We start from the raw sequence: 51454 nt of genomic DNA, 5'->3' as shown, positions 1-51454 counted from the left end.
ATTGTATTGCCATCCCACATAAAAATGTATTAACAAAACCATAGTTTAGTACGAGGGCTGTTCAGAAAGTAACCTCCGGTTGGTCACAGTGCGGGTAGTGGAGGGGAGTAGCGCGCCATCTGTGCATTCACGCACTAAGCAGGTCAGTCGGCATCAAGCTGTAGTCGAGTGAACATCGTACCTGCGCTAGTTTAGTTTTTGTGGCAGTTTGAAATGTGTGCTGCAATAGAAAATACCGCCAAATGTGAAGTGCGTGCTGTTTATACACGGTTTTTTTACAGCCAAAGGATACTCTGCAGCAGCTATTCATCGTGAGCTTTGTGCCGTGTACGGACCAACAAGTTATGAGTGAAGGAGTTGTCCGTGAATGGGTACGTTTATTTAAAAGTGGACGAGAAAACGTTCATGATGAAGAGAGGAGTGGTAGACCATCCTTGGTGACTGACGAACTCGTTCAGACAGTTGATGCAAAAGTTCGTGAAAATCGACGTTTCACAATGGCGGAGTTGTCTACTGATTTTCCACAGATTTCTAAGACTCTTTTGTACGAGATAGTGACAGCAAGATTGGGTTACCGTAAGTTATGTGCACGATGGGTGCCCAAAATTCTTACCGACCACCACAAAACTCAAAGAATGGCCTCTGCATTAGACTTTCTGTCACGTTATGCGGACGAAGGAGAACCATTGTTAAACAGAATCGTGACCGGTGACGAAACCTGGATTAAGTACGTAAACCCTGAGACAAAAGAACAATCAAAGATGTGGGCACATTCAGATTCGCCTACCAAACCAAAAAAAGCCCGGCAAGATTTTTCTGCCAGAAAACTGATGGCAACGGTGTTTTGGGGATGCCAAAGGGGTGTTGTTGGTTGAATTCATGGAACGTGGGACGACCATTAATCAAGACGTGTACTGTGAAACACTAAAAACATTACGACGGGCTATACAGAACAAACGCCGTGGTATGCTGACTTCCGGTATCGTTTTTTTGCACGATAACGCCCGTCCTCACTCTGCTTGCAGCAGAAACAACAGCCCTTCTTAAGTCCTTCAAGTGGGACGTTTTCAACCATCCACCTTACAGCCCAGATCTGGCGCCAAGCGACTATCACCTCTTCATGCATATGAAGAAATGGCTCGGGTCCCAGCGGTTTGATGACGACGAAGAGCTCAAAGATGCGGTCACAGGCTGGCTCAAGGCACAGGCGGGTGATTTTTATGCAGAAGGAATTTCAAAGCTTGTGAAGAGATACGATAAGTGCCTCAATCGTGATGGAGACTATGTCGAAAAATAGTGCAAAGATGTAGTTGTAAGATGTATACAGGGTGTATATTATGTCTGGAAACACCCAAATATATCCTTTAATAATTTAAATATAAATTTGAAACCTCTTACAATCGTGATAGAGATTGGGCATCTACTTTTTGGAACAATGTTTTGTTATGTCACACCAACGGGGGACGTCCTGCCGAGGGTATCGTGAATATTCTTAATGGAAGCCTATACCTTGTGATACATAATTTTAAAGGTAATAGCTTACTGAATTGAATGCCACAAACCGCATCTCAAGGGAATTATTCTATCAGAAAATAGAGCATTTTTAGTATTGAAAATTTACTGATGTTCAACAATGTAATTTTAACATGGTTCTTGCCACAAAATGTGTTTACACTAATTTTTTAGCATTTTTTTAAATGTTCAATTAAATAAAACAAAAATTTCATTTTAAGCTGGTTCTATTAGCACAAATTTGCCAGTTTTTATTACAGTACAATTATGGAAATACTTATGTTATTGATTTCTTATTACAAATAAAAAATAATGTATGCTGTTAGAAAAGTCTTACCACAAACGTTTTACCTGCATTTGGTGTCAAAGCAATTGTTCGAACTGTGTTCCTTCTACGGTTTGACAATGAGCCAATCTTGTATAGAATGATTCGACAGAGTTGCCTAACATTTCTTCAGTTATCAAAGCAATCTCCTCTATAATCCTGTTTCTTAGGTCTTCCAAATTATGAGGCTTTCTTCTATAAACATTGGATTTTAAATGACCCCATAGGAAATAATCGATTGGTGACAAATCCGGAGATCTTGGAGGCCATTCGATTTCTCCTCTTCGGCCAATCCATTTATGAGGAAACCTTAAATCCAAATACTCTCTTACCTGTCTCCCATAATGGGGTGGAGCACCATCCTGTTGAAACCATACATTATCAAAGTATTCTCCTGATGCAATTTGAATAGCTGGGATTATTTCATTTTGGAGCATATTGTAGTAAAGTTCGGCATTTAAATTTCCATTGATGAAAAAGGGTCCAACAATTTTGTTACCTAAAATTCCACACCATACGTTCAGTTTTTGTGGTTGCTGTGAATGGGACTCAGTAATCCAATGTGGGTTTTCACTAGCCCAGTAACGGCAATTGTGCCTATTAACATTGCCATTTAGGAAAAAAGTTGCCTCATCAGAAAATAGTATGTTGGTCAGAAATTCTCTATTGTCATCACATTTGCGCATCACAAGTTCACAAAACTCAACTCTTCTGTCGTAATCATCCTCACTTAACTGCTGGACTAAATGAACTTTAAATGGTTTGTATTTATTAATTTTCAAAATCTTACTCACAGACATAGGGTGCATATCATGTTGCTGTGCAGCTTTTCTGAGCGATGTATGTGGGTCTTCAATAAATGTTTGCAAAACATCTAGTGCATGTTCTTCATCTGTTGCAGATTGTATCCTACCCGACTTTGGCCGATTACGTACACTCCCTGTCATTTCAAAACGCTCAATAGTTTTTGATATTGTTGGAACACTTATGGGATTCCTTTCTGGGAAAGTGTCATTAAACAAATTACAAACTTCCCGATAAGATCTTTGACGAACGCCATATCCTCGCATCATCAACAGAGTAATTCGTTCTCTTTCAGACAATTCCATTAAAATGCCAAATAAAAACTGAACTACTGTAATTAGATAACTTGTTGACAGCAATGCTTCAGAGACACTGATTAACTCGACAGGAATGATATGACCTTTGTCCATTTGTAATTCCCAAGCTTAGACCTGTCTAGTGAAAGCTCCATGCTCAACAAACTGAAACCTGTAGACCAGATGATTAATAACACAATAATGTTTCTCATAGGCTAGTGACCTTTGTCTCTTTAAACCTTCCTGCTGACTGGAAAACACCAAGTACAGATTCATAAGTAATCAGAGAAAGTGACTCATAAGTTCTATTCATTGTAATAAAAACTGGTAAATTTGTACTAATGAAACCAGCTTAAAAATAAATTGTTTATTTTATTTTAATTGAACATTTAAAAAATGCTAAAAAATTAGTGTAACACATTTTGTGGCAAGAACCATGTTAAAATTACATTGTTGAACATCAGTAAATTTTTCAATACTAAAAATGCTCTATTTTCTGATAGAATAATTCCTTTGAGATGCGGTTTGTGGCATTCAATTCAGTAAGCTATTACCTTTAAAATTATGTATCACAAGGTATAGGCTTCCATTAAGAATATTCACGATACCCTCGGCAGGACGTCCCCCGTTGGTGTGACATAACAAAACATTGTTCCAAAAAGTAGATGCCCAATCTCTATCACGATTGTAAGAGGTTTCAAATTTATATTTAAATTATTAAAGGATATATTTGGGTGTTTCCAGACATAATATACACCCTGTATATTAAAATATTTTTACTTAACTTGGTGTATTTTTTTCAATCGACCGGAGGTTACTTTCTGAACAGCCCTCGTAAAAATATGCCTATGAAATATAAATTAGAATATAAATTAAAATATAAATATCAACACATGCATTTAAACAATTGTCTAGAGGAATTTTGATTATAAAATTATCTACAACATAAGGAGCCACAGTTAAACCCTTTACTTTTAACCTAGAATTATTTTTTGGCTAAATGACCATGCTTCATCAGCTTATTTTTAGAATAAATTAATTTTCATACATATATGACTTTTCGTAGTTTTCTCTAGCCTGACATTACCACTTCTAGGTTGCCTTTGTTTCTTGTGTCATAGTTATGAATATTCTGTCTGGTCTGATAATTATCTAAATTTTATTTACATTTAATCAAACATGTGATATACTTGGCAGTGTCATAATTTAGTTTTTTTTAAATACGGAGGAACATGAAACCCGTCAGAAAGACCTTTTATTACTCTTAATGCCTTCTTCTTCCATACAAAACCTTTTTGAGCAGCAATAAAATTTTCCCACAAGATTCCACACATTAAATGTGGGTGGAAGAAAGCATTAAAAGTATACCATTACTCATACAACATTTAAATTTTTAAGTAAATAAATTACCCAGGCTAATTTTTTACAAACCATTTGCACATGCACTTCCCAACTAAGCTTGCTATCTAAATGAATCCCTAAAAGTTTAACAGAATCAAAATTAAAATCATCATAAATATTTACATCTAAGGACAAACATGTGCTCTGTTTTATTGCTATTCACAATCAAAGCATTAGATTTAAACCGTTCATTAGCTTCATTCAAAAGCCTCCTTTGATTTGTCCAAAGCTGATTTAACTTTTTATTGCTAACCAATAGAGTGGTGTCATCAGCACTATAATGTAATTCTCAAGAGCATGGAACATTATAGGCAAAATCATTGATAGCTACTACACAAAAAAAGGCCCCAGCACTAAATTCAAAAGCTTTTGATAAATATATTAATGAAGCAGAGTGCACGGTTTTGTTCTCAAAACAATTTACAACATTTGTTACAACAAACTGCACTGCTTTGATTGTATTAGGGGCCAAGTATGGGTCTAAACTGTTCTTTAAATATGTATTCTTTGTTTCACATATATTGATACACTGATTTTTTACACAGTATTCTAATACCTTACTAAATATTGGTACCAACGATATAGGGTGGTAAATGATAGGATTCAGCTTGTCTCCCTTCTTATAAACAGACTTTGCTTTAACCACCTTCAATACACAAGAAAAGACACCTTGTTGAAATATGACATTATACAAATATAATAAAGGTTCTAATACTTTATATACATAATATTTTCCTTCACAATCTTGTCTGAAAACCCACAAATATCCTCACAATCAGTAGAACTCAACTCTGATACACACTGTAAGATGTCATATTCAGTAATGCAGTGCCACCTGAAGTTAGAGCTTAAATTACTAGGACTAGATAAGAGGAAATTTTAAACTGTAAAGCACTATTTTCACAATTCTTACCATTATTAACAGATAACTGCTTTAGCACAATATTCATGAAGCTAATTTGATTCAACATTAGCATTTTCAGTTTCCATTACCATTTCAATATGTTTCAGTAGTAATAACAGTCCATGCTGCTTTACATTTATTATTTTGATTTTTTTATTTAGTTATTTGCTGCTATTTTTTGCCTGCTTTATTTTAAGTCCATCTGCTCTTTTTGCTAACATGCAGTTGTTTCTAAACCTACTCTTCTCTACATCATTGTTGCAATTCTGTATCATGGAGGGTTAACAACAACTCTCTTGACTTTTTACGTTCAGGAGTAAACCATTTTTGTTTTTTCTTTTGTTCTTTCAATGATACCATTTTGAATTCCGTAACATTACAACAGTAATTATAAGTATCAGATAATATTTTAACAAAATAATTAAAAGTATCTTCAACATTAAAGAACCATCTTAGATCTAAACAATCCAACAGTTCAATATGTGCTTTAAATGCAGCTAATGCACAGGATTTTATATTCCTATTACTATGAGCTTGAAGAATACATTTTACTTTGTTTCTGCACTATTTTCATTGGTTATAATGATATCTAGACAAGCACTTTTCCTTGTATCTTCCTTACTTAAACAATACACAGTACAAGATCATAGTAGATTCAGAAAAGATTCACTCTTAATTGTATTCTTGTTTATGTTTATATTATAATTACCCGTTATGATTATGGTACCAATATGAATACAATCACCTTAAGTTCTTGAGTTTAGTGACAAACTTAAGAAAATATATTTTAAAATAATAAAAGAACATGAAAACTGAGTCTGAGTCTTCAGTGTGGTAAATAGTATTAACTACAGTTTTAGCAAACGTTTATCACCTTATAATCTAATCCAACTTTAACAAATATACAGCAGCCACCTTCAATAAGTGGTGGTTTTCTACAAAGCAGCTAAAGTGTAAATCTACCAGAATGTAAAGCAGACTTTTGATATAGCCAATGCTCATTAATCCTTACAACATTACAACTTAGGCTATCTAATACTAACTCTAATGGAAACCACTAATTCCTGATTGATTGTATGTTAAGGTAAAAAATTTCGCACAAGATGTTGGGATCCTTTCTGGCTGTTTTGTCGTTTCCAAAAATGAGAGTTGTGGTCTCAGTTTCTGGTGTGGATGAGGATATGTGCACAGGTCGTGAGAGACCGATCCCTGGTACTTCACTTATCTTCTCTGTCAACCATTTTGTCCCCATCAGGATTAAAATGCATGCCTTGAGCTGTGTGCATTTGTCATTCTGCGTTACTTGCCTCCACCAAAGTTATATTAACATATGAGTCAGTGAGTTCTCTGACTCCCTCACTTGCGTTTTTGATGGCTAAAAATTGGTTATTCATTTATTTTTTTTGTTTTGTAGTGTATATACTTTTCTAAATGATGGTATATTTTGTAAATTTCTAGTGTAAGAATTACATTATTTGTAGATTTACCTGTGCTATTGCTAACTCAAATCCTGACGTCTTAGACCACTCAGCCATCGGCACTCCCAATTGCTTCCTTATTGAAATTTTCATGTTATATGTTTGAAGGATTGCAACAATCCATTGTTGCAAACATATTATGTAGGCTAGGTAATGACAGTTGAATTGTCAAATAGAAATTAAACCAAAGTCCAGTTGTTCTACTTAGTTTAGATTCAATTGGCCTGTGTTTTTTTAATATTTCATTCTTTAATTAAAAAGAAATAAAATAGAGGAAATGAAATCATGAAACTTTTGTTGTTATGTAAACTATCTAACTGGAAGCTGTCAATGATAAAATCTGTAACTTAAAACTAGAACTTCTATGTAAAACTAATTAATTGTCCACTGTCTCTACAGATTTTAATCTGTGCAAATCAGAATACAATCAATGATAATATTCTTAGTGCTATCTACCTACGTCATTCAATTTCATTGATATTGCGGATTAAGCAAGAAGAATCTCACAGTTTACGAAATATTTAACTTTATTTCAAACACAGGACTACTCTCACTAGTTATGATCAAAATGTATGTAAATAAATTTGTGTAAACAACAAAACACAGAAATATACCTTGTTGTTGCCGATTGATCCAGGCCCGAGATAACTGCAGAGCCAGTGATGTGTTTATTGTTTGTACATCGCCTTTGAGACCAATACTCAACTGGAGACCATCACAGTCATACTCACTAAGAGGAGGCACCTCCCAGAGTGGACACTACAATAAAAATTCAAATCATGAACAAATTTGTAGCTTACAAATACAATATCATAAGCAATTCTATAGTGTATTTTTATCTTTCATTATTTTTATTTATTTGGGAATCCTCAACTTAAGCCCTTGAGGGGACATCACCTATGTAAGTATCTTTAAATTGTATGTCTCAAAAATGGTTTTCTCAAATAAAAACAAATTTAGTTTTTAAGTGACGCTACAGTAAATGCTCGATTTTTACATTTTCTACAGTGTCAAAAACTCGAGAACAGATTTAGCTCCATATTTGATCCTAACTGCATTGAACTTTGGACAGGGCCACCCCTCAGTGTGCTTCTGGCGACTGGGGTGCTGTGCAGCAATCAGTCTCATTACTTTAGAAACAAACACTGTAACAATAATTACAGTTATTTATTCTATAAAACAGCAGCAACATAACAATAACGACAATAAATATTAATAAATTCAAATCAAAACAAATCTCAAAAAGTGCATAGTTTTCTAATAACTATGAAAAACATTACAAGGATAACAACAAATGAGAATTAAGGAAAACAAAAACACTAGCAATTACTAGTGTAAAATAATTATCACAGCATGCGGTGCGTGTATATGGATGTACGTGTGTATTTAATGTAGGGGGATCAGCAGACGATTCCTGAATGGGCCTCTTTTCATATGAAAGAGGTCCAAATCCTCGGAGATAGAGTTCGCCCACTCCTACATCCTTAGCAGAGGACTGTTCCTGGCATAGTTCGTTAAGACGACTGGTTTAGCAAAGAATGCGAGACTCTGAATGAATTCTCTAGAGAAGGTCGGAGCAGTCCACCTTGGAGTTAACTAAGTGGTGTAAGAACATGATGTCCTGAACTGTACATCTTTTCTCAAAGGATAACAGATTGAGAAGAATGGACAGTATCAAGCAAGAGTGTGTTGGTGTGCCCAAGATGGGTACCCACCAGGTGGAAGAAACAATTTTGAACCTTTTCAAGATCAGATTTTAGGTAGGCCTGATGAGAAGCCTAGACGATACTACAGTACACCACCTGAGGTCTGAAACGAAGAGTAGAGCAGCTTCAGAAAACATATGCTTTTGAATTTTCTATGGAGGCGATGCTTGAGACCACTGCGAAGGCAGTGCACTGATGCAGGCAGCATGAACTTGGTGTTCCCAGTTCGTAGATTTTACAAAATGACATACAGGTCCCTTACTTCTGATGTATGCTTGAGGATAGCATCGTTATAATCACACTGATAAGGGCTAATATTGAGATGGAAGGTAATGCATAGGCATTTGTCTTTGTTTAAGGACATCGAGTTAGTACCACACCATTCCACAATACAATCCAGTCCAGCTGGAAGAAGGTCACAGTTACTAGCTGAACAAATTTTCTCATAAAGTTGGATCTCATCAACGAAAAATAAGTACTTATAACGCAGCTGGTTTGTGACATCATTAATAAATATGTTGAACAGGTAAGGATCCTTACATCCAATATAGATCCTTGTGGTTTTGAATGAGCAAGAGAGAGTTTCATTAAAGAGAGCTTGTAGTGTCCTATCATGTAAGTACCTAGAGATCCAGTCAAGCAATTTGCTGGCAAATCTACATGTTTCTTTCTTAACAACAGTATATGACTTATATGATTGAAAACCTCGGCAAAATCAAGTTCGATAGCATCGACCTGGGAGCACTCAACGAAGGCATCAAATATGTCAGACTGGAAGGTCAACAAGTTTGTGGCTTAAGAACACCCACGCATAAATCCATGTTGATGAAAAGTAATTTGATGAGAAAAGGAAAAGTGTGTCCTATTGAGGAAGACCTTTTCGAATATAGTTTGGTGATAACTGAAATTATAACAATGGGGCGGTAATTCTTCACATTATTAACTGGACCCTTTATGAGAATAGGAGCAACGAAATTTCTTTTAATGACATTAGGAAATATGCCATCTGATAAAGATTTATTGAGTATCCTAGTGAGAGGATATTCTATCAGTTGACAGCAGTATTTCAGACGCTGGGGAATAGACTCAGACCCACAACCCTTGGACTCATCTAAAACTTTGATAGCCTTGTGTACTTCAGATAAGTCTAACGTAACAGATGATACTAAGCAGGGAACTTATATTGACAACAGTTTAAGATGAAGATATGAATATTGTACCTTTTTCTCTACAGCACGCTGGTTTAACACTTCTAAAGCTGGCGTTAACTGAGGGCTCGTGAACGCTGGTGTTCCCAACTTCATGATCCCACCTTTCTGCCAAGCAATTTCTTCAATAGTATTCCCCAACAGACTCGTGTGGTCTAATCCAAGGGAGGTGATACCCACTACAGCAGGTTTTCTGTAATCATTTCCTTTATAAATGGTTTCTATAAATAATAATGATTTTGTTAAGACATGTATAATAACAACTTTTACTATGCTATTTATATATCTGTAAATTTTACAACTAAACTTTATAATTTCAATAAATTTTTAATAAAGTGTCTTATATATGAAATGAAATCCAATCTATTACAGATAGATTACTCAGACGTGAAACGGTTCGCGCATGGAGGGGTGTGGAGTTTGAGGAGATGGGTGGGGCGGGGTGGGTAAGAGGAGCGGAACGACAGGTGCGGCCGGCAGCTACTAGCACTACTGCAGACATTGGGCTGATACACGTGTCTAGGCATTGTACTCCCTTAAAATTACACGACTCCAAGATATTGCTGGTTAACAAAATAAAATATTACTATGAATAAATATTTAATGAATAATAAAAACTTATGAATCTTCACTACCAGCATGGAGAACAATCACCACCGTTTCCCTTTACTTATTGGGTTCTTTAAACCTTTGGTTTCACTTTCTGTCCAAGTCTTGGAGACCGCAGAAGAGCTGTGAAAATAAGTTTCATCCATATATACAATGTTATGCCCTGCTTCACGAAACTCTTGAATTTTCCTCAAATAATTTAACCTCAATTCCGAATATCTGACTTTTCTACGAGGAGTTTCAGATTATTTTCTGCCCTCTTCCACTTGAAACCTACGTCCAGAATAATTTTTCTTAAACTAGATACACTCCCTTGATATTGTATTCTTTCTTTCACTGCCCTTAAAATACCCTTTAATGTTGGACTTTCCTCTTCTGTTACGTGAAAACTCGTTTATCACTCTTCTTAGTAAGCATTTATTAAAATCATCGAAATCACTCTTTTCCTTTTTTCTTGGCCTTCTTTTATGGGGAGTGGTGAATTTCTTTGTTTCTCCAGGGGAATTTTCACTTTCTTTTAAAACTCTATACACGGTACTTGATGATTTCCCACAAGCATCTGCCACTTTTAGTCTGAGCTGTTTTCCTGACATTCCGGGGTAGTGTTTCTGCATATAATTGTAAACGTTGTATATTATTTCGCATGCTTGACTGTGAATAACAGGTTTTTTTACAGGTTAAGAAACCGAAGCACCTGCGTTGTCCATTGTAACAACTGATACGTATGTTTTCAGTCACGCTAATAGACACTTCACTCGTAGAGCAGATAGAACTGACTGACAGCGCTGCACGGTGAGCGGGCCGGGCCGCGCATATGCGCGCGCAGCGACATCTGTCCACTGCACATCCAAGGACCGTTTTCACGTCTAAGTAATCTAAGAGTACTGATAATTTAGCTTTATCTTATACATAAAATTCTCGTGTCACAATGTTGGTTACCTTACTCCTCCAAAACGGCTTTACCGATTTTTACCAAATTCTATATGCAAACTCAGTAGGTCTGAGAATCGGCTATTATCTATTTTTCATACCCCGAAGTGTTCAGAGTGGCCACTAACTAAATTTAGAAGATCACAGTTTTCAAAGCACCTACATATTGGTATTTAACTGCAAATACGAAACATTTACGATTGTTATTTAGCCAAACACTATTTGAAGGCAATAAGTTAAGATGTATATTTGTGTTTAAAATGAATTATCTATGGTTGAACTTAAAGCTCTAATTTTAGACCACTTTATAATAAAGTACATGTACGTGTACCTTGCGTCTTTTTTAATTTTGTTGTTTATCGCAGGATACCTCAGCCTACAAAACAATTTAAATCTTCTATCATTCAACTTTTAAATATCAGCAGTAATTACCATCATTAATAAGTAATTTGTATTATTTATTAAATGTTACTTGAATTATTGTGTCTGTAAAATTAACTTGATTTTTTATTCACCCATAAACTATTCAAACAACTGAAATTTTGACATGTAGATTCTAAAGGTCTCTGGGATGAATATATGCATATTCTTATTTCTAAAATCCCTCCAGGCTATGCCCCACTGGTCTTTAAAGTAGCAACATAATCCCTCTAAAGTTCTGAAATATTAAGTAAAAGAGCATTTCTAATGTTATCAACTGTTCTGTGTAAACATTGTTTATTATTTTAAATTTGTTTACACTTATAGTGAGTGAAAATATTTTTAACTTCGTTTTAAAACTTCGTTGTTTTAGACTTCAGCGATTAGGTGAGAACTGTGCTGGACTGTGCTTTTGTACTAATGTACTAATTCCAGCTCTAAATGTTCTAGAATATAACCAATGTTTTTCAGTTAAAAAGGAAACAAACGAGTAGTATCTTTGTTAACGTACTTTTAGCTGTGCATTTTAATCAAATATTAAGTATTAGTTCTAAAAGATAATGTTACTATCTAACAAAGTAAATTAGAATAGCCATAAATATAAAATGTTAACGTATTTTCTTGATCGTGGCAACAAGGAAATCTCAACATTGGCGTCAGAAATAAAATTCACTCAAACCAGTAATGGTCATACACGTCCAGAACCTACTAAATTATGTGCAAAGGAGTGGGTAACTGCTAGAAGTGCAGATATAAGAGACAATGTAGTCTGACATGTACTTTACATTTAAACACTGTTATTAAACCTAAATTATTTGTCTTTTTATCAAAGTGGTGTTATCAGAGCTGTGTGTATATATATATATATATATATATATATATATGTTATCTTAGAGCAGTTTCAATAGAAAACTAAAATTTTCTGATGTACAATATTTCGTTGTAATTAACAACTTCATCAAGTACACTTTTAACCCTCCAAGTGGTGAGATGCTGAGCATCTATTAAATCTCGTTCGCGAGTGGCAGAGACGCTCTAGTGTCTATTAATGTAAGCCTCTTTTGATCCGCTATTTCTGATGTTATGCCGCGACTTAAACGCTATATATTAGGTATGGTTAGAAAGACCAGATTCCAAATTTTATTTTGATATACTATATAGATATGCTGGCACTAATGGAACCCTTACAAACGGTCCATCCACCAACAGAAACTACCTCCTGGACCAAAAGAAGATCTTACTCACGGGATTGCTCATGTACCAGACTTTGTGCAGTGTCAGTGTTACAACCAATCCAAGCTAAGTGTTTCATATAATTACCATTCTATTCTGTGTGTTATGTAGTTTAAATTGATACATGATATGTCTTACCTATATAATTCACAGTATTTTATATAAATTTTCGGTACTTTGGGATTATACCGACCACACCAGTATGAAGAACACAAAAATAGAAATTTATAGAAACAAACATGATAGAACGAAAAAACAACTCTTCAATTACAAAATTACAAACTTACAAGCATTTCCAGGTATTGTGATCGGTATTGTTGTCGCTGTTATCTTATCTTTCTCGAGAATCCTGATTACGGCAGGCCGCGCGGCATCACGTGATTTGCACGGTACATAATTGCCTTTCCATTTCAATTCAATTTATATTTCTGATTAGCCCCTCTAGAATTTGATATTTTACTGATAGGTACTATCTCGAGGGATGTTTTTCTTTCGTCGACATCAGCGCGGGGCAGCACCGAAGGTGCTGTCGAAGCCCGCGCTGATGGCCGGAGGCACTCGCATTTTGGGTGGCGGAATGTGATCAAGAATAAAAACAAGTTTTGAGTGTTTTTTTAATAAAGAGTTTAGTTTGGTAAATGTTTGTTTTTGTTAAATTTTTGTGTTTGGAGAAATGTAGAGGTAAAACACGAAAGTACAACAAAGCGATGCACCAGCTGAACGGGCGGCGAGGCTCTGCAATCACGTTATCTACTAGACGCTCGACTTTGACCTCTGTCTGAGGATGGGGAGGGGTTTGCGATAAGACAATTCCTGTTTTATACTGACGAAATAGTCTTCTAACGCTAATCTAGTAATCAGTAGAAGCAAAATGTTAAATAACGATTCATGTCTGGGTGTGGTCGGTATAATCCCAAAGTACCAAATTTTCTTTTGTGAACATACAAAACCAGTAAAAATGTCCTGCCACTTGGAGAAAAAAGTATTGCTACTCAGAGGGTTAAAACATACACAGAATAAAATAAACAAACAAAAGAAGAAACACCTGATAATAAACATTCTAAATGTAATTACAATTTTGACATGTAAACAAGTTTTGATTAGTTGTTAATTTAACAATAATAACATAATATAATATAATTTTGAATTTAGGTAAATTTGTATATCAGAATCTAATTATTCAAGTGGAAAACAATAATTTAGCGAATGTTAAGTCCATATGGTTGTTTCGATTTTAATATAAGTTGGTGTGCCAATTCATTATTCCTTAAATTTAAATCATTTTGAGAGCTGTTTTCACAAGGTGTAATTTTTCTTATGGCTTTGAGTTTATAACAACCCTCAATGCTTTTCTTATGGTGAATAGCGTGTAAGGCTACTGGTTTTTTGTCGTCTTTGTGAGTGATAGAAAAACGGTGACAGGTCATTCTTACCCGCAAAGAATTTGAGGTTTGCCCAATGTAGCCCTTGGGACAAAACCTACAAGTTAGCTGGTAAATTGAATTGTTGAGGTACAGTCCAATTTACCAGCTATTGGATAGGTTTTGTTAGTGACGCTACTTTGGAATTGATCGGTCTTATCCATAATTTTGCAAATACCACAACGTGGTTTATTACATGGTTCACAGCCAAAAGATAAATTTTCATAATTTTTTCCAACTTTAATTTCGGGCCTTACAAGCATATTCTTCAAATTTTTAGGTCTCTTAAATACTATTCTAGGTGGCCTGGACACCTGGAATTAACTGGAATTTCTCACTTAAGGGCGAGTTTTTAAAATTTCATAGCCAATTTTCATAACTTTATTGAATTTGTGCAAACCAGGATAAACTTTTGTTATAAATTTAGGATCATTTTGGAAGTGATTTGGAATATTTGTAACCTTTTTTTGGTGTCTGAGCTGCCGGTTCAACAGTTTTTTAGGGTATTCCCTGTTAGAAAAAGCTTTAGTAAGTTTGCTTTTGTAAATTTTGAAATCGTAAGCGTTTGTACATAAGGATTCGGCTCTAATTGAAAGACTTTTTGGAATGGACTTTTTTACATGATTTGGATGGCAGCTACATGTCATGTAAATCACCATTATGTATGGTAATGTAAGTAATTAATTTTATTAGTACCCTTAACATGTATTTTGGTTTTTAAAATACGATTTTTTAGAAAAACCTCAACATCCAAAAAAGTGACGATTTAGTGATTAATATTCCAATTAAAGTTAATACATGAAAATTTATTTAAACTATCAAGGAAATGATGAAGTTTCTCTAACCCATGATTCCAGACTACAAAAATGTCATCTATAAATCTTAGCTACAATAAAGAAAGGAAATTTTGAGTTTTAAGACAATTTTGTTCTACAAATCCCATAAAAAGGTTACTTTAACGTAAAATCAATTAAACTATTTCATTCAAAATTTCAGAAATTTTTAAATCTTGATTTTCAAATGCTAACTTTATTTGTAATTTCAAAGTACATGGAAGCTTAGAAAATAGCACCTTCTCTATTAATCTCTTTGCTCTAGGTTTTTGATATCGGAAGTATCTATGTAATGTTGAATGATCTGTAAAAAAGAAGTACCCATTTACCTAATTAATAGTATTTGATTTTCATGGCATAATTTTCTTATGACGTATAAATGTACCAGTCTAGGAAAGAAGTTTTAAATATTTTATTTTATTTAAAAACTTTATCTGTGGTTATTTAAGTTTTTTATATGGTTTTTTTACTACATCACTATACAAATGGATGTAGTATTTGGATTAACCATTTAAGTATAGTTATGAAATTAATTTCTGTTCAATAACATCAAAGTATAAAATATCTGAAAACTAATAAGTTGTGGTAAAAGCTGATTGTTTTAACCTTTTTAAAGCTAACTGAGGATAAATATTTACTCTTCATAACAATAAAAACACTTTGAACAGCTTCAAAACACAATGTTTTTAAAGCCGCTTTAATTTTTTAAAGTTGCACTCAGTTTCTAATAAAAATTAACACAGTTAAATTTTTTTTTACTAATTTAATTACACACATATTCAATACCTTCAATGTGATTTATAAATTCCTACTGTTACAACTCTCACTTGAATATATTTGTGCAGTCCAGTTCTCCACCGATTCCGACTTCAATGATTGCTACATCAACTTTTTCTGCTGCAAAAACGTTGAGTGCCATAACAGTCAAAAACTTGAAATATGAGGGCATGTCATTTGCGTGTTCCTGAAACAAAATTAAATTTCCAAATTTGAGGTTTTTAAAATCAGCCAATTAATTAAAAAACCAAGTTTTTTGTATTAACCAATAATATTTATGAATGAATAAGGACATTATCACTAACTTAAAAGACTACTACAATGAGAACTCAATAAACCATTCTTACAAAAAAAATCCAAATTCCAATTTGTACAATACTTATAGAATGATGATTTTAATTGTTGGCATTTTATTATGTATGGTTATTTAAATTAATTTGTTTATAATTTCTGCATGTGTTTAGTGTTGTATGTAGAGTGCATGGTCCAATCCTGAACTAATGCACACAGTTTTTAATTCTCAGTCAAATCTTTATTTTCTTAGATGTAGTCCTTTACAAAATGCTGGTTAGTGTTTTTTTTAATACCTGCAGGAATGTTAAGTTTTATTTATATTTTTAGTGTATGACATGATGTACATTTATTGGTGCAAGGACTCTAATAATTATTAAATGCAGCTAAGTTTCTTTAGTTGAATGTTGTTTCCCCTACACATAGCCTATTACAATCAACGAACTATACTACTGGAACGCGCACACTGCCCATAAGCCACATGTTGTGTTTTCCGGTCGCACACAGCTGTGCGTTTCAGGTGTATCCATGGACTTGCAGGCGCACTTAAAGTGGGCAAGAACTCACCGAGTTGTGCGACGATCAAAGGACGATACGGCATCACGCTTTTTCATGCCGAAACAAAAAATATTGTTGTTATTTGCATTGTTTGGCAACTCTTCCTGTTTATTACGTCAAGACGTCTAATATGAGCAACTCAACTAGTTTGTTTTCTGTTTATTTGTCAATGTTAGTAATGTTTGTTATTTCGTGATATGGTGAAGAGTTGCTCTGCGTACAACTGCACGTCCAGATGGACTAAAGACAACCACATTTCTTTTCACAAGTAAGTTCTTACTGTGTCAATCATGTCAATATTTATTTGCAACTTCCAAAAGAGTAATTCTCACCAATATTATCTTCTGTATTGCCAAATTATTAACTGGGTTACCCAAATAATTAAAAGTACGGTAAGACTGTTAATGAGTAAATTAACCTAATAAGCTATCGTTTTTTAATCATGAACAATAATTATATAGTTGAGTAAAACATGCTTCTCACTCAATTATTTCATCCGCATTGATCCATGATATCAATGTTGGTCGTTATAGCACTTATAAATGCATAAACTTATAAATCATTGCTAAAAACAATATCTACTGACCTACTCTACTTTATAATTATTGGATCTTTGTGATTTTCAGCTACATGTATTTTATTATTTGTTAATTTTCTTGTTTTAGCTTTCCATTGAATGACGACAATTTATTAAAAAAGTGGATTAATGTGACAAAGAGAAAAAAATGTTAAGCCAACAAAACATACTTTTTTATGCAGTAAACATTTTACCAAACATGATTACCATTTAATTTTCCCTGACACACTAAGAACATGTCTAAAAAATGAAGCAGTTCCAACATTTGTTTATTTTCCATGTCATATGCAACAGCCATTAGAGTTTGTACATTTTATGCAGTTTTACTTTGAAATAAAATACTATCAATAAAAAAGTTGTTTTTCACCTGGAAAATATTTAAACGTCTGTAATCTTCGTTTCCGACTTCATAAGTAAAATACCAAATCAAAATCTCAGTTATTTTGATATTGTACAAAAATCTGTTTTTTTTTTTTTAACTTAAAATAAAAATCTACGGCAAAAAGCAGTTATTTTGTTATTTTATTTAATAATAAATAAATTGTGGTATCTAACAATATTATTAAGTCTAGAAGGCGTTTTAAAGTGATGTTAAACCATTACTATAATGCCAGCCATATGGGCGGAGTGAGTGAGTTCTTGCCCATTTCCAGCGCCTGCAGACTCGGAACGCAGCACAGGATTTCAGCTCGGTTTCTCTGGCCCAGAGCGCGTTCCATTAGTATAATTCGTTGATTACAATTTGTAGGTCAGCTGAATAAATCATTTGAATCATTATGTTTATAATACTTTAAAGAATTTAGAAGATCCATTATCTTGAAACCTCACAAGCATTTAATGCTCATAACCATGTAAGAGGTTTATAAAGGTATGGATTCAGTTGATTGTACTTAATTTGAAATTATGGTATTTATCATATTTACTATTAATGTGACTTGAGTTTTATGGTGGAAACGGTTAATTGAATGTGATGAGTCTGGAATCTGACTCCAGATACTGCACTAAGAAGGTGAACTAGAGCTAAACTCAATATTCACCTCATTCATGTTATTGTGCCTTCTCAAAACTTTGTGTGGCCACTATTTTCAAACCTTACAAGGTATAAAAAATCACAAAAAACACTGTTCTAATGACATCTGTGAAAAATGCTTTTCAATTCTGCTCTAAAATACATAACATTTGTACCTTTTAGGCTATCTCAAACTTTTTCACAACATAGACCAAAAATGAATTTATATTTAATATAGTAAACACATTTTCTAGCAATTTCAGTTGTAAGAATTGTTTATATCTCTTATGACTTTAAGATGGAAGCCCTTCTACATTTAAAAAAGGAATGATTATATGTCAATTTTTAAGTATGTCACTAGCATCTTCCGATTTAAAAATTATTTTTTACATATTAATTTTAATTTTGATTGTAAATTAGACATTTTGAACCTGTGTGTTATTACCAGCCTTAAATTTGTTTATTAAAATCAAAAACATTTGTTTGTCCATTCATAGAAATATTAAACGAATTAATAGAATCTCAAAACAGTTCTAGTTGGGTCTCCTTTTATCTCTTCTGTTTATCAATGACCTTTCTGTCTTCTCCTATTAAACAACGTGTTACCGATATGTTAGGACTTATCTTATTGCTTTATGATGATACTACTTTCTGATTATAAAGTTTAGATGCCTGAATTTGAAAGTTAACCAAAATCTAACTCGTGCAGCTACAATAAAGGGAGGAACATTGAAATTTGGCTTGTTAATTTCTGCTTTGAGATATATAAAGGGAACTATACACAAACAATAACTTCCAGTTTTAATGTGGGTGATAACAAAAAACGAGTACTGGTATTTAGCATTTTTCACACAACTGTAACTTTGAAAATTCATAACTCAGAGACTTATGATCCAATTAAGACCAAATTTATTATTCAAGATATGTAGGTACAGGTGTACTGTGTTTGAGTATATAATTTTAATTACATGTAAAAGTTATTAAATGAAGATGGTAACAAAAATGAAACTGACAGCCTACCAAGTGATAGGCTTCAACAACGCTCTTCCAAATTCCATGGTTGGCCATGCACCATCATAGAACTCATTCATGTGTATCTAGAAATAAAGTTTCATGTAACATTTTAAATCTATATATGAAATATTTTTCAAGATATCTTGCTACATGAATCATTCACATTTTTGTTCATTAAATTGGGTACCATATTAGTGTATAAGTAATAGAAATCTACACACCAAGTCAACATAAAATTATAATTATGTGTTGGAATAGCTAGGCTATAAATCTTTAATACCATATATGTTAAAATCTCCTATGATTCTACTGAATTTGTTTAAAAATGTATTTATTCTTATAATTTCTTGTTGCCATTATGGTTACCCATAAGACCAATGAAAAAATATTTAATAATGATCAGTCAAATCCCACGAACTGAGATGCAACATCATCAAACTCAGAGTTTCTATTATAGAATTGAAGTTTAATGCACAATTTAGAGTCCATAGGTCAGTTGAGATATTGAGCTCTACTAATACTCAACACAGTAAAACAAAAGTGTTTATAAAAACAATGTTTCAAAAAATGTTTAAATAACACATTTTTATAAAAATATTTATATTTGTCCAATTTAAACTTTCTTTGTATTTTTAAGATTTATATTTATCTAATAGAACGAAATTTCAGGATTAACATAACATAAAAATGTTGGGATTGTATGTCAGCTTTAATTTATATTGGGCTTTCAAAAAGTATTTGGTTTTTGTCAAGTGATTATAGTTGTTGGTATTTGTAATTTTTTTAATTTTTACAAATTTTTTTATATTTTCTTATTGAGTGCTAAGTTGTGACTACTGAAGATCTACTTTGCCAAAAGGATACTTTCAAATTAATGAAATTACCTGTGTCTGATGAGATTTGTAAACTTTGTATGAAAAGTAAATAAAGGAGGAAACTTCTTGTAAATCTCATGAAACTCAAAGACGTTGTAGGTTATTTCTTTATTGAATAATTTTTAAGAAATGTGTTAAACTACTTAATAGTTTTCTTTTTGTACCTTAAACTTGGTTGTCTTATTGAATTTGTTTTTGCTGTTTTTTTTCTTTACAGAGAGAGGTTTGTAGAGCTTATACTTTTTTATGCAAAAAAAATTATTTTTAGTGTTCTTTTAAAATTTTTGTTATTTTTTAATATTATCTACTAAGTTACTTTCACTATCCGTGTCATCATCACGTCAATGAAGTAAATCGTCTACTTGTGCATTGTATATTTCTATGATAAAGTGAACACTACAATAAATACTCCGGGTTACATACAACAACGACACAAGGTAGCTGTCTGCACTGTGTGACTACAGCGAACTCATTTAGAAGCAAACACTCATGACAGAGGACCCAGCAAGTGCTGACATCTAGTAAAAAATTCCAGACCTACATGCACAATGCACGGTTGACATACAAATGCTTCTTGTGCAATATTACAACATACAACAGAATAAAACAGGAACAATATTACAATGCGTAATATTACGTAAGTACAGTAGAGTCCCGTTAATCCGACCTAATTGGGACCGAGCCCTATTCGGATTATGTGATTGTTCGGATTATCCAGAATTACAGAAAATTACGGTTTTAAACTTGAGAATGGGTCTATTCTGTTATAGAATTATTAACATTTTTTATTAAAATATGTTTTCTGACTGTTGCATTGTATTTCTTGACAAATAAACGTGTTTGCGAATACTAAGCACATTTACCGTATTTAGTGTGAGAGTTCTATTAATGTGAGCGTACTGGATATTGTACGGGTCCACGCGCTACGGGACGACGAGAACCTGGGTGATAAAGGAGAGTTGGTGCCACACGCAGACGGTGCAGCAGCGCTTAACCTTGCACTACGATACTTAGAGCAACAGGCTACTGCTACACCTGCCGATATCATGTTTATGACACGATGGTGAAACTACGCGTCATCCAATAGACTCTCTTCAATGCGACAGAAGACAATAACTGAATTTATGTCTTTTAAAAATTAATATTGTACTCAATAATAATATCAGTACTGTACGTCCAATTTTTGTTTGATTTTACTTATTAATACAGTAATTTAACTCATACTTAACCTATAAGTTTCAATTTGGTACTGTATTTAACTTCATTATTTATGTACTGTACCGTTCACAATTTGTCTTAATAAAATACTGTATGTCTATTAAATTAAAGTTTTCTTTGTTTATGTACGAAATGATGCACCCATTTTCATTTTTTAAGTAATTAGTTCCTATAACTGTTCATTATCGTTATAAATAATTCCTCCTGGACCTGTTCGGATTAACCGACGTTCGGATTAACCGACGTTCGGATTAGCGGGACTCCACTGTAGAACACTTTTATGCAATCGCTATTAACATAGTTTTATATCAAAAACCATGAAAGGGGTAAATTTTACAAATAAATAAAAAAATAAGTTTTAATGCAAATTGAAAAGGTATGACATAACATTAAGAACTATAAAAATTTTAGGCCATTAACCTGAATATGAGTACAACTTTCCCATAATATATTATTAATGTCTATAATAATAATGTAGAATAAGATTAACTAATAAACCATTAAATTACCTTCTCTACTTGTAACTTGTTATACACTTTCCAAAAATATTGTGCAAAAACTGCTTCTGTTAGGGGAGTTTTGTTGATTCGTATTCTCTCTCTAACAGCAACCAAATGAGGAGAAGAGAAGAAACCAGTTTTATAACCATGGAAATGAAGAATTGATTCGCATATGGCACAAGTTGAACCTTTCCCTTTGGTACCTGACACATGGATTACAGATAACTCTCTCTCTAATTGATCTAAGGTAATTCCAGATCTGTAACAATCACATGTAAACAAATAGTGACATAATAATATCACAAAATCTTTCTCACATTCTATATGTAATATACAAAAGATTCCTCTTGACAATTATTGGCCATTTTCATTACACCCAAATGTAAGTAGAATTTTCTAGTAGCCTTTCCTTCTAATGACTAAAATTAAACTCAGTCTCGCCTGTCAAGTAAAGACACAAAATTCAGTTTCACACTCAACAGCGCCAGCATAAAAGATGGTTTCTCAGAAAACCCTAACTTGCTAGAGAGAGAGAGAGAGAGAGAACATCTTTTATTCACAATCATCAAGATTTGATAAGCGTCAATACAGTCTTCAAATTTCAAATACATGTTGAGTTAGACTAGACTTGCAAAAGTTAGGTCATTGTTCTTCCTAGAGAGAAACTCATTCACTGCATAGAATGGCCGCTGCACAAACCACCTCCTCAAGGTGTCGTCTGAAGGTGAAATCCCTTAAGTTCTTCAGCTCATCCGGAAGGAGATTTGAAGAATCTGGAACCTGCGTAGGAAGGTTTCTTCGCAAACAGCGCTGTGCGATGAGAAAGAAGGTTGAAATTGTTCGCATTCCTGGTTCGGTGGATCAGTGGATAGATGAATTTATCGGTGAGTTGCTATTGCAAGCTTCCATTATAGTTGCCAAGATGTAAGCTGATGCCACGGTTTTAGGATTTCCCACTTACGGAAGGTTTCCCTACAGCTTTCACGGAATCCCAGTCCAGCCATTGCTCTAATCGCCCTCTTCTGAATAAGTAGGATTCTCTCCAAATTGAAGCAGGACGAATCCACCCCACAACAAAGCGATCCCATAGGTCATATGATGGCTATCAAACAAGGCAAAGTAAGTCGCTCTGACTGCCTCCTCAGTTCCCACAGCTACAATTCTTTTAATGGCAAATAAGGCAGTGCTAAGTCTCCTGCAAAGACAATCTATATGATTCTTCCAAGAGAGGTCAACATCCACAACAACACCCAGGGTGTTTGGTGTTGTTTGTGATCAGAAGATTTGGGATACCACATATTAGCTTTTTCTTTGGTCCAAACAGCAACTGCTATGTTTTTTCCTCGTTTAGAACCAAGTCATTCCTGGAGCAGTAGTCAGAGGCCCACACTCAAAGCAATGAAGGAATTGACCTCAACTGAATCCACATTCTTCCCTGATGATAAGATGACGGTATCATCGGCATACATATAGCAATTGCCATAGGGGTTGACATAAGATGGTAAGTCATTAGTAAACAATATAAACATAACAGGACCCAACACTGATCCTTGAGGCACACCTCTGCGTACAGGCAGAGGACAGGATCTTGACCTGCACAACTTCCCCCCAGTGACGTGAGAAATTTCCACAATTTGTGACCTGTCTTCCAGATAGTCAGAGAACCAGCAGAGAGCCCTTCCATCTATTCCAGGAAGCTCAGTTTTGATAGAATCAGTTCGTGGCCTAGGCAATCAAAAGCCTTACTCATGTCGACGAAGATCCCGGAGACGGAGTAGCCATTCTCTATGTGTTGATGATGTCCTTTAGAAGTTCCACCCAACCTGTCAGTGTCGACCCTACCCTTCATGAAACCATGCTGACATTTGGTAAGAAGGCCATTTAGATTGAGGTGTTGAAATAGTCTTGTTATGACAATCTTCTCGATGATCTTTGAGAAAGTTGGAACCAACGATATTGGCCTAATAATTGCCCATGTCCTCTTGTTTCCCTCGTTTATGGAGAGGAAAAAACCTTAGCCACTTTTAGTTTTAGAAGGGAAGCGTCCCTGCTGAAAGGAGAGATTGCATATGTGTACAAGTGGCACCAGAAGCTCCTCCTTGCAGAACTTAACCATTCTGGAAGAGATCTCGTCCAAACCAGCAGAGGGTTTTTGCTTTATAGAGTCGATCGTCCTAATCAATTCCGCCTCGTTTGTAGCTGTAAACTCATTCAGTCTTACTAGGGCCGTTGTAGACTTCCTCGACAGTTGGATTTAGGAGGTGAGTGACCTGAGGCAACAGCCGAGGACTGAAGAGTGTTTTTTCCGCAATATCGACAAAAAACTGGTTAAAACAGGAAGCAATTTCATTAGGATCCGTGATGTTCACTTCGTCAACAGACAAGGATTTTACTTCAGTTTGTGGGACTTTGTTAGGGTTTCGCTCGCAGTTAATCACATCCCAGATGGCCTTGCTTTTTATTATCGGATGTGCTGATGTGGTTGGAGTTAAAGGTGCGACGAAGCTCTTTAGTTTTAGGTCATATGACTTTTTTAAGGTGTTCGCTCTTATTTTATCTCCATGACCTCCACTGAGAAGATATTGATTGTTGGCTTCCAAGAACCTTCTCTTCAATTCTCTGACCTCTTCACTGCAGAAAATTTTCTCTTCTTTTGTTTCTCCCACTCCTAGATTTTCTCGGAGGACAAGTAAGGTCAAGGATCAATGTGACTGTTGCAATGAAATTGTTGTATGCATCGTTCGTGTCACTGCAGCCTAATACATGATCCCAAGATTCCAGAGCCAAACGATTTTTTAACTGGGTCAAGTTAGCTAGTCTCAAGAAGCAGTATTGGAAATATGCTGTCTTTGCTGGCAACCTTATCTCACCAGCATCAAGATGGCTTCCCAGAAAACCCTAACTTGCTAGTCTCAAGAGGCAGTATTGGGAATATGCTGGCTTTGCTGGCAACCTTATCTCACCAGCATCAAGATGGCTTCCCAGAAAACCCTAACTTGCTAGTCTCAAGAGGCAGTATTGGGAATATGCTGTATTTGCTGGCAACCTTATCTCACCAGCATCAAGATGGCTTCCCAAAAAACCCTAACTTGCTAGTCTCAAGAGGCAGTATTGGGAATATGCTGTATTTGCTGGCAACCTTATCTCACCAGCATCAAGATGGCTTCCCAGAAAACCCTAACTTGCTAGTCTCAAGAGGCAGTATTGGGAATATGCTGTATTTGCTGGCAACCTTATCTCACCAGCATCAAGATGGCTTCCCAGAAAACCCTAACTTGCTAGTCTCAAGAGGCAGTATTGGGAATATGCTGGCTTTGCTGGCAACCTTATCTCACCAGCATCAAGATGGCTTCCCAGAAAACCCTAACTTGCTAGTCTCAAGAGGCAGTATTGGGAATATGCTGGCTTTGCTGGCAACCTTACCTCACCAGCATCTAGGTGGCTTTTCTGATATCACTATTTAGGTAGTCTCAATGTGTTATTGGGAATTCACTGGCATTGGCAACAATTCAATATGGTCTAGATTTATAAACAAATGAATTGAACATTTTAAATTTTGACTCTGAACACTATGTCACTATAGATGGAACAACTATTAACTTTCGAGGTATATGTCCATTGAAGATCTGCATGCCAAAAAAAAAAAAATTATGGTTGCCTGTAAAGTCGGTTTTACGGGCGAAGATTTTACGTGACAACGTCTTTTTCTCGGTAGAATATTTATTGATATGAATATTATTAAATTGCACAATAGGAACAAGGAATTGAATGAAAATAAGAATTGCACAAATTTTAACTATAGAAATATATTTTGTTTACTAAAACATTGTACATAATTTGAAATTAATTAAAATTTGTTATTGTAAATGGTAAAGTTGAATAAAACATTTACTAAAATTGGAATTTGAAATTCTTGCTAAACACAGTTAAATTCTAACTCCACGCGTGGTGATTGGTCGGTTTAGTTCGTTTGTTTGGTCGCACTGTTATGACAGGTTAGAGGTTATAATTTGTTATTTTAAATGTTTGACTAGCAATACGCGCTGTTTCTTCTCAATCGACTGAATTACGATTGATTGCAGAGTGATTTAAACTAATAATTTACTTAACACTATCAACATTTGTCAATAGTATGACATAACCTATAAACTCAGTTTCTCAACTTTTGTGTCAATCTAACAATTAATCAATCAATCATAGTTTACGATAATGAAATATCAGTGTACAATTATTTACCTTTATTGTTGTAGTTGTTGTAAATGACGAATCTAAGCACTCCACATTTTCACGAATAAACATAATTATCTGCTTTATCCCGTGCGGCGGACCCACTGGACGGGCATCGTAACGTTACCGGGCGTTACACTTTTTCATGAGTGACTCCGAGCCGCAACCTAATTTAAGACGTTGTCACGTCAAAAGCCAAGTATTGCATAAAATTTGTTACGATCTGTGGTATCGGAACTAGGACCATGTTAAACACAGAACCATTGATAAGGAAAAGTACAAAAATGCAACTGGCCACTCATTACACTATCAAGACCTCTCAACACCATTCTGTAGTACTAATCGTAATTTAACCATGAGCAATTGGTTTTGAAGCATTCTCCTCACTATTGTTCTTAGTAGGGATCCAGTAAATCTAACAGTCATCGGCATCATCAGAAGAGAAAGACTAGAACTGGTTAATTTTATAACCTGTATAAAAAAACAATGAGATTAGTGATGTTCACTCTCTATATAATAGCACTATTTCTCTTTAATTTCAAAAGGTAAATTCAAGCAAACCTGCCTTTAGTTTGCCTTGTCAACTATGCACAGTATTTGTGGTGTAAAATAACGGAATTTAATTTTTTTGTATTGACCTAAATTTAACAACATTGATGTTTGATCACTTAGATATGAAAAACTAAATACCTCAAAATAAATATTATGTACTACTTACTAGTTATCCACAGCCTTGCATACAATTTCGTAGGCTTTGCAAGTATATATGAACATTTCTGGTTGGAATGTACTATATTTCTGATGCCAATTTTGAATTTGACTTGTTGCCACGATCAACAAAATATGTCAATGTGTATTTATGGACACTGTAATTTACTCTGGTCTTAGTATTTATTGTGACATAATTGATTTTGCCTTATTTCCCCAAAAACTTTGTCAAAAGGCAACCAAGATGGGTTTTATAACAGTCTTTAAATTTATAGTAAAAATATTATAGTAACTCTGTCTTTGATATTTGCATTACAGAACTGACCAATTACTTCATACTTAATATTTGGTCAAATGTACAGTTAAAAGTATATTGTTACTAAAAATTTTAATTTTCTTATCTGGATATTTTCTTGCATGCTCAACAGCGTTGCAGAAAATGTTTAAATAACAAGTGTTGTTACTATCAAGCTTACTCTGTGCTTTTAAGGCTATAAATATAGGCTAATTGAAAAAATTGGTTAAACAGAGTGGCCACTCAAAACCTTTTTTCAAATTCCCGGTCCCCTGGTCAAATATTACTGATTCTCTATCTCTAGTCCATCTTCAAACCAAATAAACAACTGTAATATTGTAGTTTACTCTTACGCTGAGTGGAAATGTGAAGGTTTATCGCCACCAGTTGTATTTGCAGGAAATGCCACAAAGATAAATTTGGTGGTGTAAATTTCTTCGCTCGTAAATGATATACGAGAAATTCAGTGACGATTCATTGCCACCACATATTTTAAGTTCCTTAGTTTTTATCTCTGATCTTTCAATGTGCCGACATAACATCGTGTATACCTAATAATTCTGTGATGTTTTGGAAAAGAAATGTATCCAATTTTGAAAAATAAAGAGAACAAACAGGGGGTGGTATTCCCTTATGTCTAGCCTAGCAACAGCCCTTAATACTTAGAAAACTCCACCAATTCCAACAGTAATCTGCCACAGTAGACTTGATCTATTGATCAACCCTTGCACCCAATTATCTTGACATTTGCGGTTAGTGATGTGCTGCTCCTGGACATCCATAGGTTTGCTCAGACATGAGTTACACACCGGTTTTTGCTGTACCCAGTGTAGATTCAACTGGAAGCTATAAACCACCCAGAAGTACCCTCCTTGGATATTATTAAACGCTTACTATAAGAATAAAATTAATAAAAATCTATTATAATTGTACCAATTCTTATTGATAGTGATTTTTATGAAGTTTGTCATTCCAGTATTTAATATAAAAAACTACAAGTCGCTCTTTGAAAACTGTTATGTATCGTAATATGTACTAATTATTTTACATAAAAATTCTGAAACATTGAAAATAAACTATTTCCAAACAGACAGAAGTAAAAATTTAATTGTTACATTTCTATGACAATTAAAATTTTTTCTATTGATACATTAATATGTAATAATAGTGAAATATAATACTATATAATTATAGTATACTACAATCTACACACTTCTGTAGGCATATTTTTTCAATACTTTGGTACACACACAGTGATGATCTCTACATAGTAAATGTCTTCAATGATATATTTTAGATGTTTTTAAATTTATATATACATTTTAGATGTATTTTTTGTACTTTAGAGGGATTGAAAACAATAAATTTTTATATATGGAAGTAAATCTCAAAGCTTTTTATATCACACTAATAATATTAAACAGTTATTTGTTTACGTACTTGTTTTTAACAATTGTTTCCAAAAGCCAAACTCTCATTTGTTTACAGATTTTTCAATGCAATCAATCATATGATTCACTGATCTCTTATTGTTAACATGAAAATACAGTTCACATTTTATGCAAAACAATAACATGTGACATTAATGGAAATGATGTTACAAAATAAAAAAGGGCAAAGGCATAATTTATAACGACTGGTCTACTGTGTTTTTATTTTTACCCAAACTCCACAATACAATAGTACTCAGTGACTAATTGAATAAGATAAATTCAGTTCAAAATCTACCTTAAAACACTGGAATATAAAAATTAGTATTACAAGTTTCAGACAGTTAAACTTGTATTGAATTAAATATCATAATGTACTTAATTCGTGCTTATCATACAATACCTAAGCAAGTACTGACATACTGACAGTATGATAGAACTCCAGAATTTATATAACCATTAATTACTATCTAAGTACATCCAAATACAATTCTGATTCTGATTCTAGATTACATTGGAGAGGTCTCAAAGGTCAACAATTTCCTGAGGAAGAATCCTTGAATCACTGTTTTTATGAAGTAGATTATACCCCATAAGCCTTTTTATTTTAATATTTATACTAAAATGTAATGTTTTAATGATATCAACTTATTATATTACATACCTAGAGAGGTACTTTATAGTAGACTGAACATTGTTTTCTTGACTATAATTTTTTGTAAGTTTTAACTTCTGAAGAACTTGAGCATTTGTTTGTAATGAATTCAATGCTTCAATAGCGTCCTGAAAAAGCATAAACTGATTATTTTCAACAAAACATAGAGTACAAAAGATTGTAAATTATGTTCAGAATTTGAAATAGTATAAGATTCACCAAATCTCAGCATTATGAGGTTAATTTCCTCAGCTGTGATCACACCTACTGGGGTAGCACCAACATTAACCCAAGAAGTTAGGATCTCCTGTAATTTATTTTTAGTAATGATCCTATTCTAGAAAATAGAGGGTCTAATCTCACTTTTATAACTAGAGTAGGTCAAGAGGTTTTGGATATTATCTTATCTAAAGGACTTAAATTCATTTCATTTATATAGTAAGGTGGCATGTTTCACTGCCACCTTACTAATGTGTAAGGTGGTGTTTGGTGTTTTCAAGGCTTCACTTTTGGATCACTGCCCCATTAGGTAGGAGAGGCGGGAGATGAGGTGAACGTGATCCACAGGGTTCCAAAATCCAGCAACTGGAGGGGATACAGAGTGTCCCTCACCAAAGAGTTGAAGGAAATAGAATCCTATCAGAAAGATGAATTTGAACTAGATAGGTCGGCTCAACTGGTAGAGCAAGCCGCCATAAAGACCTATAAGAAAAACTGTCCCCTAAGACCAAACAGACTAAAGAAAATGTGCCTTGGTGGACTGGGAGGTAAGAAACAATCAAAAACAAAACCAATAAACTTCTCAAATGGGCAAAAATGACAGATGACTGGATCCCTTACCAATATGCCCTAAATGAATACAAGAAAGAAATTAGGAAAATAAAACAAGAACCTGGAAAAACTTTCGCAAAAACATTAACAGCCTACCAGAGGCTGCCAGGCTTCATAAAACTCTCCAAATTGATCACTCTAACCCTTTAGAGTCTTTGTAAAGGCCAATGGAGGCCTTACGGTGAACAAGAAGGAGACTACAACTGTTGGAGACGCATTTTCCGGGCGATCTCTTTGACTCAAAATGAGAATTTTATTCTCTAGAGCAGGAAGAGATTTGGTCAGGAGGTTGCTAAATCCAAACAACGGTCAAAAAGAATCTTTACATCTGAAAGAATTAAATGGGCAATAAGATACTTTAAGCCATTTAGATCTCCAGGGTGGATAGATCTTGGAGAAAGGCCGGATATTCTACTAGACACACTCACTATTTTGTTTAGAAACAGTTATGCCCTAGGATTTATTCCAAAGAACTGGAGGACGGCACTTGTGGTGTTTGTGTGGTAAAAGAACAGGGATCTGCCTCAACCCAACTTGTAACAGACCTATAAGCCTAACCTCGTTCATGTAAAATCTATGGTACATAAGGGACAAAACCTTACATGTACACCCACTCAGTCTATATCAACATGCATAAGTAAAAGATAAAAGTCAACAACCACCACTCTCCACAGCTTGGTGGAAGCGGTGGAGGGCACCTTCAAAGAAAAGGAAGCCCTTGTCAGCGTCTTTAAGGATATTGAAGGAGCTTTAGACGGAGTAGCATATCAATCCATGGAGGCAGCTCTAGAATGATTTGGAGTTGTCCCAGATGCTGTCAAGTGGATAATAATCATTCTAAAAAGTAGACAAGTTACAACAAAGATCACGGATGAATCGGCTACTATTACAAAAATGACCCTTGAGGCCTGCGTGAGACTCTTTGGATTTAAATGGGGTTTGAAACTCAAAATAATTTATTGGATCTATGAAGCCATTATAAAACCAATTGTCACATATGCTGCATTAGTGTGGTGGCCAAAAGTGGAACAAAAAAAGCTGCCAAGAGGTTACAGAGACTTAGCTTTCATAAGCTTCACAGGAGCAATGAGCTCCTGTCCAACCCTGGCACTTGAAACTGTACTGGGATACTTCCCTCTGGGGCAGGAGATGAGAAGATAAGTGCAATGAAGCTTCTGGGAATAAAGGTGATTAAGTCTACCTCCTCAGAAGGAACATGAAAACAGCCCAGGATTTTCCTGAGGCTGAAATGATAACCAAGCCAATACAGAAAGAATGGTTAAGAAATACTCCTTTGATAAACCATACATAGTCTCTATTGGAGAATATAAAAAATGAAGTAAGTAAAAAGGAGGCCTACGCTACTAAAGGAGTCCAGAAGTTATATACAAATAGTTCACGCCTTGACTCTAGGGCAGAATTTTGTATTTATGGAACAGGAGTTAACTTAGCTGTGCCCCTAGGAAAACACGTCACAGTCTTCCAAGTGGAAGTTATGGCAAAAGAATCATGCGCCAGAAGATTCATAAAAATAGGGCCAAAAGGAGCAGAATATTTAATCCTCTCTGATAGCCAGGCTACACTTAAAGCACTTGATGCACTAGGACCTGAGCCAGGCTGTGGATTAGCCTTCTCCTACAGCAAAGCTTTTGTAAAAGATCGGAAAAAGAGGATTAGATCCAATAACTGGAGTAGGGCTTCAGGATTAAGTAATCAAAATATTTATCCCTCCTTATGCTAAAGAGTGGACATCTCTCCTAGGACAAAGTAAGGAAGACATAAGATTGGCAGTAGGAATGCTGACAGGACATGGCCCCCTTAGAAAACATCTTATGAGATGGGTCTTAGTCAGACTGATGAATGCAGACTCTGCGGAGAAGCAGAAGAATCAGGGGAACACATATGGCTAAACTGTCCTGTCATATCTAAAAGTAGGAAAAAATTCCTAGGGACATATTCTCAGTCCCAAGGACATCAGAGAACAGGAACCATTAAATTTAATTGGCTCCTGTAAAAGTCTTAGATTTTAAGGGTATATATAAAAATGAAACTGTTCGTGTGTAACAGCATCACTCACAAACGGCTGGACGGATTCGCCTAATTTTTTTTTAAATTTGTTCGTCTTGATCTGTAGAAGGTTATAGGATACTTTTTATCCCTTTCCCGATTCAGGATTCCGCCCCACTGGTTACAGAAATACCCGTAAGAAATGCATTGCAGCAAACATATGTTATTAAGTGAAAGAGTCTTTTCAAATTTTTAATCAGCTGTTCTTTGTAAACATATATAATGCGACAAAAAATATATTTATATATAATTTAATTACTACACTTATAGTTTTAAAGCATAGAGTAAGCTTAAGAGAAACGACAAATTTTGTTTAAACTGTTTCTGCAATCACTGTTAAACATAGACTTTACTATCCAGATAATACAATTCAAATTTGACGTAAAAATTCACCTTTAACTGCAATATTTATTTAATATAAACCATGCTCATGCTTGATCAGAAGAGCAATGCAGATATCATAATTACTATCTTACGTTGGCTACAAATATAAAGAATGTTATAAAATCAACCTTAGTTGTTTTTTTTTTGACAGAAGTATCAGGAATGTGGTACATACCTTCATAATGCGCCCAAGAAGCTCACGAAGGAACGACTATCAATTATCTCAGCAATGTTTAGAATGTGATAGAAAATGAATAAGTGAATATAGTGTACTGTTTTCAACGGGAAATCGCGTGCGAAGCCGCGGGAAACTTATTGAAATGCGCAGCGAAGCGCGCCGGGTCCGCTAGTAAGGGTACAAACATAAGTAAGGGAGGCGCAAAGGTCTTTTTAGAACTACACGCTGGGACAACCATCTCTTTCCCTCAGAAAAATTAAAAAAATAAACAATATACATTTTAGATCCCCTCCCCCTCACTCCATTTTAAAAGTTGTCCGATTTTGATCAAATTTATTTTAATATATACTTTTATTACTATTTCTAAAAAAAAAAATCATCCTCCCAATGTACTTGACGGGAGGAACCAGACATTACATTGCTGCAAAAAGACATGATAATAGGTGTAGATGTACAGGTACAGTAAGTTAGTTCCATTAAAATGAAAATTTACTAATAAGTAAAGCATAAAAGTGGTATCTGTGACTAAGCCCAAAAGGCCTCCCCCATTTTAAAAATTGTCCGATTTTGATCAAATTTATTCTAATATGTATTTTTATGACTATTTCTAGAAAAAAATAAATCATCCTCCCAATGTACTTGGAGGGAGGAACCAGACATTACATTGCTGCAAAAAGACATGATAATAGGTGTAGATGTACAGGTAAGTTAGTTCCATTAAAATGAAAATTTACTAATAAGTAAAGCATAAAAGTGGTATCTGTGACTAAGCCCAAAAGGCCTCCCCCATTTTAAAAATTGTCTGATTTTGATCAAATTTATTCTAATATGTATTTTTATGACTATTTCTAGAAAAAAATAAATCATCCTCCCAATGTACTTGGAGGGAGGAACCAGACATTACATTGCTGCAAAAAGACATGATAATAGGTGTAGATGTACAGGTAAGTTAGTTCCATTAAAATGAAAATTTACTAATAAGCATGAAAGTGGTATCTATGACTACGCCCAAAAGGCCTCCCATTGGGATTGCACCAAGACCTCTCATTTTTAAAAGTTGATTGATTTTGACCAATTTTTTCTAGAACATATTTCCATGTTTACTTTCTAGAAAACCTACTAAAATCTTTTCATCCCAAACTTACTTTGGAGGGTCAGAAAACCTCAACAACATGACATAGGCTTTGGGACCACAAATACTATTGTACTAGTTCCATTAAAATTAAAATTTATAAATATGTAACCACGGAAGAGGTAACTAAAGATTGATATGAATGTTAAGTTAAGCTCCATCTCACCCTCCACTCAGTGCAGCATCTGAAACCTGACACTGTCACAGACTTGACTCCTGGAATCTAGAGTGCACGTCTGTCTGAAGAGATCCAAAAAAGTCGGTGACAAAAACTATAAAATTGAACTTTTTGCACTGTTTCCACATCAGAAACACCTAGACGACAAAAGATCTGTCTGGTGTAACAATCATATTTTTCTATACTGTAGTTTCATCATGAAGGTTAAGCTGATCAGCTTGTATGATTTAGGGTCTAGCTTTTTTCAGTATAAATATCACCAATATTGTCCTCCAGTTTTTGGAATAAATTCAAAAGCGTAGCTGCTCCTGGACAGTGTTATAAGGTATTTAAGAGAATATCCAACTTTTCTTGTAGAAGGGCTGGAGAGACTCCGTCCACTCCTGGTGATTTGAAGGGCTTAAAAAATGTGGTAGCCCATTTAATCCTTTCTGCTGTGACGATTTTTCATGATTGCTAGACCTAGCAACCTCCTGACCGGTCCTCTTCCCCACCAGACAATAGAAATTCACATCTTGTGGCAAGAGTCCACCGGGAAAGTGTGTCTTCAGCAGAACTTCTGATGTCTCCTTCCTATTCTCAGTTAGGCTGCCATTAGCCTTTAACAATAACCCCAGAGGGTTTAGAGAGATTTATGGAGCTTGGAAACGTCTAATAAACAGTTAATATTTTCACAGAGGTTTCTTCAGGTTCTTCTTTTGTCTTTTATAATTTATTTCTTACATTCATTTAGGGTAGTGTTTCCCAAACTTTTTGGACTCATGGCTTCCTTAGGTTTGTATTATTTTCCATGGCACCACACAACCTCAGCTCATATGAATAGACTCGATGAAGAATAACAATAAAGTATTATGACTTTTTAATTCACATCGGTAAAATATTTCACTGTATGCCTATTGTAACTTAACCATCATAAAAATATTAAGTAAAAACCATGTTTTCAATAAATTATGTAAAACTATGTACTACTATTCACTATAACTAATTTTTAAAGAAGAAGACTAATATATTATTGTACAAAGTGTTTAACATTTTAAATGTTATTTTTTTCAATCCAATGATTGCTTGATAAAAATTACAGTGTAGCCAGTCAGATTCATCACAGTTTGTCATATTCATTTAAAGTCTCACACAAGCCAGGCCTCAGCTTAGATAAATCTGAAAAAAGAGATGCCGCCAAGATTCTAAAGGAATTGGAAATTTCACTATGAAGAGTATCAAAACTTTAAAAAAGCTATGAAGGAGGAGGAGCTCTTCTTATTGGAATATAAATTTTCTATTATTTCACAAAAGAAAACTCACAATTATCCAATAATTTGGATAATTGTGAGTTTTCTTTTGTGAAATAATAGAAAATTTAAAAAAGCTTTTTATTTTGAGCCAATAATATCTTATAAACCTAAAGAAGCTCTAGCTTTAATCATAGATGGAGATTTCATAAAACATACATATATATTAATGCATGGCTCATATTACAAACTTATAGCCATCACACGAGATTCTAAAATCAGCTAAGAAAGATTGCTAAGCTGACCAGAACTGTATCACGATAACTAATCTGTCAGCTGATGAATGGCTTAAACCACGTCAAGAATCTCCAATGAATGAGTTCCTTTTTGACTATGAGTTATTCAAATGTTACACGTTACATGCTTGGATTAAAAGTTTTGAGTATCTGTTGCATATTTCTTATTGTCTTGTCGTTAAAAAGTGGAAAATCAGAAGATAAGAGGAAACAGCAGTTGTGACAGAAACCAAAAAGAATACTAAAGCATTAAAGCAGAACTGAAATCAACAATGGGTTTGTTAGTTGATATATCCAAACTAGGATTTGGTACAACCAATGACGGCAATACTGCTAGGTGGTTTTGAACAACCTTCTCTTGTTGCTTCTGCTACAGGAATCAGGAAGGGTTTAATAAAGATATTTTCTATAATTCTACAAACTATGTCTTGTGGTTATGCCGTAAATATAGAAGCTTTTATAGAGTATGCAGCGGACACGGCACAAATATACATAGAATTGTATCTATAGTATTACATGCCATCGAGTGTCCATAAAATTCTAATCCTTGATGCCGACTTCTCGCTGCATTTGACTTGGTAAGGATGCAGCTCCCACCCACAAGAATCACCCATGAAACTTCAAAATCAATAGACTGGGTGTGCACTAACATAAACCCAGAATTAGTAAAAAACATCAGTAATCCAAAGCGGCCTCTCTGACCACACAGCACAATTAACCACACTAACCATAGTAAAAAAAAACTGTCCCACCAAAATTAAAAACAAAGAAGAGAAATTTCAACAAAAAATCAATAGAAAACTTCAAATCAACTCTAGCCAAACAAAAATGGGATGCTGTGTACCACTCCAACAACACTGACGCAGCTTACAACATATTCCACAATATCATCCAAGCAACCCTTGACAACACCTGCCCACTGAAGACCTTCAAAAATAAACATAACAAAACCCAGACCTGGGACATGGAATGCACACGACTTAAGGAACAGTACATCCGAGCCCTAGAAAAAGAGCAGTGCACAGGCCGAATAGAAGACAAAACAGAGACAATAGCCAGGAAAAAGGACTACGACTTAAAGCTCAAAAAAGAGTCGGTAGCAGCACATATAAGTAACTCCGAAAATAAGCCCAGAGCCCTATGGCAAATAATAAACAAAGAGAAGACAGCCAGACACAAAACGAACAACCAAATACACCTTCAAATCAATGGAAAAATACTTCACAACCCTGCAGAAGTAGCAGACTGCTTTAACAAATTTTTCTCCTCAATAGCACAAAGAACTCTCCAAAACAGCCACTTAAATGCCACAAATAACTACAAGCCAAAATCCCCCGCCACTCACTAACAACACTTTTCAGTTCGAACCAACAACAAAAGAAGAAGTGAAGAAAACAATAGACTCCATGAAAACAAAAACCTCATCTGGCCTAGATAACATCTCATCAAAACTAGCAAAAATCTGTAAAGAAGAAATTTCTGATCCCCTAACACACATCATAAACATATCCTTACAACAAGGGATTTACCCTGAAAAAACTAAAAACAGCAAAAGTATACCCGAAATACAAAAAAGGACCAACCACCGACATGACTAGCTACCGACCAATTATCACACATATCCACCTTCTCCAAAATTATTGAAAAAAATAGTACTGGAAAGACTTTTACAATATCTTGAGCACAATAGCCTACTAACTAAACATCAGCATGGTTTCATGAAAGGACGATCCACAACCACGGCCTTGATTCAACTTATAGAGCATGTCATAGACAAAACTGGAAGAGGGCCACACTGCTACTAGTTTATTCTTAGACTTTACAAAAGCATTTGACTGCTTAAATCATAAACGCCTTCTTCAAAAACTAAAAAGCATGGGTGTAAAAGATAAAACTGCAGACTGGTTCTGGAACTACCTAAACAACAGGAAACAACTGGTGGAAATCCAATACACTAAAAACAATTTATTAGAAAAAGTTCAGTCAAAAAAACTGCCGACATGCAGATGGGAGTGCCACAAGGATCAGTGCTGGGGCCCGGTCCTGTTTCCTACTGCTTACGAAGACCTAACCTGACTACCTAGAAGCGCATCTGCCACACACACCATGTACGCAGATGACAACTGTCATAACAATATCTAACAAAACCACGCAACACCTTGCCAGAAGTCTAAGCAGCGCCCTAATCACAACAAAACAATACTGCATCTCGAACAACTTAGTGCTAAATGACATAAAACTGTTCAAATAAACTTCTCCACCAGGCAAAAAAAATACACATCTTCCAATCACTGACCTAGAAACAAAAAACCAATACAAATCACCTTTGGTATATTAATTGACGAACATATAACCTGGAAAGCACACAACTGAACAGCTTTGCAAAAAAATTAAGCACCAGCATATTTGTAATACGCAGAATTAAACAGATTAGCAATAAAGACGCAGCTAAAAACAGCCTACTTTTCCACTATTTGAGACACATCTCAGATACGGTATAGCACTATGGGGAGGAACAGCTAACTGCAACATGGAGAAGATCCTCAGGCAGCAAAAACTAGCAATAAGAGCTCTAGAAGGACTCCAATACCAAGAAAGCTGCCGGGAAGCATTTAGAAAATTGAAGATCCTCACAGTAGTAAACTTGTACATCCTAGAAGTAATTCTGCATGCGGTACACTCAAGAAAAACTAGAAACAGAGACCTTCACCAGTAATCACACACGCCATGTCCTTGACTTCACACTGCCTGTACACCACCTGAGCCTCACAGCCAGGAAACCATCATATAAGGGAGCAGCCTACTTCAATAAACTTCCAGAATCCCTAAAGAATGAACCACCCAAACGTTTAAAAAAAAGCATTAACTGCCTGGCTACAAGAGAGACCGTTTTACTCAGAAAGTGAATTTTTAAACTTGTAACTTAGATTAAGCTATGCAATTTTTATACAACCATGAAATCTGTACCAATGACGCATGTACTGTTCTCAACGAACATGTCAATAAAGTGTATTGTCTATTGTCTATTGTCTAATAAAATCAGCTGTACTCCCAATAAGCATGCTTTCAGAAGAGTGCTTAGAATCAAGGAATAAGAACTTTAGGAACTACACAGAAAACACAAAAAAAATCTCTCATGAAAACCCCATAACAAATATATTCAATGCCTTGATGTACACCTCAAATCCAATAATATCCTCAATTTAAAAATCTATGTCAAATGGATCTATGCAACCCACGTCCTCTCAGTCTTGCAGTTGTTTTCAGAGTCGAGCCAAAACTGGCTCAAGAAGAACACATGACAGTTATGACTCAAATGAATTTGACATTGATTGAAAAAAGTTTCACTTTAAATTTTCTCAGATTTAAGCCTAAAATATACGAAAATATTTAAAAATGCTTAGCTGTATGTATTACTAAATACATTCGATATAGTGATCTGCTTGCATATATTATCCAATAAAAAACTAATGTTTTAAAACTAAACAAAATAAACAAGCAATTTCTGAAGGAAACTAAATAGTATTTGCCAAAAGTTAAATTTTTGGGCTAACAGTTGAAAATAACTTATCATGGGATGCTAACACCAAAATTATTATAAATAAGACTAATTCTGGCTTGTATGCAATAAGGAGAATGTCTGATTTATGCAGTACTGACACCTTAAAACATATTTTTTTCTCACATTACATATGGACTGTGGGTATATGGGGCTACTAAAAAGGAAAATCTCGATGCAATACTAATAGTTAAAAAAAAGCTATTAGAACCATTTAAAAATTAAAATTTGTTGCATCTGTCAAAGAACTTTTAAAGAATAAAATATATTAACTATATATGGACTTAATATTTTTGAAGCTATCATGTATGTTAGGCTATACATCAAACGTCTATCAGTAGCAGTAATGTGGTGCATCACTATGACACCACACCAGATATAAAAATGAATTTATAATCCCTTGTCGTTTGGAATTGTATAAAAAAATAAATTATGAGCAGGAAAGTTTTAAGAAAAATTCCTGATCATATGAAAAGTGAGAGTAAATTTACTTGTTTATAAGAAAGTTAAGAGTTTTTGGTATGGTTAACTTTATATACTTTAGAAGAATTTGAGTACTTTCCCTTAAGATCTTAATATTAATTCTTGTAATAGTAAGTGTATACTGTTTAATAATTGTAAGGTATCTATTAAAAATTAAATTATAAACTTTACATTATAATTATATAATGTAATTTGTCTACTTTTCCATTAATCTGACACTATTTGATGTACAAAATGTGCAAATGAATGAAGATTTATTTTATTTGATGTATTAAGTATAAAAACATACATTATCAATCTCAACAGCAATCTTATAGTGCCCTAATTATTATTAGTTCCTAAATCAGGCAATGCCCACTGTGTGATGGTCTGGATTGTCTTCATTTAACTCATGGACAAGGTGAACTTTTTAAGGATTAAGTTTATTTTTCTTCATTAAGCGTACCACAGACCCTTGGTAAACGTCACAAAGATTTCCTACTAATTTGGTAGACTGCTGTGGATCTTCAATAAATTATGCAATAATTTCATACTGTTCTGCCTAAAAGAGGCCAACTACTATGGTATCCACTACCCTACTACCGCGGCGTATTAACTCCGTTAACTTGTGTTACAGAGTGAGAATGATTTCTTCGTGTAACCTGCTCAAACGAACTCTTCTTTTAGTGTCTGCAGTTCGAGGTCATATTTATATAATAGTTGCATCTTTGAACCAGAAATGAAATAACTAAATTACATTATTTCTATTTCGTCAGCTTGTAGTCCCTCAAGCATGTATTTTCATGTAAACATTTACACTATTGCTATTCCTAATGTTAATTTATTTGAATAATCTTGGAGCATAGGAAAATAGTTTAATTTACCAGTGATAATAAATTAATTTAGTTGTTAATTTTTTATCATTGCTTAAAATATGATTAATGTCATATGTATAGTTTTCTTTTGTTATAGCTTTGTTGTTTTTATCAATATTTTTTTTATATTATGTAGCCTGTCCATTTATTCTACTTTTTGAGCTGGAGTTGTATAATCATGCTTGATGCAAGATTATTATGTTACTTCTTGCAATTGAACTTTCTGCTTAAATTTTACAAGATTTCTTTTATGTATTGCCATCTTGTGCATTATTATCTGCTGTACAATGGTGTTTACCACGAATGAATAAAAATAAAAATATAGCTTTCAAGCACTATAACACAATCTTACCTATAATGTAATCTGATCTGAAATTATTGTTCCAAATGTCAAACGAAGTAACATCATGTAAGTTATATGGTATTTGAGTAATGACGAGAAGTATAATAGCGATGTACATGTTATTTGTCACATTTTTCCATCAAAATAGTAAAATGTAAAAAAATATTGCACTGTCTTGTTTATTGCATTTCATGAATATACATAGCCTGGATAGTTTTGTATGGATCACTAATTATTTCTTTAAAGATATAAAAACAGCCAAACTAACTTGAAATACAAAAGTAATTTTGTTTAACATTTTGGTTTTAATACTTTTAAATAATTATGAATATCGTGGATTTGATACTAAAGAATATCAAAGACTCGATAGTCAGGAATATCAATGTTTAGTTTACAGCGGTCACTTTATATACTGAACCACTAACATTTGATTACCCTATCTTTTCAATGGTTACTTACACTATGTTTCTGACACTCCAATATACTATGCATTTTCCTAACCTACAAACATTCTAATAAGATACATGTTAACAAATTTTAAGAAATATAGATAACTTACTGTACCTTATAACCTCCAGCATAATTGTTGCTTGAATAATTGCATTTTAAGACATCTTGTTTCATAGTTTTAATTTTTTCTTTGATAAATAAGCGAAATGAAGTCATCAAGATCAAAATTCAATATCTGACTACACTAGAGGTTTGACTGAAGTAATCTCCCTATTACTATCCAGTTCATACTATTGCACAAGGTCTAAATCTAGGTTATATAACTATCAAATCCATTCATTAATTATTCCAACTTCCAAAGGCAATACATTACATAACCATCAACAAAACAAGTAAACAGAAGTTTAATAATAAATAAAACATAGAAGGAAGGAATAAAAACATTCAAATGAATTGTAGATTGCATGCGTTTTTTTGTGAGGACAGTCTTGTGCCGCGTTTTTCATTTTTATTTAGTACAGGTACAGGGCGTAGGAAAGTTCACAAGGAGTAAAAAATAAAAACAAAGGTATTTTACATTTTTCATACTTTTATTGTTATAGAAAACTATACAGTTATTGGCACTTTAAGCTCCTATTCCTGCCGTCTGTCTTATATTTTGGTCTCAATATTGTCTGGTTTCTTTATTTTGGAGAAGCAAAAACGAATGTTTTGTTAATATTGCTATAGTGTAATTTTTGCATTCACAATAAGTTCAAAAAGTTATTTTTTTGTGATATTAACAAGTGGAAATGTTGTGTTTATAACGTTACATGTGTATGGTGATCTACAGTCATTGTCATTCGACCATAAAATCAACCACACTACTTACTCTAATATCGTATAATTTGTATATACAGTATATATAGTTATTGAATACAATATGAGTGTATAACAGTAAAAATACCTAGACAGTAAAATGTTGTTCTGGTCACCCCAGACCCCCCCCCCCAACACCCTATCAAAATCATTAAATAAATAGTTAATTAGCAATTTTATTTCTGAATTCCAAACAAAGAATGCATATAAAGACCGTCAAGGTCCTTAGTGTTGAAGGAATGACTTCTTCGAATGAAACCCGTTGTGGTCATCTCGGAGTACAGGATAGAAGTCCTCCAGGTTTTAGCTCTCTTCAGAACTTTGGTGAGGGTTAATTTGAAAGAAATTGGAAGATATTCGATTTCCTTTAACTAATTAAATAAGCTTTACACTTTACCTTCGTTCATGAATGATACTTCCAACATATTCATAACCTCACTTCTGCATGGCTTACATACCCACATTGTTTTCCCTTTTAATTCATTGAATTTATCAAAGTCTAGTTTAGTAAAGTTTACACGCTTTATATGAAACATTTTTCCACATAAACCTTCACACTTTAGGCTCATCTGTGATAACTCTCCGACAGCGTCACATTCTTCACCGGCTCTCTATGAGGATCGTCTATGCCGTTTCCCAAGAAGCAGTGAAGTGTCAGAGCTGTAGATAAACAGCGAGGGTTGTGGGGCGGCATGTGAAGACAATTCTTTATGAAATGGAAAAGCGTCAGCCTTCCGTATTATTAGCGGCAAACCCCCAAACTTTATTTTTATAATTGAGATCTCCTGTGATAATATATGGTTTCCAGCTGGTAAAACGGAGACGAGGTGAAAGTGCGTTGACTTGTAGATAGTAGAGATTGCGATCACTGGTCTGACAAAGCAGGAATAGAAGTAACTTCTGTATTACAGTCTGGGTTAGGCATATGCCGATGCATGAGGATAGCAGTCCCGCCAGCGGTTCTATTCCGGTCTCGTTGGGGCGGATAATCTGTGCTGTGTACCGCGTAGTTGAGAGTGATGAAAGTTTGTCGAAGGGCCAGATAGGTCTCCTGAAGTAAGACCATATCTTCAGGCCCGTTTTTACCGAATAGGCACGGTAGGCACGTGCCTAGGGCGCTAGGCAATTGGCATTTTGGGGGGGCGCAAAAAATGGAAAAACACATTGCCGTGGTTGTATCTGCACGCATAATCATCAAACAGACTTTTTCTAGGCTGTCTTGAGCTGATAAGTGAATATGAATTGCAAGGGATGTATGCTTTTTTTCCCGGCATCCACTTATTAAAAGTCACATTAAAAAGAATTACGAAGGAAAATCAAAGAAAGATTAGAGAAAGCTAATGGTAAAACCTCTGAGCAAAACAAGATGGTCTGCTAGGGTAGACGCTCTTCGAGCTTTAACAATAAGTCGACATGAATTAATAGATGCTCTTGAAGAGCTAAATAAAGCCGTTACTCAGACACTATAAACACAATGCACAGCCGCTGAGTTTCTAAAAACACTTGGGAATTTCTAAACCACATTATTAACTGTGATCTGGGACGAAATTCTCGAGACAGTTGATAAAAAAATTAACAAGTTTGACTCTTCAAAATCAAGATTTTGGTTCTACAAAGGAACTTGAAACACTATCCTCGTTTATGAGGGAAAATAGAGATTTATTTGATGATGTCGAGTCCAAAGCATTGAAACTTGCAGAAAAAGAAGAAGCTGTATATGACAAAGTAAGAAAAAGAAAGCTATTGCCCGATGAAAAGGACAGAAGCATAGAAGAAACATCTCCGCGAGAAAGATTTCGCACTGGGGTGTTTATTGTCATTGTTGACAACATAGCTTCGCAGCTCAAAAAAAGAAGGGAGGTCAATAAAATCTCGACACAAGATTTAATATCTTACAAAATCTAGAAAAGAAAAATTCCAAAGAGGTGGCTTGTGAAGCTAAACTGTTAGGAAAAGTATACAAGAACTATATTGATCGACAAGGTTTTGCCCAGGAATGTAACCATTTCAAACAACGCATTGTCTTGGAGAACCTTTCTAAGATCCAAGATATGTACCTACATAAAATCAAACGGATTGGAGAAAATATTCCCCAATTTGGAGGTCGCTCTTAGGATATTTCTAACCTTACCTGTGACGAACTGCACAGCTGAACGTAGTGTTTCAGCTTTGCAAAGAGTGAAGTCAGATATAAGATCATCAATGGTTGATGAAAGGATTAATGGCTTATTGTTGCTGTGCATCCAAAACGACATTACTTTAAAATTAGACTAATAAAAATTATTGACGACTTTGCAATACGGAAAACCAGAAAAAAGCTATTGCATGAATCTCTAGTCAGTCTAGTGGTAAGCCAACAAACCAAAAATAATCCAAAGAAAATGTGGTTAAACGAATATTATAAATAATGTAAATACTTTAAATGTAAAGAAGGGATAACGGGTGTAACAGGTATGTTACACATATTCCCACCAGAGGCCAGTAGAAACCTCACGGCTACCGGTTGCCAGACCAGGACACGACGGGTCCATAAGTGGTGGATAATGGGAAGGCTCTCGAAAAGAATCAGGATAATTTGTAAAGGAAAGTTAAGGGACATTAAGTCTAAAGTCCCTACCGAACCAAAACTGGCATTTCAGACTAAATCTAAATTTACGGGGTACAGGCGTTATGGTAGGTATATGGCTGGGGGGGCGTAGTCAGCTGGCAGGGGTATAAAAAGGGGCGCAACTCTTCGTTGTGCCTAGGACGCTGGCAGGGTGTAAAACGGGCCTGCATATCATAATAAGTCGATATCATAATATTCGCAAAGAAATTTGAGAAGCTTGAGCCGTCTCTTAGGTAGGCCGTTGGAGTTCCATGAAACCAGGCGCTGATGCCTTTTTCATGGTGCTTCTGCATGATTAGAGCGGCCAATCACTGCATCATACAGGTAGCTTCAGTCGCCAACTATGTAATGCCGCAGAGCAAGGTAGTTACTCATCGCGAAAACTCCAAACAAGTGGACTGCAATAAGCTGCTTTCTCTATTTCCACTCTATTTTCCAGAGGGATGGTTTAGATTGAATTTGACTGGGAGCGTTGTAATCTTTAAAAACATCTCATTCAATTGTTTGAGTTGACATCTCCATCGTGACCTTGGTATTACAGTGGACTTCATTCCGAACGAACTGTGAAGTTTTTTCGCTAAATTGGTTTGCTTGGAGAAACGAATTTTAGGGCTATCGACATGTAAATCTCGTACAACTTTAGCCCACATGCAAGGCTCCACAGACCTATCGGCCGGGTTCCGTGGTAGCCTGTGGCGTTTTTTTTATTCACATATACGAAGTTCTCCTTTTGTCCCACTGTTGGTCATGGAGGAACGCATCTGTAGATAGATGAGCGTTAAGGTGGCCCAGACGGTAGTTCAGTTCATATGAGTTTTCTTCCCTTATTCTGGGATCACGTTACTTCACGTTTTTCTGGATAGAGCCGGAATAATATTCGGTCAATGGTGTGAAAACTCGAAATTTGTGACCTTGCAGAGTACGTACGGGGCAGTCGGTAAATGTGGGGAGTCGTGTAATTTTTCTCCGCCAAATAGATGGGACAGCCCAGATAGTTTGGGTTGTGTTGACTACCACAATTGCAACATTGACAGGATTCTCCCTGAAGTTTCGGGCATTGAATAGCTTCATGTGGGTCACTATAACAAACACATGTAACTTGTCGTCCAATTTCCTGAACCATGGCCAAAATACTGCCATTTGTTTGATTAAGGCCAGAAGGCTTGTAAGCCTTAACTTAAACACTGGCAAAAAACAGTACATTATTGAGTATATTTCACTAGGTTTTCTAGTTACTCCTAAGTCACCACGTTCAGTATCACGTAGAAGGGTGACTACCCAAAGCCTCGTCTATTTCTTAGCTTGAATATATCACCTACCGCATACTGTAAGCCAGTGAGAGCGTCCTGTACTTCAACATCTCAAACCGGGGGTCAGATAAAAGGATTTTAGTCGGCTTTTGTGTGGAGGACTTCTAGTTGAATGGGACATTGTTGTTGGATAAGTATATTTGGATGCGTCTGAGGTTTTCGATTGTTATAGTTTTAACCTGGTATTCACTGTTTACGGAGCGGGCCTGGAAGTCACGATGGGCCATGACGCATAGCACTCGATCACAAGAATGTCATCCCTTAATGTTATCAATGTAGAGAGGTGGAATGCGGGATGACTGTGTAACGGGGTCAGTGACGACAGTATTGGTGGCAGATTAAGCCTTGCAATCGTCCATCTTTACCCCAAGCGCTTACTAGGATGATTCCATTAATCGATTGGAATGGTGTGAGGTAATAACTATCCGCTCAGAGGCTGATCCAAATTTCTTGCGATCAGTTTTGTGGTGTGCTGATTTATGTTTCAAACTGAATTAACGCATTAATTGGCATAACAGCGTGTACTGGTTGGACGTAAATCCTCATAACATAATCCAAGCAGAACTCAATGTGTCTGTTGTTAAGTTATGAGGAGGTATTTCAAGTACTGCACTGATTGGTCCTTATTTTCTTCAAGGAAATGTTAACCGTAAGTTACTTACGGTTGCTGCAAGAAGTAGTAGTAGTCTCTACTCCACCTACATTAAAGATTATCTTTGTCTTACTTGCACGTTTTTATCTTATCTAAGGGAAAATAACATATTCCATGAAAAAACCAAATAAATATACTAGAAGAGTAGGAATTGCTTATCTTTATTAAAAATATTTTCCCCAGAGACAATGTTTAATTTGTCTGCAACAATCACGAGAAAACTTGGTGGGAACTATAGAGTTGCTAATGTACGCATCAGTGTTGCCAATCTAAATCTTGTTATAGACAAAATACTAAAGAAATGTAAATTACTGTACTAGTACTATACAGTTTACCCTAGTTTGTTTTAAAATAATTGTAGCTGCCAAGACTTTACTCAGCCTGCATGGAGGTACAAAAACATTGGTTTGCTGTGTCAGCCCAGTAAGGATAAAAAAAAAATTAAAATAGACTTTTATATTAACTAAGAAGATTGTCCTTTTTAAATTTAAGTACTAACCGGTCCAGTAGTATCTATGTGATTGAGTGTAATAACACACACACACACACACACAAAGACAGAAACCATTAAATTTGTATATAATAGTATAATTATATTGATTGAATTTTTGAGTTCCAGCCAAGCAAAAAGCTACTTGCATGTATATAATTGTGTTGAAATTTCACATTAACGTCAAAATAATATATCGTTTCAAAGTATTGACTTTCTTTTATTTGCAGTCTTTTATAATTGGAAAGCACTTTTGACACACCTAACAGTTTCTTGAATGACAATATGGTTAGCACTGATCATTTTTTTTGTATTTGAAGACTTAATTCTTCCCATTTATCAAAAACGCAATATATATTCTTCTTACTTTTAGTTCATTATAAATCAATGAAGACTACCTGCGAGTTTTACTTTTAGAACTAGGATGTCTGAAACTTTGAACATTACTTACCTAATGCACATAAGCATTAATTGCAGACTTTGTTATAAGAATCAGTTAACTGTACCAAAAGGCTTCACTCCTTTCAGTTCCATTGTGTAGAAGCTTCTTTCCGATTGGTTTTAAACTATTCTCTGTAGGCACCTTTATGCATGGGGCTGATCCTTACATTATTTTGGGTTAAATTGTTAAGGTATTCATCCTCTAGTGAGAACATTTAATCACTTGCACCATTTTCATAAAATTTTGACATATGTTGTTTTCGCTGCTTATTGGTTGTGACAAAGGATGTATCGTCCATTCTGATGCACAACACAGTTGTTATAAGTGGGCTCTTGTTTTCCGATTCACTAGAAGAATTAATCCAATGCTCCATATAACTGCCAGTGTTGGAATTATAAGTACTTTCTCTTATTCCTTTCAGAGACTACTATCCAATACATGCCATCAATATGCACTGATTACTACTATTGCTGAGAAGCATTGAGGTCAGGTAGACTTCGGGTTGACTTGGCTACATTCTGATTCAACAAGCTAACATTTTGTTAATCACGGAAATTAGTCTTTATTACAACCAGACACAAATCATAACTTGTAAAGAGTAGTTCTTTCATTGCCAGAAAAAAAATAGTTCAGACTAAATGTGAACTATTAAACACCTAATAAAATTAATTGTATATCTATAGAAGATGCACTTGGTAGTCCAAAGAAATCAATTAAAATAATTAAATTATTTAAGAAATATTAGAAACATTGTTAACCATAAACTCACAAAACTTAATTAAGGATCAAATGATCAGAAAAGATATGTCTTCTTAAACTTATTTATCAAAAAGTGTCCGCCTTTATTGCCCATTAGCAGAGCCAATATTTATACAAGATATGATTATCAAATCAATAATTTATATTACTTGATATTGAATAAAGGAAAACTATAACACTAGCTAAAATAAAATGACTGCAACTAGACTAACCTATCCAAAAAAAACAACATTAACTTTTACTAGGTACTTAATACAAAAATAAATGTAGATAATGTATAATGCACAGATACAAAGTAGACAATACTTTGTAAAATTGTTACTTTGTATATGTAGGATAGGAATTGTGTTATTTAGGCTTGAAAAGATGTCTATAAAGTTTACTCCCAGAAATTAACACCTCAATGCTAAAACTCTCTGAGAATCGAATATGCTACTTTAAAAATGATTTATTTGTAAAAAAAAAACAAACAAGAACTAATACAACAGTACAGTAGATTTGAATCTTCCCTCGCCTTCCAATCCCTAACTCTCGTAAGCGTTAAGCGGTATATATCGCCGATCGTAATTTCCCCGTAGCGCGCTAAGCGGTATAATTCGCAGTATCTTTTAACAACGTATTATAAACAACATTCAACGAAATGCCGTCAGAATGTGCATGAGTGCTTCTTTTGTCTTTCATTGCGATATTGGTGGAGCGTGACACATCAAAACAGCTGTCGTCAGTCACAACATCTGATTTTTGTTGGCCGTGACGCCTGCGCGCGCACTCGGCCTGCCGTCTCTACGTTCGGAGCGGGTAAACTCGCTCTTGAAAACAACAGCTGAACGTGCATTGTTTGTTTAGTAACCTAACAGTGGAAAGACCAGCGATCACATAAGACCAATAGATGGAGCAGTGGGGTTGACCGTTGAAGTTCTACTCTGGCGCGCGATGCTACAACAATGGCGGCGACCTTGGGATGATTCACCCTAGTGGCGAGCGCTCAGACTGTGTTCGCTGCTGTCTGGCAGGTTTTAGAACATGAGAAGGAAGATGAAGATCTCGACTATTTCTATGATATTGTAGGAAACACTTCAAATGCAACGACGCATATTGTGGAGTACCTTTCTGGTTTTATAGTAAGAACGTTAAGAAATAAAATAGCCTGTAGCGGGTGCCTACAGCTGTTACGCAACAGTTTGATAAGTTGTTAAAAACCGAGGAGGACTTTTACAACCTTCTGAAGGTGTTGTGAAACTTTGTTTGTTATGTGAAACAGAAGTAAAGTTGCGTATTAATAAAGGCGATGTGACAACTGTGAAAAAAAACTAGAGAACAGAATGGTAAATTCAGTGTTACGAAAGTGTATCGGTGTAAATCTGTTCCCAGGAGGGCATTGTTTTGAACAAGATCCTGGGGTAAATCACCTTATATTAGTTAAAAAAGCTATTTCTAAATAAATACTTAAAAGTGCGACTAAATCACCACTGCAAAAATGTCAGTGCCTCATTACACAAAAAGCAGAATACGCAGTCATTTATTAAAAACTGTAAAATTTTTAGGACAGTAGAGAGGTACGTTTTATGGTAAGCTTTGGATATTTATGTTTCTAATTTTCATATTGTAATTTCCATTATACTAAATACATATATTTATAAACATAATAAGTCTATGTCTAGTGGTTTACTTTATTGTACCTTATATTCTCAAGTTTAGTTAATATTTAATTGCACTAAATGACAGTTTCTATTTAAATGAAATGATAAGCGAATGCATTATAAATAGGGTTTAAAAATGTTTAACATATTAAAAATAATTTAATTACATTTTAAATGAATTTTAAATTAACGATATGTTGAGTTTTTAATTTAAGAGCCGAGAGCGGCCTGGAGTGTAGGCGATCTGTTTTAGTTCGGGCGATGCGGTCAGGGTTTTCGCCTATATTCTGCCGATTAATATCAGGGAAAACGACTTGTCTTAGAAAAAAAAGTTTTCGAATGAAAAAAAATAATTCAACTCTTTATCTCAAACTTCCCCACTTACAAAACTTGCCTGTCCTAAAAAAACAAAAAAATTCCTCACAGACCGACTTTTTTTCGTGTTACAATTTCAAATGTGTATAAAATTTTTCAAGTTTTTTGCTCATTAAAATTATATAGAGATCAAAACTGGTAATTTGAGTTGCGCCATTGGAATCAGTGTTTTATGAGAAATACGTACACCAAATTTGAACATTTTGGCTTAATCCTAAGTGGGCTAGGTGGCGATTTATTTATGCCGCGCGCACTGCAATGTTTAAGCTTCTCTGGACGGCGTTTCTAGATGCTCTTAAGATGGCCGCCACTGGCTTCAACACCAGTAATGTTGTAGGAATAGGAGTGCTCCATCTATTGGTCTTATGTGATAGACTGGGAAAGACTCACTTTATGAAAAAAAAGGAACAGGTAGGTGCGTTCGTGTGTTTGAATAGAGGACTGAGGAAAGAAACCATTTATCTTTGCAAGACATGCAATGCCAAGCCTGCTGTCCATCCTGATGACTGTTTTGAAGTCTACCCACAGTCAAGCTCAATTCTAACTGCAATTTTTCTAACTGTTTTTGGGCCTTCTAATTTAATTTTTAACAGTGTACCAAATCAAATTATTTTGTTTTAAACTAATATGCATCAAGTTTTAAAAAATTAAATAAAAAAATTGAAATTACTTTGAAAACTTTTATTATATATTTATGTAAATAATAAAAATAATTTTTTAACATAACATGTGTTTTTATATAGTATTAACCAATATGTTCAATAAAAAAATAAACTTTAGAAAAAATAAAAAAAATTTAATTAAAGCGTAACAGTAGATTTTTCTACTGATTATTTAGCGTACCAAGGGTTAATATATGGCATTGCTATTTTAGGCAGTTATTGCAGTTACTCTCATGATGGACCGAGATTTTGTCCATTTTCTATAATCATGACCCTTTATCAGAATACAAAACTACCATAATACAAAATATGCACTAATGCAATATAACGATAAATAATGGCCACATATGAAAACCTAGAAAAAAATAAACATTCTTACAAATCATCCATTGCCACCAACAACTTGAAATAAAGAACGAATATAATTCACTCACTACCTAGTAATTCTCTAGAAAAATAA

At 34.7% G+C, this 51454-nt stretch overlaps 1 protein-coding gene across 1 annotated transcript; it reads right to left on the bottom strand.

Moving 5' to 3' along the window:
- Positions 1-7334: 7334 nt before the first annotated feature.
- On the bottom strand, positions 7335-41669 carry LOC124371112 (folylpolyglutamate synthase, mitochondrial-like; the record flags this gene model as incomplete). The annotated part of the gene is given in 6 exon segments (XM_046829426.1): positions 7335-7479; positions 9647-9827; positions 15908-16044; positions 21909-22158; positions 29224-29342; positions 41313-41669. Coding segments are annotated over 6 exon segments (934 nt in total), but the record flags the coding sequence as incomplete, so codon positions are not given.
- Between the last annotated feature and the right edge of the window lie 9785 nt (positions 41670-51454).

The sequence above is a fragment of the Homalodisca vitripennis genome, unplaced genomic scaffold, assembly GCF_021130785.1.
Source record: "Homalodisca vitripennis isolate AUS2020 unplaced genomic scaffold, UT_GWSS_2.1 ScUCBcl_909;HRSCAF=3852, whole genome shotgun sequence".
NCBI lineage: Eukaryota > Metazoa > Arthropoda > Insecta > Hemiptera > Cicadellidae > Homalodisca > Homalodisca vitripennis.
This window is presented reverse-complemented; position numbering and strand designations above follow the sequence as displayed.